Here is a 67,046-nt window from a genome sequence, read left to right as displayed (position 1 = left end):
GTTACGCTGGCGTATCTATTGATACGCCGCGTAACTTCTAGGATGCTCCGGCGTATATTTTTTTTTTATATTCAGAAAACAAGATATGCCAGAATTTTGCTAAGATCCGACTGGCGTAAGCCTCTTACGCTGTCGTATCTTAGTTGCATATTTACGCTAGCCGCTAGGTGGCGCTTCCGTAGATTTATGCGAGGAATATGCAAATTAGGTAGATACGCCGATTCACAAACGTACGTCCGCCCGGCGCATTTTTTTACTTCGTTTACGTAAGGCTTTTTCCGGCGTAAAGTTACCCCTGCTATATGAGGCGTACGCAATGTTAAGTATGGACGTCGGGCCACCGTCAAATTTTTTACGTTTTACGTCATTTGCGTAAGTCGTTTGCGAATAGGGCTGTGTGTAAGTTACGTTCACGTCTAAAGCATTGACGATTTGCGGCGTAATTTGGAGCATGCACACTGGGATTCTTTCACGGACAGCGCATGCGCCGTTCGTAAAAAACTTCAAATACGTGGGGTCACGATTAGTTAGCATAGAACACGCCCCCAACCAGCCTCTTTTGAATTAGACGGGCTTACGCCGCCCGATATACGATACGCCGCCGTAACTAAAGGCGTAACTTCTTTGTGAATACAGTACTCGCCTTTCTAAGTTATGGCGGCGTAGCGTTTCTGAGATACTCTACGCCCACCTAAAGGTAGGCACATGTACGTGGATCTGGCCCATAAAATCTGTTTGCAAGTGAAGACAATTCATCTGTATTAAGGATTGTAGAGGTTGATGTTGATACTGACCATGTACTCCCTGTGACATTTCCAGTCAAGAAGAACTGACTTCAGACTTACACATTGCTACCAGTCACAGATCCCCCTTTCTATCTGTGCAGTAAGGGGAATTTGTTTAGCTGTCCTAATAGTGTAGATTTATTGCCTATAGAGCATCTGGTCATCCCAGCCAGCACTGAAATTAACCCTTTATGCCTCATGCAGTTTTCACCAGAACTTGGACAGCCACACTCCAAAAACGTTACTTTTAATAAAACTGGCCACAAAAAAATCTATGGCACTAAGCACTGAGTTACAGTGTGAAACGCGTCAGCTTCTGTCCTATTTTTTGCTGTGGCATGTATTTTTTGTGACCAGTTTTATTAAAAGGAACGTTTTTGGAGTGCGGCTGTCCAAGTTCTTCTTTATTATTTTGCATATCATTGCATTGCCAGCACCCATGGTTTGGATCCAGTGAGAAGGTTCTCTGGTTACATCTGAGCGGTTACTTTTCTTCTTTTCAGTTTTCACCAGGCTGTAAAAATCGTCAAAATGTCACTTCTGCTCTTAAAGGGTCATTTGTTTTTGTCATTTTTTCAAATGACACATTTTTGATCCCAGATCTCATGCCGCGTACACACGATCATTTTTCGGCATAAAAAAAAACGAAGATTTTCGGCATGTAGAAAAAACAAAGTTTTTCCAACTTCATCATTAAAACGACGTTGCCCACACACCATAGTTTTTAAAAAATGCTCTAAGGCCCCATTCACACCTAGGCGTTTTTACGCCTGAAGCGCACTGCTCACAAACGCCAGAGGGGAGAATTAACATTATTCCCTATGGTGACTGTTCACACCTTAACGCCTGAACGCCCAAACGCCTGTCGCGCGAAGCTCAAACAAGTCCCGGACCTTTTTTTGTCGCGCGACAGCGGCGTTTGAGCGTTTTTTTCCCCCATAGAAAGTAATGGGAAACGCGCGTATTGAGCGTATCGCGCGACAACGGGCGTTTGCTATGGGCGTTTCGTCGCTTTAATCAATAGAACTTGTCGCCCATGCAGAAGATTAAAAAAAATCTACCAACATAGCAACAAGTGATGAAAAGATGATAATTTTTCCTATTGGCTAAAATAAGAAACGCCGAAGTACAAAAACGTCGCACGACGCTGTATGCAAACGCGCAAATAAGCATGAATACGCGCGAAAAAAAACGCCCGAAAAAACGACCGAACGCCCTACGCTCAGGTGTGAATGCAGCCTAACAAAGCGCGGTGACGTACAACACGTACGACGGCACTATACTGTAAAGGGGAAGTTCCATGCGGATGACGCCACACTTTGGGCTGCTTTAGCTGATTCCGTGTTAGTAAAAGATGATTTGCGCTTTCTGTCTGTTACAGCGTGATAAATGTGCTTACTCCATTAAGAATGTTAGTTTTACCAGAACTTTGCTTCTGAGCATGCGCAGGTTTTTAACGTCGTTTTAGCCCACACACGATCATTTTTTACAACCCGAAAAATGACATTGTTTAAAACGTCGTTAAAAAATGCAGCATGCTCTAAAAACATTGTCGTTTTTCAGAAGCCGAAAAATTATGTAAAGCCCACACACATTTTAAATTACATTTTTTTAAAACAACATTTTTTTAATGCCGAAAAATGATCATGTGTACGCGGCATCATATTTAAAAGGACCTGTCATGATTTTCTCTATTACAAGGGATGTTTACATTCCTTGTAATTGGAATAAATGTGACACATAGCAGTGCCTGCATATGAAAACGTTTTTTAAACCACACATCTGAGGTATCACCGTGATCGTTAGCGTGAGAGCAATAATTCTAGCTCTAGACCTCTTCTGTAACTCAAAACATGCAACCTGTAAAATAGGTAAACGTTTGATGCCATTCCACGAGCGGGCACAATTTTGAACCGTGACATGTTGGGTATCAGTTTACTCAACGTAACATTATCTTTCACAATATAAAAAAAAATGTGCTAACTTTACTGTTGTCTTATTTTTTTATTTAAAAAAGTGCATTTTTCAGCCTCTAAAAAAAACTATTTTTTTTCCAACTTTATCATAAAAACGACGTTGCCCACACACGATCGTTAAAAAAAAATGCTCTAGCAAAGCGCGGTGACGTACAACACGTACAACGGCACTATAAAGGGGAAGTACCATGCGGATGGGCTTTAGCTGATTCCGTGTTAGTAAAAGACGATTTGCGCTTTTCTGTCTGTTACAGCGTGATGAATGTGCTTACTCCATTACGAACGCTAGTTTTACCAGAACGATCGCTTCCGTCTCATAACTTGCTTCTGAGAATGCACAGGTTTTTCACGTCGTTAAAGGCCACACACGATAATTTTTTACAACTCGAAAAACGACATTGTTTAAAACGTCGTTAAAAAATGCAGCATGTTCAAAAAAAAAATTTTGTTTTTCAGAACCCGGAAAATTATGTGAAGCCCACACACCATCGTTTTAAATTACATTTTTTTTAAACTTTTTTTTGAAAATTGAAAAAAAAATATATATATTTTTTTTACTTCATTTTCAAAAACAAATAAGAGCTGGAAATACTTGGGGTGTCTACTTTCCAAAATGGGGTCATTTTGGGGGGGGGGGTTATGCTATCTTGCCATTTTATTGCCTTCAAAACTGTAATAGGTAGTGAGGAGTGAATTAGTGAGGATTGTTTTTTTCGGGGGCCCCATACGCGACTAGGCTCCCAAAAAGTCCCACACATGTGGTATCCCCGTACTCAGGAGAAGCAGCAGAATGTATTTTGGGGTGTAATTCCACATATGCTCATGGCATGTGTGAGCAATATATCATTTAGTGACAACTTTGTGCAAAACAAAACATTTTTGTAATTTTCCTGCAACTTGTGGCAAAATATAAAATATTCCATGGACTCAACATACCTCTCAGCAAATAGCTTGGGGTGTCTACTTTTCAAAATGGAGTCATTGGGGGGGGGGGGGGGGTTGTACTATCTTGGCATTTTATGGCTGCAAAACTGTGATAGGTAGTGAGGAGTGAAATCAAAAATTTACACTCTTAGAAATCCTGAAGGCAGTGCTTGGTTTTTGGGGTCTCGTACGTGGTTAGGCTCCCAAAACGTCCCACACATGTGGTATCGCTGTACTCAGGAGGAGCAGCAGAATTAATTTTGGGGTGTAATTCCACATATGCCCATGGCATGTGTGAGCAATATATCATTTAGTGACAACTTTTTTTTTGTAATTTTTTAAACACTTGGCACAAAAAAATAAAATATTCAATGGGCTCAACATGCCTCTCAGCAAATTACTTGGTGTGTCTACTTTCCAAAATGGGGTCATTTGGGGGGAAGGTTTGTACTGCCCTGCCATTTTAGCACCTCAAGAAATGGTAGGCAGTTATAAACCATGCAGAGCTTATTACTAATGTTCAGATAAAGGAACACCTGGGTAGCAGTGACCATAACATGATGCATGCGCTCGTCACATTCAATGCCATTGCCGCCATCTTGCTGCACCCTACATATGCCTAGGAAGCTACCGCGCATGCACGACCAGGTAAGTATACACACTCCCGGGTTTCTCGGCAAGAAAACTGCAGAGAATCTCACGATGAGAAAATAGAGAACATGTTCTCTATTTTTCTCGTCTAGATTCTGGGCTATTTTCTTGTTGAGAAACCTGAAAGCCTCGTACACACGCTCGGTTTACTCGGCAAGAAAGCTCTGCCAGCAGTTTTCTTGCTGGTTCTTGCCGAGTAAACCAAGCATGTGTATGAGGCTTTACTCTGAATGGTCTAAGTTTATCAGTGGTGTACCCCAAGGTTCAGTGTTGGGACCCTTACTTTTTAATATCTTTATAATGATAGAGAGTCTCGGATCAAAAGTAAAATTGCTGTCTTTGCAGATGACACCAAGCTATGCAGTGGAATAACGTCCTTACAGGATGTCTCCAATTTACAAGCCAACCTCAATGCTCTGTCTAATTAGGAAACTATGTGGCAGATGAGGTTTAATGTTGATAAATGTAAAGTTATGCACTTGGGGGCTAAGAATATGCATGTGTAGCACTAACCCCCGAAGGAGCTGCTGGTAATTGATTGGGCATGTACTCTGCTCTCCTACCCCCAAATAAATTGGCTCAGCCTGCTTGACACAGCTGTGTAACATTGTTGATGTGAAGCTTTTACTACAAGGAACAATCCCACAATAACAATGTGCACATAGTGTACCTTTACTGTTATCTGGGCATCCATTGTTCCACCTGTTAGGATAATGAACAAGCCTCACACCAATTGTGATTAACCAGAATGTAAGTTTACTGAAACTGATATTAAAACAGTGGTTATAATAACTGTATCAATATGCAAACTTACTATTCAATATTTTTTTTTATTGTTGTTTGCATACAAAAAGATACAAGTAATGTTACATCCTCGTGCATAGTATAAAAAATACACAACCATACATTTATCCCCGTTTTCCCCCTATCTTGTCCTCTCCTCTTTCTATGTACCATTTTAAATAAGTGAAAAATCTCTTTATTCTATACTGTCTTACCTCCGCCCGCCTGTGTCTGACCCGGCTTGCCTGACCCTGCTTGTACCAGCACTACAGTACACCTGGTGGAAGAAAGGTGGAAGAGGTGGAAGACAGAGAGGTGGAAGAAAGGGAGGTGGTAGAAAGAGAGGTGGAAGAAAGAGAGGTGGAAGAAGGAGTTGTGGAAGAAGGAGAGATGGAAGAAGGAGTTGTGGAAGAAGGAGAGATGGAAGAAAGAGGTGGAAGAAGGAGTTGTGGAAGAAGGAGAGGTGGAAGATGGAGAGGTGGAAGATGGAGAGGTGGAAGATGGAGAGGTGGAGATTATCAGCACAACAGGTCAGTGTCTGTCACCCCAGCTTCACAAGGAAACGAGATGTAGGCAGGCCTGCACATTTCTAATAAACCCTTTTGTATTTTTTTAGGTGATGAACATGGTGGTATCACAGCATCTGCTAGGACACCTTTCTCCAGTGCTAGTGCCCAAATCGTCATCCAAGAAATAATGGAATGCAGAACTGAAATGGACATTATGAGGAATAGGATGAATGTCATTGAGCAAAAATATAAGAACATCCTTGACATGATGGGCCGTATTGTAGATTAACCCCCACCCCCCCAAACAATTTTAGATGTTGTGTTTTGCACACCAATTTGCATTGGATAATCTACAAGCCAAAATTTGAAGATGCACACAGTGTGTCAACATGTGCTATCTGCCATCACAGGATATCAATTGTCTGTGCTTTGTGGGTGCAACCCCTTCCTCGCTACTGAAGTAGGTGAGAGGAAGGGTTTGCACCCACAAAACACATCCATTGATCACCCATGATGGCAGATAGCACATGTTGACATTTGGCATGGGATCAGGATAGAAATCCCCATTTTTCCGCTCCAAATGTGTGCATCTTCAAATTTTGGCTTGTTCCGGGGTGACATCACCCCATCACATGTGGTTCTAATAAGGTTGAACTTTGTAAGTTCCATTGTTTGTAGATATTGCCTTTTTTTAAAAAAAAGCCTGGTTTTCGTACAACATAAAAAAAAAAAATTATTACCTGAAATATTACAAAAGTTGTGCACACAAAAGAAAAAAAAATGTTTACCTGAAAAATTTAAAAATGCACAAGTTGTGTACAGAATAAAACACCCCAAAAAAATTGAGTGGCTTCCTTTTTCTATGCTCAATACCAGTTTGTAGATTTAAAAAAGTGAGTGATTACTGTGCAATTGTGGTTATTTACTAAAACAGAGAAATACATTTGGCAGTAGAAGTGCACTAGTTGGAGAACCAGAAAGACAGATAAAAGAAACCAAAGCAAGAATGACAAACAACTGTAATTCCAATGGTCAAATTATTTATTAAATAACATTTCTTTCTTTTGGGGGCCGAATTAATTACATTACACATCACTCTGCATCACTGGACCCCTTTACATTACACAGCACTCTGCATCACTGGACCCCTTCACATTACACAGCACCTCTTTCCCTTGACTGAAACACTACACTATATTGACAGTATATTTATTTCAGGTCTAAAAGAGGAACCTTTCGGAATAAGGGAAACATGGATTTGATTCCAGAAGAGGGACAGGCCCTCTTAATAAGGGACAACTAGAGGGGAGGGGAGCGCTGCAGTCACCGCTTAAATCATCCCCAGGGCCAGTTCGGCCCTGCTCCTGGCTCTCCCTGGCAATTTCAGGGCTGGCAAACGACCCCCCTTGCCCTATGGAGCGGACGCCAGGTCTGGTGTGGATTTTAAGGGGAACTCCACCCCAAATAAAAAAAAATGGTGTGGAGTTCCCCCAAAAATCCACACCAGACCCCTTATCCAAGCACGCAACCTGGCCAGCCGCAGAAAAGAGAGGGGAACGAGAGCCCCCCCTTCCTGAACCTTACCAGGCCACATACCCTCAATATGGGGAGGATGTCCCCATGTTGATGGGGACAAGGGCCTCATCCCCACAACGCTTGCCCGGTGGTTGTGGGGGTCTGCGGGCGGGGGGCTTATCAGAATCTGGAAGACCCCTTTAACAAGGGGGACCCCCAGATCCTGCTCCCCCTATGTGAATTGGTAATGGGGTACATTGTACCTCTACCATTTCACGAAGGAAGTGTAAATAGTTGTAAAAAACACACACACACGCACACACCGTGGAAAAAAAGTCCTTTATTTAAAAAAAAAATCCAGCGGTGGTAATCCACTCTAGGTCCCCGCTCCCCACTCCAACGTTGTTGGTATCCAGCGATGGGTGATCTCCTCTCCGCTGGTGTCCAGCGATGAAAAGATCCATCAATCCAGAGCGCAGCATCGCCGGCTGCCTGTCTCCACTGGAGACAGCCCGGCGCATGACGCGGCTAAAGCTAGTGACATTTCTTATACGCACGGGGAAACCTGGGCTTCCCCAGTGACGTAGTAGAGGGTGCGTCAGAGGGAAACGGGTCATGTGATGGGTGGCCCCGCCTCACCTATATAAGAAATGTCACTAGCTTCAGCCGCGTCATTCGCCGGGCTGTCTCCAGTGGAGACAGGCGGCCGACGATGCTGCGCTCTGGATGGATGGATCTTCTCATCGCTGGACCCCGGCGGAGAGGAGATCACCTGTCGCTGGATATTGACAATGTTGGAGCGGGGACCGAGAGTGGATTACCACCACTGGATTTTAATTTTTTTTTTAATAAAGGACTTTTTTCCACAGTGTGTGTGTTTTTTTACAATTATTTACACTTCCTTAGTGAAATGGTAGGGGTACAATGTACCCCATTATCAATTCACATGGGGGGGGCAGGATCTGGGGGTCCCCTTTGTTAAAGGGGTCTTCCAGATTCTGATAAGCCCCCGCCCGCAGACCCCCACAACCACCAGGCAAGGGTTGTGGGGATGAGGCCCTTATCCACATCAACATGGGAACATCCTCCCCATGTTAAGGGCATGTGGCCTGGTACGGTTCAGGAGGGGGGGCGCTCTCTCATCCCCCCCTCTTTTCTGCGGCCGGCCAGGTTGCGTGCTCGGATAAGGGGTCTGGTGTGGATTTTTGGGGGAACTCCACAACATTTTTTTTTAAATTTGGGGTGGAGTTCCCCTTAAAATCCACACCAGACCTGAAGGGTCTGGAATGGATATTTGGGGGGAACCCCACGTAATTTCTGTTTTTAAATTGACAGCAGGGTTCCCCTTAATATCCATACCAGACCTGAAAGGCCTGGTAATTGAATTTGGGGGGACCCCCACGCTTTTTCTTTTTTTTTTTTATGAATAAATTCTCTCTGAATTGCTGGGAGCCGACAATTCATTATAGCCGCAAGTCAGTTTTAAATAATTTTCTTCCTTCAGAAATGACACTTTGTGCAGAGACAGTTCTAAGTACGGGAACATGCGCTATTTCACATGCATACTTTACACCCCCCCCTATGTTTTTTTTTTAAAGATTCCGTCAAATCTTCTTAGAACAGCCTTCAATGACAGATTCAACCTTAATTAATTTGGATTTTCGGACGAATGCATTTTTTTAACGAAAAACAAAATAAATAAAAAACGAATTTCGGGAGTAACTAAATAAATTTTTTTTTCGGAAGAAAATGAAATTCCGAAATAAAATATTTCAGTGTGCACATGTCTAATGTATACTGTATGTGTATGTGTGTATACTGTGTGGCCCCATAATCTATTGCCTGGGGGCCCCATAATCTCATATTGCCCGGGGCCCCATAATCTCGTATTGTTTTGAGGCCCCATAATCTCCTATTGCCCAGGGGCCCCATGAGTTGTCAGTCTGTCCCTGCTAATGACATAGCTCCCAACTGTCCCTGATTTTAAGGGACTGTCCCTGATTTGGAGCAATGTCCCTCTGCCCCTCTTTCCTCCTCATTTGTCCCTCATTTTGGTCTGATCTATATAGTTGTATATGAAATGCACTTTGCATCTTTCAAAAAGTGTTTCTCAGTGCTAAACCTTTCATCCAAATTCTAAATTGCTGCATTTATACATTTTAAAAGCCAATATAAAGGAATAGCAGTGGTAAAAAGAAAGCCCTTGTGGATTTATTAACCTTTTTTTTTTTTGGTTAATTCTTCTTTAAGGGGGTGTGACAGGGGGAGTGTCCTATGCCTACATATGTTTGCCAGTAGGTGTCCCTCATTCCCATCTCAAAATGTTGGGAGGTATGTAATGACACTGGCAGGGAAAGGGTTAACATCAAAGGTGTAAGTGTGTTCCTAGCAGGTGCTTGCTAACAGCGGGGGGGGGGGGCCTTCCTGATCCCCCAAGAGACAAGATGTTTACTAGATCAACTTTACCTATACATATTAGTATCCAGTTATATTATGTACCTATACACACACTTGGAGAGTGCAAAATCTGGTGCAGCTGTGCATGGTAGCCAATCCGCTTCTAAAGGTTCGTACACACGGTCGGACATCCAACAAAATTTCCCTTGGATTTTTGTCTTAATTGATTTGTCCGATCACACCCATAGCATACACACGCTCGGACTTTTCTGCAAACTTTTCTAACACTTTCCCAACATCACATGGTTTTACTTGCTCTTTACCGCCACCCTTTGGTTAACTTCTGCTATTGTTGGTTGAGTTTAACATTGGTTCTGAGCATGCGCATTTGTACTTTGTCCAAAAGTCCGATGGTTTGCTGTACACACGGTCGGACAAGGCACCATCAGACTTTTGTTGCCAGAAAGTTGGTCCGTTCGCAGACCCAACTTTTTGTCCGATGAAAGCCAAAAAAGTTGGTCCGATGGAACGTACACACGGTCGGACAAATACGAAAAGTGCCGGATTTTGAAGTTGGTTGGGCAAAAGTCCGACCGTGTGTACGGGGCTTTAGGCTCCATTCACACTAATGCTTTTTTTTAAGCATTTTGCATTTTGCAGAAATGCAGGGAAATTTTTTAACATGGTTTCCTATGGAACATGTTCACATCAATGCTTTTTTGTGCCTGAGATTTTGGGAAGGATCAGGGACAGTTTTCCTGCAAAAAGCAGCGTTTTGCATGTAATAGAATTCAATGGACCTGCATCCAAAACGCAAGTACCGCGTTTTTGCCGCGATTTGCGTTTTTTTTTAACCTGTTTATAGCTGATTGTTAAAGGAAATGTAAAACAATTAAAATTGATGGCTAAAAAAAACGCAAATCGCGGTAAAAACGCATGTCAAAAAACGCAGCAAGCACCGCAAAAAGCACTGCAAAAACGCTCAAAAGCAACATGCATAGGTGTGAATCGAGCCTTACTTCAGCTTGTTCAATTAAACTTTGACAAGAAAAAAAAATGGAAGCGGATTGGTTCCTATGCAGAGCTGCACAAGATTTTGCATGCTCAAATTTTAGTAAATCAGACCTACTGTTTTTTAAAAACTTTTAAAGGATTACCATTTACAGTTGAAAAGGATAAATAAGCAAAAAAAAAAAAAATGAATGGAACAATAAGCAATATTCTGCAGGCTTGTCTCCCTGTGGACATTGTACAGCATGGCGTGTGTTTATTGCAGCAGGGGAGGAGAAGAGGCGTAGCCTTAGAATCTGTGAATTCAAGCGTCAACAGACTCTGTTAAACTCAACACACTGGCATACAAATCAGGATTACAGAGAAGGATATCTAAGAAGAGACCAGCTTGTTTTCAGAGCACCAGCAGTGAAGGTTAGGATCTCTAAAATTGTTGCTTTTATTTATGTTTTTTTTTTTTTTTTTTTCCTTTTTATTATTCACTTTGTACATAAATATGTAATACTGTGAAATATGTATGTACTACGACCATCTTCACCTAGAAGATATGCTTCAGCTGTAATCTATAACTCATCTAGGAAGGGATCCTATATTACAGACGTTTTGTTTGCTGTTGTTTCATTCTTTTATCATACTATGTTATGTAGTACTATAGACTTGTAATGTGGCCAAGGGAGGAGGAGGAGGAGATGGGAGGAAAAAGCAGCCATGCAGACACAGACTATAGTGTTTAAATCTTTAAAGGACACCTATTTTATAGGAGAAAGCTAAGCTGCAACTGGAAACGGACATCTTAAAATTGCAATAATGTGTCAACAGTTTTTGCAAGCAGCTTCTGGACGGAGAGCACCTTCCAGGGTCTAGCCTGGATGTAAGATTCAAGAAATGTAGTATCAATCTATAATAAACATCATAAAATGAAATACAGATGTAGTCCCATCCTGCATAAAACAATACAATGTTACATATTCAAAAAACAAACATAGCTACGTAAAACACTCACTGTAAATAAGATACACACCCTACTCAGTCTACGTCATCTTAAACCCTCAACCCCTCCCTCTGGAATTCAACAGTCGGACAGCTCAGGAAAAAAAAAAAAAACACTATTATGAAGACTGGTGGTAATCATAGAATATGGGTCTTCCCATATGAATGATTTTAGCAAATATTTTGCAGATTCCTACTACTATTCTGAAGAAAAATCTGGTTGGTCTACCACTGTCTCAACCTTTTAAATCTGGAGAAACCTTTGAAATTTTCCGGTCTCGGGAAACCCCTGCTAATAATTTCAATAAAATACAGCTTACTGTAGAACTTGTAGTTCCGTCCAGTACTTGTCTTGATAAAGGTTGTCTCTTGGGGGCTCTACCCCCCCCCCATTGTTCCAGGCTGCATCCCAGAAATCTTTCCTTTCACTTTCTCTGCACAGCAACAAGGACCAGGGATACATTATTATGATAGTCAACGCTACTTACGTTTGCGGTCAGTTGGAGGAATTCCTCTCTAACAGATAGCTAAAAAGATCATTGGTGTCACTGGGAACATACAGTATCTGAGGGGCAGCATTTGTTCCTTGCTCAAGGAACCCCTGATGACCCTCATGCCACGTACACACGATCAGAATTTCCGACAAGAAAACCATGGATTTTTTTCAGACGGAATGTTGGCTCAAACTTGTGTTGCATACACACGGTCACACAAATGTTGTCGGAAATTCCGAACATCAAGAATGCGGTCACGTACAACACTACAACGAGCCAAGAAAAATGAAGTTCAACGATTCCAAGCATGCGTAGGATTTTTGTGCGTCAGAATTGCATGCAGACATTTGGAATTTCCAACAAGAACTTTTCCCGTCGGAAAATTTGAGAACCAGCTCTCAAATTTTTGCTGTCGCAAATTCCAACAGAAAATGTCCGATGGGGCCTACACGCGACCAAAAGCTCACATCAAACTTTTCTTGTCGGAAATTCTGATTGTGTGTATCAGTGTTCTACAAACCTTGGTTGATCTACCATGTCCAATTTGTAAATGGGGACCTGCCTTCATCAGAATATAAAGTAGAACTATAGGCAAAACTTTTTTTTTATGTCATTTTGGATCCTGCAGGGAAGGGTTATAACCCCTGTCAATTTTTTTTGCTATCTGTATCCTATTGTGAAGATTTGCCTTTATTTCCTGTCCTATAGCTAAACAGGAAGTTAGAGGAAACCCCTGCAAATTAAGGGAATTCCTTTTGGTCCCCTTTAGGTCACCAGAACTAGTGTTCCCATTGGAAGATTTCCTCTCTATTATATTTTTGGGGGCAATCCAAAATTTGATGATGATGGTAAACAGGACAAATAGAGAGGGAGTATCTCCTTAATGGAGAAGTATAGCCAAAGCTCATTTGGCTGTACATCTCCAATGACCGAAGAGGGAGAAGAGCAGAGAGCTGTGACTGACAGTCTACAGTTCTCTGCTCACGGAGCTGTGAAAACTGAGCGATCAGCGTTGTTTGCTTGGTTCTCCGTGCAGAGGCGCCGGGGGACAGATGCAGCATCGGACTCATGCTGTATTCACCTAGGTGAGTATGAATAGGGGGAAAAAATTCCTTTACTTTTGCCTTTAGTTATACCATCTCAGTGTTGTAATGGGAAAAGTGTCTCTAAATACTTCTAAGAAAAAAACAAGACTTATGCCGCGTACACACGAATGGACATTCCGACAACAAAACCATGGACTGCACCCTCAACTGGGTGTACTTGGGGGCTGTGGACTGGTTCCAGTTTGCTGCAAGTCCATCCCCACCATCTGTAACAGCACTGGAGAAACGGGAGTGAATCACAACTGCGGATACAAGGACCCCAATGCGCTTCTGTATGCGACAACTCAGTATTAGCCCCAGGCGTCACTCCTAGCAACAGGAGTTTGGGGGATCTCTACATCATCTTCCTGTCACATATAGAAGGGCGTTGATTTACTAAGGATGGAAGCATTACAACATGCGACCAGACCTTAGCAATTAAAATATATATTTTAGTTTCAAGAACTATATTCCAATACACCTCTACATGCGCGTGACCACCAGTAAGGAACCCCAGGCGTTGCTCCTAGCAACAGGAGTTTGGAGGTTCTCCACATGATATCACCTGCAGCATGCAGGGATGTATTAGTTTACTAAGGGAGATGCCACAAAATAGCATCAACCCTTAGCCAAGAACAAGTTCGAACTATTAGGCCGAGGCCTAAAAGACATTTGTACTTATGCCAAGCTCGTATTATTTGAGAGTTGTAGTAACAACTGGGTACTTGTATACTGCATGTACTATAGTTTTAAGTATTTAAGTTGATAAGCAGACGGCATATGTAGTAAAATTATGATAGCACTTAAAACACTAATAGTAGATCTTCTATATGACTATAATGTAGCAAGGGTTACTTATCCGTGTGTAGCTTCTAAGGATAGGAGACAAGTTCTCATGAAAGAGGATGGTTGCCAAATGCCCTGTAGTTAGTTTGCAGAGATCTGTATTGCAGAGAAAACATCAGCAGCAAAGGAGTAGTGGTTTCCAGCAACGGTGTTGCAGCATAGGGAACTCAAGAAGCGGCTGGTGTAACAAGGCCTCCATGCTGACAAGCTGTAGCTCACCCTAACCCTGCTCCACGACTGACATCCGGCTGCCAATAATAGAACCACACCCGTATTTCCTATGTATGCCTTTATAGGCAGGAGATCAGGTGCAATGCATCACAGTGAAATTCCAATCATAGAACACTAGCTGTTTGCCTTGTGAATGGCTGTAGTGCATGGCAGTAATTCAAACACAGCGCCCACTATAGGAAGTGATAGGCACGCAGAGCGCCTGTTAACAGAACAGGCAGCGCCTGTTACACCATCAGGGGTCCTGGTAAAGAAGCAGGTTGGGGCTTAGACTCTGCAGCCTGGGGAACCCCAAGTTGGCGATCTACAAGGGCTCCTTACCACAGACACTTGACGCATCTATTCACATCTTCCAGCATCAGCTTTCATTGTGGCTTTGGGCATTTAGTCACATGACATGATCTGATAAGGAAGTTGGTGGCTTTCCCCATGCCAGATGTTGAAATTACAGGTCCAAACTAGCAGATATCTACAGTAGGTGTTTGTGATATTGTGCTTTTAGCAGGACAGCGTCGCGCTGATACTCGGCGACAGGGTGCCGAGATCTCGCCGACATCTCACACTCACTGGAATAGTGACAGCACATCCCAGCAAGCGCGTCATAGAAGCGACGGGAGATCCGACTTGGATTCCCGCCAATTCTACACGTGTGCGGCGTTTGTTATGAATCCTGAGGGGGAAGTCCCCGCCGGATTTTAAATAAAAATCCGGCATGGGTCCCCCCCCTCAGGAGCATACCGGGCCCTTAGGTCTGTTATGGGTTGTAAGGAGAGCCCCCCTACGCCGAAAAAAAACGGTGTAGGGGGTCCCCCTACAATCCATACCAGACCCGTATCCAAAGCACGCTACCCGGCCAGCCAGGAAGGGAGTGGGGACGAGCGAGCGCCCCCCCCCCCTCCTGAGCCGTACCAGGCTGCATGCCCTCAACATGGGGGGGTTGGGTGCTCTGGGGCAGGGGGGCGCACTGCGGCCCCCCACCTCAGAGCACCCTGTCCCCATGTTGATGAGGACAGGGCCCCTTCCCGACAACCCTGGCCGTTGGTTGTCGGGGTATGCGGGCGGGAGGCTTATCGGAATCTGGGAGCCCCCTTTAATAAGGGGGCCCCCAGATACCGGCCCCCCCACCCTAAGTGAATGAGTATGGGGTACATCGTACCCCTACCCATTCACCTGCAAGAAAAGTGGTAAAAACACAAATAAACCACACAGTGTATTAAAATATTTTATTTTTCTGCTCCGGAGGCCGCCCCCTGTCTTCTTTATTAGCTCTTTTACCAGGGGGGGCTTCTTCTTTGACGTCTTCGGGTGGGTGGGGGCCGCCGTCTGGTTCTCTTCCACCGCCGGGGGGGGGTGGCTTTTAAAAAAGCCCCCACCCCCCCGGCGGGTTTCCTCCGGCGTCTTCGGCGGGGCTCTTCTTCTTCCGCTATCCCGACGGGTCTTCTCCGCTATCCGGGGGGTCTCGCCGCTCTCCGCTGTTGACTCGTCGCACCCCGGTTCTTCGTCTCGCAGTCCGGTCCCTTCTTCCGTGCTGTACGTCTTCTTCCGCGCTGTGACGTCATGTTCTTCACTTCTCTTCTTCTCCCGATGTTGACTCGCCGGTCCTCCTCGCTGAAATGACGGATGCGCGCCTTGCATCGGACCTATATAGGCCTCACAGTCCCATCATGCTCTGTACCTACCCATGTGATACCTACCACGTGGTAGGTATCACATGGGTAGGTACAGAGCATGATGGGACTGTGAGGCCTATATAGGTCCGATGCAAGGCGCGCATCCGTCATTTCAGCGAGGAGGACCGGCGAGTCAACATCGGGAGAAGAAGAGAAGTGAAGAACATGACGTCACAGCGCGGAAGAAGACGTACAGCACGGAAGAAGGGACCGGACTGCGAGACGAAGAACCGGGGTGCGACGAGTCAACAGCGGAGAGCGGCGAGACCCCCCGGATAGCGGAGAAGACCCGTCGGGATAGCGGAAGAAGAAGAGCCCCGCCGAAGACGCCGGAGGAAACCCGCCGGGGGGGTGGGGGCTTTTTTAAAAGCCACCCCCCCCGGCGGTGGAAGAGAACCAGACGGCGGCCCCCACCCACCCGAAGACGTCAAAGAAGAAGCCCCCCCTGGTAAAAGAGCTAATAAAGAAGACAGGGGGCGGCCTCCGGAGCAGAAAAATAAAATATTTTAATACACTGTGTGGTTTATTTGTGTTTTTACCACTTTTCTTGCAGGTGAATGGGTAGGGGTACGATGTACCCCATACTCATTCACTTAGGGTGGGGGGGCCGGTATCTGGGGGCCCCCTTATTAAAGGGGGCTCCCAGATTCCGATAAGCCTCCCGCCCGCATACCCCGACAACCAACGGCCAGGGTTGTCGGGAAGGGGCCCTGTCCTCATCAACATGGGGACAGGGTGCTCTGAGGTGGGGGGGCCGCAGTGCGCCCCCCTGCCCCAGAGCACCCAACCCCCCCATGTTGAGGGCATGCAGCCTGGTACGGCTCAGGAGGGGGGGGCGCTCGCTCGTCCCCACTCCCTTCCTGGCTGGCCGGGTAGCGTGCTTTGGATACGGGTCTGGTATGGATTGTAGGGGGACCCCCTACGCCGTTTTTTTCGGCGTAGGGGGGCTCTCCTTACAACCCATAACAGACCTAAGGGCCCGGTATGCTCCTGAGGGGGGGACCCATGCCGGATTTTTATTTAAAATCCGGCGGGGACTTCCCCCTCAGGATTCATAACAAACGCCGCACGCGTGTAGAATTGGCGGGAATCCAAGTCGGATCTCCCGTCGCTTCTATGACGGCTCTGTCTCCATCGCGGCAAGCCAGCTCGGCGCTGGCTCCCGCGATGGGGCTCGTAGGTGCTCAATCTCGCCGAGAAAGAGAGCGAGATTGACACAAAATCGGGTTCACCTACTGTATATAATGCCCCACATTGCCGCCCGAGTGTAGACACAGTCCTTTCAAAAGAACCGCGGTTCTTTTGAAAGGCAAGAACGCAGTGACATAATCGCGTACGACGGGCATGCGCTTGTCACATTCGATGCCGTCGCCACCATCTTGCTTCACACTACCTATGCCGTGGAAGCTACCGCAAATGCGTCAAAGTAATTTTGAGCATGCACGGGTTTCCACGGCGACAGGTAAGTATACACACTCTTGGGTTTCTCATCGGGAAACAGGCCGACAAGAATCTCAGTGAGAAAATGGATCTCGTCAGGATTCTGGCCAGATTTCCAGACGAGAGACCTGAAAGCCTCGTACACACGCTCGGTTTACTCAACAAACCGAGCGTGTATACGAGGCTTTACCCTTTTTTATAGCCCTATACAGCAACAGACACTTTAACCAGGTGTCCAGTGTTAAAGCATAAGGTAGAGTGGGAAAGGGCTAAAGTCTCTTAACTTTTTATTGCCACCATTTTGGGAGATTTCTCCTCACTTTCGGTCTATTGTTTATCTGTGGTATAGAACAGGAAGCGAAAAAAAAAGCCTCTAATAGGAACACAGGGCCAGATTCACAAAAGAGATACGACGGCGTATCTCCTGATACGCCGTTGTATCTCGGTTTCTAACAAATGCGACTGATTCATAGAATCAGTTACGCATAGATAGGCAGAAGATCCGACATGTGTAATGGACTTACACTGTCGGATCTTAGGATGCAGTACCGCGGCCGCCGTTGGGGGGAGTTCGCGTCGTAAACCAGCGTTGGGTATGCAAATTAGGAGTTACGGCGATCCACAAAGCTTTTTCCCGTCGTTACGTCGTCGCGAGTGTTAGATTTCTGTCGCAAAGATAGTGCACCTTTAACATGGTGTAAAAGTACTCCACCATGTTAAAGTATGCCTGTCTTTCCCGCGTCGCTTTTGAATTATTTTTTTAATTTCCCGGCGTAACTCTTTTTTCACGTCGCGATTCACAAAACGTTGGCGCGTCGTAATTTTGCGCAAAGCACGTCGGGAAATTTGCGACGGGAGCATGCGCAGTACGTCGGGAGCGCGCCTAATTTAAATGGTACCCGCCCCATTTGAATTGGCCCGCCTTGCGCCGGACCTGTTTACGATACACCGCCGCAAATTTCCAGGTAAGTGCTTTGTGGATCGGCACTAAATCGGAAAAATTGCGGTTACGTAAAATTGCGCCCGCTCTACGTGAATCTGGCCCTAATTTCTTAAGCCATTGGCCATGCACATGCCAAATGCAACCAAACTATGTATTCTTGTTCTGTGGGGCACTATGTGAGCCCCATCTCTTTGAGAATGGTTTCAGAGAATTAATAAAATTGCTGAAATGGAGGAACTTATTTCCATCTTGCACAACACTCTATTTAAATTCCCCTCCTGCTGCACACATTTCCAGATGATACCAGATTATGCCCACATGAGCACTGATCCCAGTAAGCTCCCATAGAATATGAAGCCCATTCCCTCCACACCAGTGCCACTGATTCTCAGGCTTCTTGACACTTGCTAAGGGGGGGGGGGGTCTACTCCCCCATCCCAGGTCCACCATTTAGCCATTTTTCTCTCGCCCTTTTTTCTTTCATACCCTCTCTTTATTTCCGTATTTCTGTGGTTCAGCTAATCATCCCAATGAAGGCTGCCAGATGGTCTGTCAACCACCTAGACTGTTGCACCCACCACCGATGCTATGTATTTTTCATCCCCCTTTTGTAAGCTACAGTTACTTTAGTTTCTGGGGCTTTTTTCACCCCCCCCCCTCTTGTGGTCCAAGTCTACAGCTCAATATATACTTTGTATGGTTATTACTTGTAGTAGTTTCCTTGACCAGCTTTGAAATGTTGGCCATAGAGACAAGACGCTCGCCTCTGTAACGGTCTTTGAATATCAACAGATTTGACTTTTTGCTTTTATTATGCTGAGTGTTGTTTCTACGAATGTTACTGATGCTTGTTTTCATTGCATCCTTGTGTATTCCTAAGCCCTTGAGCCCATGTATTTACACCTCGTTTCTAATAAAAATATTTGTGGTTCCAACTTTTCTCCGCTCTATCTTAACCCAAAAAAATATTCTTGGTTAGAGTGGGCCTAAACAACTAAACAGTTTTTGTTTATTACAATATGTTTTTCTTAATGTTAAATATTTATATTGATTGCCTATTCTCTCTAGATTTGAAGACACATTTGACATGGATCCTGTGACAATTCTTCTGTCCATCATATTCATCTTGTTTTTGCTCAAAACTTATAACGATCACAAACACAAAAACTACCCTCCAGGGCCGAAGCCTCTGCCGTTAATTGGAAGCTTGCATTTGATTGATCGAAAAAAACCTCACTATGCCCTTATGAAGGTAATAAACTTATTCTGCAGTTTTTTTGTAAAAATATTGGATTTTTTTAAAAAGACCAGTAAACTTAAATTATAAATGTGGTTATGTAAAATGAGGTGTTAATATCTATAAATGGAAAAAATATGGTGTGTGGTTAAAGCAAGGGACTATCCAAGAGCTTGTTGTCAAACCTAGATGGATTCTAAACAAGATCAGTGGTGTTGAAGTTGAAGGGATTACTATGGCAATTGTACAGTAAATGGCACAACAGAGCAGCTGCAAAAGTTCCAGTATACGGACTATGGTATACAAAAATGCTTAGTATACACTCCAGGTAGACATTGTCTAGTGGGCAGCTAAACACTGAACTGGCAAAATTTGTCCAAACTTATCTAAGTCCAGGTGGTTTGATTGCACCAGGTTTTCCAACTTGAAGGCCCTTGGGTCTCAGCCTTGTATTTTGGGTCCAAAGTCCATATAAAATGCACATTTTTCCAAAAATGGGGTGTGGAAGCAGAGGGTTGGGGATCAACGTTGTTCACTTTTAGGCAGGAAGCACACAGAAACCGTGTGCCTCAAGCTTTATTTCTGCATGCACAAAAATGGTCATATGCTTTCTGAAAGTTGCATAGAGAGTACACATTTCAAATTACACTGCAAAACCCACTGACCCCCCTGCATATGTACAGAGAAATTCAGCTGAGTACAATACATGCAATCTATTACTTAGGAGGTTTTTATGAATGGACAGAACAAATTGATTGCCCATGTGAATCCTGGCACTGAGGACAATCAGCATCAGTTTCTGTTGCCTTGTCTTCTCTTTGTTGCCCTCACTATCTTCTATTCTGTAAAGTAGAAGAAGCTAGGAGTAGGTATCGGCCACGTATCATTTGCATGGGGCATGAGTTGACATGAGTATATGGGAGCCATGCAAATTACTCCAATATGGTTTAGTGGCCAACTGTGTATACAAAGTCTGTGGTGTAGAGCAGTAGTTCTCAACCCTGTACTCAAGTACCCCCAACAGACCATGTTTGTAGGTTTTCCTTTATCTTGCACAGGTGCTTTAAATTAGAGTCAATGGCTTGGTATTTTGGACAGCTATTTTATCTAAGAGAAATTCCTCAAAACATGGCCTGTTGGGGGTACTTTAGGACAGTGTTGAGAACCACTGATGTAAAGTACAGCTAGGACAAACATTATCAACACTTCCACCCATTTACTGTTTTAATCTTTTTGACCGTCATTGTGGCAAGCTATGTAGACACTAAACTCCAAGGATTATGGAAAGGAGGTAAAAACAAAAGCATTCCACTAAAATGTAAAGTATGTGACTTTGCTAGAAAAAAAATATTACATTGCATCAATCCTTTCAAATCATGTCTAGATCTAGAGGGGTGCTGGGGTGGACTTCCTCCCTCCTGCCACCACTCTTGATGCTCTAGGGATGCTGATATTGAGGGGGTGGTGGTTCTGGAACACTGGTGTTGGGGGGGGGGGGCTCTGGGGACCATGATGTAGAGGGGAGGAATCTGATGTAAGGGGGGGATTCCGTTTGAGGAGGAACTCAGATAGGGATTCTTGACGTAAGGGGGGACTCTAATTTGAACAGGTGGGCCCGCCCTGATGCTGCACTCTATATGTTGTTTTTCGTGTTACTCCTGACCCCTGCACTCTATACATTATGTTGTACATTACATAGTCCTGACCAAAGTGGTCATTGTCTCAACAGTTGCTGGTTTTAATTAAGTTCTTCTTTAATTTGTTATTCTTTTTGATGTAATTCTTTTTTTTTTAATTATCCTTTGTTCTGAGGTTTATGTGTATCTGTGAAACTGTCACTTGTGACATACCAAGTTGGAGTATTTTGAGGGTGCAAGGATTGTAGTATATGTGCGCAGTGTAAAAAGTGACTAGGAACATATTCTGTTTATTCATCCCTGTTTAAGCCCCTTCATCTGTCTTCAATCTGTCTTGTGTATCACTTACTACTGACCCCTGTTCTTCACTCTGCTGACCTACACTGTCCTACAAACTGCTGACCCTATCCTCTACCCTGTTTACCCCATGTATGCTTCCCTGCTGACCTCCTGATTTTTAATTTTTTTTACTGCACCCAAATGTTAGGCTAGATCAGCCCCTGTTTTAAATCATTCCTTTAAAACTGAACATATTAGATCACAATTAGGGTAACCTAAGAGCTGTTGGTCATGAAGGCACAAACACACATCCCAAAGAAGATCTGACTTCTGCCTCCATTTAAATCCCCCTATGGGTACCTAACAACATATATGTATTATAGTTTCCATAATTGTTTCTCTTTATCTAATTTGTTTTGTTGCATTGTTTTCGTAGCTAGCTGAGAAGTACGGTTCCGTGTATAGCATCCAGTTGGCCATGGAGAAAATGGTTATCTTATGTGGTTATGACACTGTTAAAGATGCACTTATCAACCATGCGGATGAATTTTATGACAGACCAGATAACCCATTGGTTGCTAGAATAGCACATGGAAATGGTAAATCACAGAATGCTCTATATAAAAATCTCTACAGTTTTAAAATGGTTACATTATGTTACATAGGTAAAGCTCAGCTCAAAGCAAAACTTTCCATTTCCTTTTTGAGAAACATTGGGATAAGTTTGAGCCTCTGTTGGGTTATTATTGCTTTATGCCACTCGCTCTGCTTGGAAAATATTCCTTAACAGGCCTGTGCACAGTCCCACACATGCTTCAGAATCCATTAGGTCTGATTAACTCTTCAAGGCCAATTGGATTTGGACTGAAGCTTTATGAAGTTTTAAGACTGGCTAGGCTGGCACTTGTGATGCAGCAGAAAAAGCGATAATAGTCTTTTGGTGGGCCAAAATTTGAAAACATTGGGTTGCTTTTCAACATGTTTAAAAATTTCTGAAAGAGTAAACTTTGGGTTTGATTTACTAAAGTCCAATAGACTATTTTGCAGAGCATGTTGTACTTTGAAAGGGAATTTTCTCTATAACTCAGTGAATGATGTAAAGCTCTGCTGACTTCCATCATTCAGGCATGTGCAAGTAAAAATGCATTTTTTTTTTACATTTTCCTTGCACGTGACTGGGTATTTGTATTTTGCAAAGTGAAATTTCTCCACATTCACTGGGGATCCCTTGCAAGGTTTAACTTCCCTGGCAGAGTCAACAGTCCATTTGCCTTTAGTAAATCAACCCCATAGTTTTTGTCTCCGTGTGGAACAAAGCATTATATCTAAGGGAGAGATGAAGGTTGAAGATCTTACTATTGTTTAGGGTATCAAAGCAGAACTAAAGTCCCTATTTACAAAACTGCATGCAGGCAGAGGGCCAGATTCTTGTACAGCCGCGTAAAATTGTGCGGGCGTAACGTATCTGATTTACGTTACGCCTCCGCAACTTACACGGGCAAGTGCTGTATTCTCAAAGCACTTGCTCCGTAAGTTGCGACGGCGTATCGTAAATCGGCCGGCGTAAGCCCGCCTAATTAAAATTTGGATCAGGGGGGCGTATTTTATGTAAAACTACTGTGACCCGACGTGATTGACGTTTTTGCGGAACGGCGCATGCGCCATCCGTGGAATTTCCCAGTGTGCATTGCTCCAAAGTACGCCGCAAGGACGTCATTGGTTTAGACGTGAACGTAAATGACGTCCAGCCCCATTCACGGATGACTTACGCAAACGACGTAACTTTTTCAAATTTTGACGCGGGAACGACGGCCATACTTAACATTGGTAGGCCGCACTTATGCCTCATATAGCAGGGGCAACTATACGCCGGGAAAAGCCTAACGTAAACGTCGTAACTTTACTGCGTCGGCAGCGCGTACGTTCGGTAATTCGCGTATCTAGCTAATTTGCATACTCGACGCGGAATTCGACGGAAGCGCCACCTAGCGGTCAGAAAAAAATTGCAGTTACGATCCGACGGTGTAAGAGACTTACGCCTGTGGGATCTAATGGATATCTATGCGTAACTGATTCTATGAATCAGGCGCATAGATATGACGGGTCGGATTAGGACGTACGACGGCGTACATGGTGCTGCGCCGTCGTAAGTCCTTTCTGAATCTGGGCCAGAGTCTTTACTGCAGAAGAGACATCTCTTAGGCAATAAAAAAAACTACCTGCTCTGACTTCTTTGGAATGTACACTGAGCTGCAGATTCCGGCACAGTTCTTGTGTACCTGGCTCATCCCAGTACAGATTCAATGAAGATGGTGTTGTAATATGTTGGCCGATTTATGTGGGATGTTATATATTATAACATCCCACATAAATCGGCCAACATATTACAACGCAGGAAATTTGAAAGTACACCGGCGTATAAGTAGATACGCCGGCGTACTTGCTCTGTGAATCTGGCCCACAGTGTCCTTGCAACTTCTGGTGCAATAAACTGAAATCTCTCAGGCCCCGTACACACGACCAGTTTCCTCAGCAGAATTCAGCTTCCGACCGAGTTTCTGGCTGAATTCTGCCGAGAAACCCGGCCGTGTGTACACTTTCGGCCGAGGAAGCCGACGAGGAGCTCGGCGAGGAAATAGAGAACATGTTCTCTATTTCCTCGTTGTTCTATGGGAGCTCTCGCCCCGCCGAGCTCCTCGGCGGCTTCAGTGCTGAACTGGCCGAGGAACTCGATGTGTTTGGCACGTCGAGTTCCTCGGCCGCGTGTACGAGGCCTAACAATGTTGTTAGCCTTCCGGATACTTTTTCAGGCTACAACTCTTTTCCTCCTTAGGCCCTGTACACACGAGAGGATCTATCCGCTGGAATTCATCCGCGGATCACTTTCAGCGGATAGATCCGCTGGTGTGTACAACCCAGCGGATATTTATCCGCGGATATTTTTCGGGCCGATGGTTTTCCAGCGGATCAAAATTTCTTAGCATGCTAAGAAATCGATCCGCTGGAATCCAGTCCAGCGGATTGATCCGATGGTCTGTACAGACTCACCGGATCAATCCGTCCGATTCCATCCCTCGCATGCGTCGTAATGATTCAAAGCATTCGTGGAAGTCCTTATATTACAGCGTTGCGCACGTCACCGCGTCATCATCGCGGCGACGGCGCGACACGTCACCGCGGAGGGAATTCCGCGCGGATTTTGATCTCATGGTTAGTACAACCATCAGATCAAAATCCGCCAGAGGACCGTTTCCGCGGATAAATCCTCTCGTGTGTACTAGGCCCTAGAGACAGTACAGTGAATGAGAGTTGTCACCCCAGGACAGAAAGTATTTTACTGGTAAAATCACCAATTGAACATAAAGGAAAAAAAATAAAACAAATGTCACTATCACATCTACGGACTGGTAACAGGCAATATATGGCATTTGTGTACTTGTGTTTAGCTATGCTTTAATATATGAAATGGAGGAGCCTACAGTCTTTTGAGCTATAAGGGATACAAAAGGTGGAACATGTACAGTCATAACGCTAACAGTTTATTAGATATATGAAGTTAAAATAAAGGATACTTTGTGACTTATAAAGGAATTCATAAAGAGTTGATTTGCCTAAATTAATATTCAAAAATGTAAATAATTTTCAGGTATAATTTTGGCCAATGGAGAGAATTGGAAGGTAATGAGAAGGTTTACAATTTCAACATTACGAGATTTTGGAATGGGGAAGAGATCTATAGAAAACAAAATTCAAGAGGAAGCACAATGTTTAATGCAAGAAATCAGAACCTACAAAGGTGAGTTCATACCAGTGTACCAGTTTTAATGTAATCTCAATGAAGTCCCACTACTGATCTGTCATGGTTTGCTCATGTCTATTCCCAAGTTGGGAGATTTGCATTCACTTCCATGTGTGCCAAGTTTTTTAAAGTTACATTAAAATCTCTCCAATCAAACATTATTAATCCAAGTTGAACTGTGTAAATAAAAAATAAAAAAAAACTCTATTAAAACCTGGCCCATGTTTAGCTGCTGCTCTATTCTGTAAAACTGTTACCACCCCCACAGTACCAAACATTTGGTGGCAGAAATTGTAGGTTCAGCTGTAGTATACTGATTGTACCAAGTAGGGATGCACCGATACTTTTTTGCAGGTACTTGCCGATACCAATTACTGAAACCTATCGTCTAATAAAAAGGTGGTTTAGGAGGTGGCAGGGGTTGTTGTTCGGGAGTTGGGTGATGGCAAGGTGGGAGGGGAGGGGTAAGTGAGGGCAAGGTAGTTGGGGGAGGGGTGAAATAGGGATTATGGGGTGGGAGAGTTGGGATGGAAAAGGCTGTGATCACAGGGGGAAGAGGATGGGGATAGGAGGGTTATTGCGAGACATGGTAGAGGAAAGGAGAAGGTAACAGGCAGAAGTGACTGCAGGCATTGTACAGGAGACAGCAGGCATGGTACAGGAGGCAGTCAGGGACTGCAGGCATGGTACAGGAGGCAGTCAGGGAGGTGTACAGCGAGGAGACAAGGCTTGTGGGATGTTGGGATGGGCGGGCCTGCACCTAGCGATGCCACTGGGAGGAGGAGTCAGGGATAACACTTTCCGGAGGGGAGGAGGAGGTGGTCCGCTCCCAAGCAACATCACTTCAGGTATCGGTTACAGGTACCGATACTCGCGAAATAGGCTAGTGTTGGCGCCAATATCGATACCAGTATCGGTGCATCCCTAGTACCAAGTTGATTATTTTACACCTTCACCATTCAGGAAAAAGTGAATAGCTTATTTAACTGCTTTCCGACCAGCGCACGACTAATTACGTCGACAGCATGGCCCGGACAGGCAGAAGAACGTATATATACGTCCCCTTTAAGAAGCCAGCATTGTGGGCGTGCGCCGGGAGCTCCGTGACCCGATGTCTGCATACCCGCGAAAGTGTCACGGTGAGGAAGAAGGGGGGAATGCTTATGTAAACAAGCATTTCCCCAGTCTTCCTAGTGACAGGACTCTGATCGCAGCTTCCTGTAATCGGAAGCTGTGATCACTGTCGTGTCCCACATAGCCCATTCCCCCTACAGTTAGAACACATCCCTAGGCACACTTAATCCCCTTAGTGGCACCTAGTGGTTAACCCCTTCACTGCCAGTGTCATTTTACAGTAATCAATGCATTTTTTATAGCACTGATCACTGTAAAAATTACAATGGTCCCAAAAATGTGTCAAAAGTGTCCGATGTGTCTGCCATAAAGTCGCAGTTACAATAAATATCGCAGATCGAAGGTGAACCTCCACCCTAGTCTAAAGTCTTTTGTAGACTAACAGGTTTTCTTCTGAGTTGAATATTGCAAGTGAAAAAAAAAATACTTTTTAGGCACCAATTACATAAAGTAAACATTTTTCTTATAAATTTAATACAAAAATATAATTAAAAAAAAAAGAAACAATAAATGAAAAACTGCAGTATGAGTACAGTGACAATTAAAGCCATCCAAGATTGGTCATTGATGTCAAGACACATCGCAATGGTTTCCGTTTCCGGGGGGAGTGGCCTGAGCATGGAGGAGTGAGGAAGCGAGTGAGGAGCTCCTAGCGGGATCACCGCATGCACCCGACAGAGGATCGACATTGGACATTGGAAATAAGCAGAGCGTGACGAGCGGCAGTATATGCTGTTTCGTCGCGCTGCGGTTGCTGACGAACGAAGCACACAGCCAGCTGAGCTGAGCGGCAGGGAGCGGAGCAAAACAGAGAGCTCACTGCAGAGTGCCTGTCCCAGTACTTACCCTGGTGAGTGTGCCCTGTAGCTGCGTACGGGGGGCCGGTGCTGAAGAGCAGAGCTTCCACACCAGAGAGCGGGTCAGTACTGGCACATGTCGCGCCGTTGAAGAAGACCCGGAAGGAGTTCCCGTGTATCAAGCACCCAAGCACACTCCTACATTACCCGCTATCTCAGGGCTCAGACGGACGCGGCGCTGCAGTCGGTGGAGGACACCAGGGATAGCAGCAGCACGAAAGACCCCTTAGAGATGGCAGCTGCGGGAAATGCTGTGAAGGGTAGACGGGACTCCCTACTAGAGGTAATATCTGCAGCACCAGTGGTGACATCTATGCTGAATAAAGGTATGCCTAGGGGGGGAGACCCCTCCACTGAAGTTGTGGCAAACAGGATGGGGGAGGGAATGTCATGTCTGGAGAATAGTAACAAGGTCCCACAGATCCAGGAGACCCAGGAGAATAAGGGACAAGAGACTATATCAGATATGGAGCAGCTCAGAGCACTTATTCAGGCGCTCCCCACAAAGGAGGACATACAGACTCTGACTAAAACTATTATGAATACACTAAGAGAGGAAATAGAAGAAGTGCGAGCTGGGGTGGAAAGGGGTGAACATAAAATAATAAACTTAGAGGTGCAAAACAGCAAACTGGAGCACAGACTGTTGAATATGGAAGGAGAGCTCATGAGACAGCACCAACAGATGGCTGCGTTACAGCTACACAGTGAGGAGGCTGAGGATAGAAGCAGACGAAATAATATCCGTATTAAGGGGGTCCCTGAAAACTTGGAAGGCCCCGCCCTGAGAGAGGCGGCCGTGACCATATTTAATTTAATCTTGAATAGACCTGCTAATACGTCAATCGAACTGGATCGGGTCCATAAAGTCCCTACTTTTCGCCATCCTGCCCAAGGGGGCCCTAGAGATGTGGTCTGTAGAGTACACTTCTTTAGGGTAAAGGAAGACATTATGCGGGCTGCCTGGAAGGAGGGAGTGATAAAATGGGAGGGTGGGGACATACAGGTCTATCCAGATCTTTGCAGGCTCACAAAATGGAGAAGACGCTTGTTAAAACCTCTTCTGGAGTATATTCGCCTTAAAGAAGCCACGTATCGTTGGGGATATCCTCTGGCAGTGATCATAAAAAAAGAAGGGCAGAACTTTAACTTAAGGTCCCCTGCCCAACTAATAGAATTATTTCAGTTTCTGGGGGCCGAGCCTATAGAAGTGCCGAACTGGTTAGACTCACCCGTAATAATGGACAGATATTAGTCCAATGTGATAAAGGGGTATGGGGACTATCATCATGTAGGAAATACAGGCGCAGAGCCCCCATAGAGAAAGAAGAGGAAAACGGACAGTTTTTTTTTTTTTTTTGGACAAATCTTTGATATCTCATCCCTATATGTTTTTCGCATATGTTTTTGGGGAGAGGGCCCGGACCAGAGTTCCTCTTGTCTCGGGTTTTTTTTTTTTTTCTCTTTTGCTGTGCTTGTTTTGTCCTTTTGGAGGAGGGGTGGAGTGGTGGGTTAAATATTTAAAGATACACTTAAAGATATATAAAATAAGGGGGCTGTGTTAGAGGTGTATAGGTAAAGAATATATATAAGCTATACAAAGGAAGGCACAACGAATGGTGCATATTTTTTTTTTTTCCTTGGTATGAGCTATCTGACATATGGAGGTTATACATATCATGTACCATATACATAAAGGAATGACAGAGGTGAAGAATCAAACGGCTGCATGAGAGAGATAGGACTGCTCCACCCCCCCCCTTTTTTTTTTTTTTGTGGGGGGGAGTTAAGTAAATGGGAAGGGAGGGGGTAGAGGGAAGGAGAAAGGAAGGGAAAGGGAGAATAAAGTTGCAGATACATCTCCCCCTTAGGAAGAATAGGCAGAAGAATAAAACGCCCTCTCTGAGGCCCAATAGAAGGGAGGGGGGAGGGAAGGGGAGGGGCACGAGGTGGGGTGTCTCCCTTTTTTTTTTTTTTTAGTGGGGTGGGTTTTTTGGGGGGGATGTGTGCAGTATCTTTTTATAGGGGGGGTGGAACCCTGATATTTCAGGGAGGTTAAAAGGGGGGGTATAAGTGCCGTAAAGGAGGGGGGGTAAATAGTAAAGATGGGGTCACAAATAATGGGTTCACATAGTAAAGTCACCACAGACATTAAAAACTGATTGCAAATGCGGTCACAATGATAAGTGGGGTATACTCCCACATTTTCTTTTCTGTTTTTTTTCTCTTTTTTTTTTTTTTTTGTGTCCTTTTCTTTTTTTTTTAAAGGGGCATGAGAATAGTATCACAACATACACGAATACACGAATACACGAATATGGAAGAGTGGTCACGGGGGAAATAGAAGTACTAGGCGGGGAATAGGGGGGGAGGGTAAGGGCCAAGGAGGGCAAGGGTAGGGTGGGAAATAAAAATTTAAAAGATTAGATATCAGGCTCTGGTAAACAAGACTCCCCTTTTTTTTTTTTTTTATTAGCATACCCCCGATATGCACCTGTCTATGAGGATCAAGAAAGAAATAGGGCTTGTATATCGAATAATTGAATTGTATATCGAATAATTGTATATTGTATATTGATGATAAGGGGATGCGTATAGAAGTTTGTATGCATAAGATGGAGGATGCAAATATGCTAAAGAAATAAGTCTGATTTTTTTTTTTTTTTTTGCTTCAATGATATGTAGAAGTGCATTGTGTTGCTTTTGGGGTCTGTCTACGGTGGGGTGGGGTGAGGTACAAATTTTGAGGGGAGGAGAGGAGGAGGGGAGGAGAGATAGTATTTTTTTTTCTTGGTCTGGCTTGTGCTAGGTCATATATTTTTTTTCTCTGTGGATCTCCTTCTTTCCCTCCCTTCTCTCATCCTCTTCTTTTTTCTTCTTTTTTTTTTTGTCCAAGAGATTGGGAGCTACCTCCCAGTGGAGTTATCTCCATGGGAGGACGCTTGGAATAAGGGGGTGATTCTAAAGTAGAGGTGAAGGGATATAGGATAAAGTTAATATTAGGGTAATGCGAAACGACTAACGGGGTGCATGTGGTTAAACGCAGGGGAGCTTTGGATCCGCTACCCTCGCTCCATTCTGCACATACATTCTCCCCACTAAAAACGCTTCTCCTCCAATTGGAGGTAAACCGGAAGCGTTAAATAAAGGGATAGGGACTTTTTCTCTGGTCCTTTTTTTTTTTTTTCTTTTTTTTTTTTTTTGAGCGTGGTTTTGTTTTTGCCCCTTCCGCGCCCGCGGTGGTTGGCCCCCAGTACCAGGGGGGACACGAGTGGGGGGCGGGAGGGTAATTACTCGGGCACTTGGACGAGTGACTAGTTCTCGAGGTACGGGGTAAAGGGAGGGGGGTCCTTTTTTTTTTTTTTTTTTTTTTTTTTTTTAGTGGCCTGTCTCTCTCCCCTTTTTCTCCCCCTCGCACCGTAGTCTCTGTTTTGTATTACTGGTTCCCTTTGTGAGGTATACCAGATTAGAAAGGCGATAAAATGGATATAATAAATTTCACATCGTACAACGTCAAGGGCCTGAATAGCCCAGAAAAACGTACTAAATTAATGGCAGAACTCAGTAGAATTAAAGCTCAAGTAATCTTTTTACAAGAGACACATTTCAGAAGAGATAAAATTCCAAGACTGGGCAATCAAAGATATCCGACAGTGTACCATGGTGCCTCCCAAACATCCAAAGCGAACGGGGTGGCAATTATGCTTTCAAAACAAATGATTTGGAAAGAATCAAATGTAATTACGGACGACGTAGGAAGGATGTTAATAGTGAAAGGAGAATTAGGGAATCAAAAAGTTACTCTGGCGAATCTGTATTTACCCAATGAGGATCCTATATCTACACTGGAAAAATATTTGGAAGTGGTACAACAAAACAAGGAAGGGTTTCTAATTTTGGGGGGCGATTTAAATATAGCCTTAGACCCAGCAATAGACGTGTCAAGGGGAGTTTCTCATATATCTAATACAAAATTACATAAAGCAAGGCGTCTACTGAAAGATACACAGTTAATAGATAGCTGAAGGATAATGCATGCGTACAACAAGGATTATAGTTTTTTTTCCGCAAAACATAAGACATACACAAGGATAGACTATATTTTTTTAGACCAGAACATTCTCTCAAAGCTACGAGATGCAAAAATAGGATCTTTCACAATATCTGATCACGCGCCAACTAATTGCAGCATAGAATGGGGTGAGAGAGGCCCACGAGAATGGAACTGGAGAGTTAATGAGACACTCCTAAAAGATCCGGAATATGAGAAACAGATAGCCCGGGAACTGGATAATTTCTTCTCTACTAACGATCTGGATGAAACGCTGCCTATGAGTATATGGGAAACACACAAATGCTATTTGAGAGGAGTGCTTATATCATTGGGGGCACACAGAAAACGTACTCAGAGTGCTAAACTCGATAGTTTGCTGGGGGAAATCCAATCGCTGGAAACGGCACATAAGAAACTACAGTCGCACCAGATAGGAGAGAAATTGGCGGGGCTGCGGGAAAAATTAAATCTTATGTTAACGGATAAAGCAAAAGCTACATTGAATAGGTGTAAAAGAACTTATTATGAATATGGGAATAAACCCAGCAGACTATTGGCAAATGCACTCAGAGACACGAGAGCCCGTAATCAGATCGAGAAAATTAAAACACAGGGAAACGGGATGGTGAGCTCTACACAACAAATAGCGGAAGCATTTAGAGATTATTACTCAAACCTATATAATCTAGAAAAGCAGTGTTTAAGACCAAACCTCGTGGAAAGAGAAGAAATTATCAAGGAATACTTAGTGTCCTCAGAAATGCCAAGGATACCCAAAGAAAGCGCAGAGAAGATAGACGGCCCGATTACTGTAGAAGAATTTTTGGGAGCACTGGGCGCCCTAAAAGCGGGAAAGGCGCCAGGTCCCGACGGATATACACTGCGATACTATAACATTTTCGCGGAAAAAACTGGCGCCCAGGTATGTAGCGGCATTTAACTCGATCCGCGTTGGACAGAGGATGCCGGCGGAAACCTTGTTGGCTGAGATTGTAGTGATCCCTAAGGAAGGGAAAGACCCTGCCCAGTGCTCCAGCTATCGGCCAATATCTTTGCTGGATGTTGATTTAAAGATTCTAGCGAAGATTTTGGCCGATAGACTACTAACATATATCCCGTTATTGATACATCCTGACCAAGTGGGGTTTACCCCGGGCAGAGAGGGTAGAGAGAACACTCAAAGGATAATAAGTACAATATACCTTGCCCAACAACGCCATAAGCCTGTAGTTCTGATATCCGCGGATGCAGAAAAAGCGTTCGATAGGGTGGAATGGGGGTATCTAAAAGCTATGTTATCACATATTGGTTTGGGGAAGGGTGTACAGAACTGGGTCACAAGCTTATACTCCTGCCCATCGGCAAGAGTTAGGGTAAATGGGAAAAAATCAGACCCCTTCCCTATTCATAATGGTACCCGGCAGGGATGCCCGCTATCCCCAATTATATTTGTCCTCTCGCTGGAGCCTTTCTTAAAGCGGTAGTTCCGCGGGAAAACGTTTTTTTTTTTAAGACGTTTTTGTAAAGCTGATGGTACAACGAAAATTGTACTCACCAGTCTCCTAGTCGCAGCCACCACCAGGACGATTTCCCCCAAAAGAAGATTTTATAAAATCTGATGATGGACATTGCCATCTTAACTGCTGGCACCGTGAATCCCTCCTGTATTTTCTTCCGGGATGCGGTGTCTCCTGAGAATACCAGGAGACGCGCCGTGTTTGAAATCTCGCGATATCTCGCGGGTCACGTGACTAGTCACAGCGGGGAGTGTCCTTTTCAGGACGCTGCCGGCTGTTGTCCTAGCAACTATGCAGTGTGACGGCGAGCCGCGCCGTCAACACTGCATAGTTGCTAGGACAACGGCCGGCAGCGTCCTGAAAAGGACACTCCCCGCTGTGACTAGCCAGACTAGTCACGTGACCCGCGGGATTTCAAACACAGCGCGTCTCCTGGGATTCTCAGGACTCGCTCCCAGGAGACATAGCGCTGATCGGGGATTTTTTGAAAACACGCCCACTCCCGCGGGGAAATGTGAGTGACAGCTCACAAAAGGCCCTCAATCCAAGGTAAGGAGGCCTATTAAAAAAAAAAAAAAAACGGATAGATACAGTACAATGGCTGCTGGTTTTAACAAGAAAAACTTGACAATTAGGGTGAACCACCGCTTTAAGAATTATAAGAGCAAACAATGATATACGGGGTATCCGGGTAGGGGAGGTGGATTTTAAGGTGGCAGCATATGCCGATGATCTACTGTTCACATTAACATCCCCGATAACATCGCTTCCATGTCTATTAGCAGAAATAAAAAGATACGGAAAAATTTCCAATTTCAAAGTAAATTATAATAAATCAGAAGCAATGGGAGTTGAGACAAAAATACCAAGGAAACTGGGCAGGCTTTATGAACTAAATTTTCTACCCTTAATAAAACAAATAAAACTAGACCTACTAAGGTGGGACAAAGAAATCTTTTCATGGTTTGGCCGAATAAATATAGTTAAAATGAATACGATGCCTAGACTACTCTACTTATTTCAGACTCTCCCCATAACACTTCCGAGGGGATTTTTGAAAGACTTGAGTTCTAAATTTACAAAGTTCATATGGGCAGGAAAACCGGCCAGAGTCCGGAGGAACATATTGATCTTACCCAAAGAAAAAGGAGGAGTGGGCCTCCCAGACCCTATGGGGTATTACGAGGCTTCTCATCTAGCACGAGTTGTGGATTGGTGTACACATCAGGCAAACAAACCCTGGGTAAACCTGGAACAAGAAGTAAGCATTATCACCATAGAAGGAATGGCGTGGCTGGATGTGAATAAGATATCCCAGTGTGCAAAGAAACATCCCATGATAAAGGCCACACTTAGGCCTCGTACACACGACCAGTTTCCTCGGCAGAATTTAGCTTCCGACCGAGTTTCTGGCTGAATTCTGCCGAGGAAACTGGTCGTGTGTACACTTTCGGCCGAGGAAGCCGACGAGGAGCTCGGCGAGGAAATAGAGAACATGTTCTCTATTTCCTCGTTGTTCTATGGGAGCTCTCGTCCCGCCGAGCTCCTCGGCGGCTTCAGTGCTGAACTGGCCGAGGAACTCGATGTGTTTGGCACGTCGAGTTCCTCGGCCGTGTGTACGAGGCTTCAGAGTTATCAGAAGGATAGGTATGAAATCGAATCTGGTGAAGTGTATTGGCCCTATGACACCTATTCTGGGAAACCCGAGCTTTGAGCCAGGTATAAGAGACCGACAGTTCAACAACTTAAGACGGAAGGGAGCCAGTAGGCTGATACACTTCAGGAGAGAAAACCTCCTACGTTGTCCTATATGTATAACATATTGACTGAAGTTAACGCCCCACAAGAGCTCGTCTTTATGCAGGCATGGGAAAAGGATCTGGGTATCAAGTTCACTGAGACACAGAAAAACAAGATTTTTGCATTTACACACAAGGCCTCAATCGCATCTAGGTACCAGGAGGGGGGATACAAAGTGCTGACAAGGTGGTATAGGACACCATCAATACTAAATCGGCTCTTCCCTAATACGTCCAAAGTCTGCTGGAGATGTCAGAAGGAAGAGGGCACTATGGTGCACATATTTTGGGACTGTCGGGTGATAAGAGAATTTTGGGAGATGGTTTCGGAGACGGTCCTGGAAATTACCGGGATTGACCTGGGACACAGACCCGCTGCGTTCTTGTTACTCGACATTCCCATATCAATGGAAAACTATAAACAATCCCTAATACGTCATCTGATAACAGCTGCTAAGGCGTGTATACCAATCTTATGGAAGAACACCTCATCCCCAACCAAATTGCAATGGCTAAGTAGAATAAACGAGATACAGATGATGGAGAACCTCACAATGGGAATACAGGAACGAGAGGAGACCTACTGGAGGATATGGACTCCATACATGGAATACAGGGAGCGGGGCACGTAGGGGGGGAAGAGGGGAGAGACTACGGCCGAATTTTTTTATTTTTTTTTATTTTATTTTTTTTTATTTTTATTTTTTGTTGTGGGAAGGGGGGGGGGTCAGGGAGGGTGATTAATATTCTCGGAGGCACAGGACACCTCTCCGAGGATGGTATAAGAAGACCGTGGCTATACGCAGGAGAGAAGACCCGTGCTGTAAAAGGGGGACCAGAAGGGGTACAGGAGGACACAATATAAAGTATAAGAGATGTTAAGATAAGGATTGTAATGTATGTTATAAAGATGAAGCTGTACCTAGTCTGACTTGTATGTAGAAAAAAGAGAAAAGAGATATAAAATAAAGAATTATAAAAAAAAAAAGACACATCGCAATCAGCATGTATGACTGGATTATGAAGTAAGACTTTTTAGCTCTACATGTTTCGCGAAAACCACCTCTTCAGGAGCTAGCGTAAATTCTTATCCAAGAGAATTATATGTTTGAAGACTGAACTTATTTTAATAGTAGTATGTGTTGGGAGCCTTCAGCTATAGCCTTGAAGTGTACCTTAGTGGTAACACGTTACTAGCTGGCAGATAATCCAGGATATTATGAATACTAGCGGCAATGGTTATGCCGAGCATACGTTAATCAGTAGAAAGAAGCATCTGTGATTGGCCCCGGCGGCGAATGTGGAGGTGGGGTTGGTCTGTGTGGTCTGTGAGTGACCAAGCTACACGTGTGAGTCCGGCTTCTCTGCCTGGCGTGCTGTGTCTCCTGAGGTCTTTCTCTGATCCCTCTGTCACACTGTCAGCCCCTCTCCCATTCTATCAGTCAGCCCACCTCTGTCTGCCCCTCTCCCACTCTGTCAGTCAGCCCCCCTCTCTATCAGCCCACCCCTCTGTCTTTCAGCCCACCTCTCCCTCTGTCTGTCAGTGCCCCCCTCTTTATCAGCCCCCCTTTCTATAAGCCCACCCCTCTCTGTCAGTGCCCCCCCTTATTATCAAAGAAATGTAGCAGAATACATTTTGATACAAATTTTTGAAAGATTTTTTTTGCAAAGTTTTATAAAAAATAAAATGCCTTTTAAAAAAAAAATGTTGGGGTGTTTCCTTTTGTATACAGCAACAAAAAAAAACAGCGGTGATTAAAAACCACCAAAAGAAAGTCTGCCTCAAAACAATGATACAAAAAACATTTGGGTACACTGTTGCATGACTGAGCAGGGCCGATCCTAGGCAGCATGCACAGGGTGCTTTGCACCCAGGCGCCTGCAGAGGTGGGGGCGCCGAAGTGCCAGAGTTCTCCCCTCCCTCCTTCTCTCCTTGTTTGTGTCCGTCCAGAACTAGTGTTCTGAGCATAGGTGTGTGTCCGTCCAGAACTGATGTGTGAGCATAGGGCAGCCTGTCCAGCCTGGCAGTGCTCGGGGGAGGGGCCGCTCTTCTTCCTGACACAAGGGTTCTAGTTTTCAGTTTCTGCTGAGCGCTCATGTGCAGGAATGAATTCCTCACACTGGGAGTCTTGGATCCTGCACTGTCTCCACCAACTACAGTTGGAATTCCTCCCACTCCCATCCCTATCTCGGGCTGCACAGAGAGAGAACCGAGGTGAGTCACAGTGTTCAGTGTGCTGGGGGATGGCATCCCCAGCATTCCTTTACACATGCTCTGGGCTGTCCCTGCTCTAGATGTTTTATGGCATGATAGATTGCGTAGGCTACACAGCCCCTGCCCATCTCCTGTACTATGTCTGCAGTCTCTGCCCATCTCCTGTACTATGTCCGCAGTCTCTGCCCATCTCTTGTACTATGTCTGCGGTCTCTGACCATCTCCTGTACTATGTCTGCGGTCTCTGACCATCTATTGTACTATGTCTGCAGTCTCTGACCATCTCTTGTACTATGTCTGCAGTCTCTGACCGTCTACTGTATTAAGTCTGTAGTATATCTGGGGGCTCTGTCTAACAAGCTCTCTAACAGAATCCCTCTCTGTGTCCTTCAAAGAGGTCCCCTCCAGGTCCCAATAAAGTTCTCTGCTTCTCTTCCTGTATTTTGTTTATTGTTAACCACTTCCCGACCGCCGCATGTAAATGTACGTCCACAGTATGGCACGTACAGGCACATGGGCGTTCATGTACGTCCTTGCCTTCTAGCGGATGGGGGGTTCGATCGGGACCCCCCCCCCCCTGCTACATGCGGCGGTCGGGTTCGCTCGGGGAGTGATCCGGGACGACGGCGCGGCTATTCGTTTATAGCCGCTCCGTCGCGATCGCTCCCCGGAGCTGAAGAACGGGGAGAGCCGTATGTAAACACGGCTTCCCCGTGCTTCACTGTGGCGGCGCATCGATCGTGTCATCCCCTTTATAGGAGAGGCACAATCGATGACGTAAGTCCTACAGCCACACCCCCCTACAGTTGTAAACACACACTAGGTGCACCCTAACTCCTACAGCGCCCCCTGTGGTTAACTCCCAAACTGCGTGGGAGCTGCGGTGGCTCAACGCGATTGGCACTGCGCTGACAAGCCATTCACCTCTGCAGCTAGAGGTTCGGATCCCGGTCTCGGCTTCATGTGAATTGAGTTTGGTGGTCTCAGCCCGGCTCCCGGTGGGTGTGCTATGCAAGGTAAGCCTGTGCTTAGTACGCCCACCCCCCTCCCACAAAAACCACCACACCTACACACGCACTCTAAATTGGGTTAACACACGCACATTGACCACGCGGTCTCTAAAGAGAGGCGAAGGACTAATGGGGCTGGTTGAGCGGGCTAATCCTCTCACTCCCTTATAGGGAGTCCCTCTGCCCCGTTGGGCTTCAAAGCGGAGCAGGTAGGGCGGGCTGTGTGGGAGGACCCCCTCACACACCCGCCATTGCCACCCGGGGCATGGAGAAAGGTGGCAGATTGCCTCTGGGGGAGGCCTGCCTACTCCCAACTCCTGCAGTCCGGCTCCTCTCTCGAGTACACGCACAAAATACACAAAAAAAATAAAAAAAAACAAAAAAACTCCCAAACTGCAACTGTCATTTTCACAATAAAGAATGCAATTTAAATGCATTTTTTGCTGTGAAAATGACAATGGTCCCAAAAATGTGTCAAAATTGTCCGAAGTGTCCGCCATAATGTCGCAGTCACGAAAAAAATCGCTGATCGCCGCCATTAGTAGTAAAAAAAAAAAAATTAATAAAAATGCAATAAAACTATCCCCTATGTTGTAAACGCTATAAATGTTGCGCAAACCAATCGATAAACGCTTATTGCGATTTTTTTTACTAAAAATAGGTCGAAGAATACGTATCGGCCTAAACTGAGGGAAAAAAATGTTTTTATATATGTTTTTGGGCGATATTTATTATAACAAAAAGTAAAAAATATAGTTTTTTTTTCAAAATTGTCGCTTTATTTTTGTTTATAGCGCAAAAAATAAAAACCGCCGAGGTGATCAAATACCACCAAAAGAAAGCTCTATTTGTGGGGAAAAAAAGGACGCCAATTTTGTTTGGGGGCCACGTCGCATGACCGCGCAATTGTCTGTTAAAGCGACGCAGTCCCGAACTGTAAAAACACCTTGGCATCTTTAGGCAGCATTTTGGTCCGGGGCTTAAGTGGTTAAGAGATCATGTAAGGATCCCAGGTTAATGAAGATTTCGTGTGGGAGCATATCTGTGGTTGAGTCATTGCCATTGAAACATTTGTAAAGGGGAGGAGTTAATAAAAATGACCACGCCCATGTGGGGGCGCCAGAAAAATATCTGCACCCAGGCTGCCTGTGACCCTAGGATTGGCCCTGTGACTCAGCAATTGTCAATCAAAGTGTAACAAATGCTGAAAACTGAAAAATTGCCTGGGCAGGAACATGGTGAAACAGTCCGGTCCTGAAGTGGTTAATTCAGTTTTTTTGTAAAAATACAAATAACATCACTCTACAAATCACCAGTAAACTAACCGTTTGTTTGTTTTACTTGTTTGCTACAGACCTGTATATTGTTGTATGTAAATTATATAAACCAAGAGAAAGGAATGTTTGGAAGAAGCATATGATGCATATACCAACAGAAGATGGTTTTGTCAGACATTTCATCCTAAAAGTCTGAAGGCCAATCAGCCAGGTTGGGTCCCACTAATCCAAGATAATATTGCATGGATTTGACATAAATCTAATTATTTCAAATATTCTCTCTTTTAGGGGAACCCTTTGAAAATGTGGCTATCATCAATGCTGCGGTAGCCAATATAATTGTGTCTATATTACTGGGTGACAGATTTGAATATGATGATCCAATCATACTGAACCTCATGAGAAAAATTAATGAAAATATCAAGAGCTTTGGAAGTATTATGATTATAGTAAGTGTAACCATCAGTTGAAAGGCTGGATTTTATCTCTTCATTTCAAATGTTCTATTGACTTTACAAAACGTCAGGCCTTGTTTGAAAACAATTTGAAAGATTATTTTACCTATAATATTAGGGGGGAGCCTGAAGTGTAGATACCTCAGTGGCGTCTTATTGGATTATCAATTCTATCACATTGTTGTGTTTTATACAAATTTTTTACAATTATTATAATCATTGTGTGCTTATTTTTATGTATTACCTATGTCAATTTATTAGACTATAAAGTTTTATGCCTTTTCCCATTGAGCGCTGCTTTTTTGTTATTGTGTTTCCCTTTCTATTCTTCCAGTGGTTGGGGGCTACACTGGTTATCGGCTACTTGGTTGGACTTTGTCGTGCTTAGTGTGTTTGTAGCGCCCACAGGAATTTTTTTTCTTTTTATCCCGTTACATCTGGCATAACTAATACAGCATTTCATAACAATAACATCTTACCAACAGTCAGACATGGTGGTAGTAAAATCAAATGATGTAAAATCAACTGTTTCCACCTGAATTCCGGGTTGGCCAGTGAATGGGGGAAGTACGGGTGCTGCAGAAGTGGTGGGCTCCCAATTCGGATTGGAAAATGCAGCATGAAGGGCACTATGGGCTCAACTGGCCTTGCTTTGTCTTCTTGGTGGCTGTGGGACTCTACTCGTGCTAGCCACCTGACCAGCTTGAACTGCACTTATGGGACTCGCCACGTCACCAAGTGATACTGCAGTGCTGGATGTACGACCAGGATGTACTAGGCCGCTGGTGCTTGCCAGTTCACCAGAAGGATGAGCGGCACTAGTACTGGCTCTCTGCTCTATACGAAAGCCCTGCGATTCTTGCACCTCAACAACAGAAGAAGAACGGGGTCGGGTACGCCTGACCTTGGCAGGGACCACAACTCTGTCGTCAGAGCTATCTGTCAGGGTGCTGCTGCTATCTACAGGATCGTATTCTGAGCTTGAATCTGACAGATGTGTGACTTCCTCATCACTATCTGTCATGCTCAGAAACGTGTAGGCCTCTTCACTAGTGTACCTTCGATTTGACATTTTGGCCTCTAAATTTACTGATACACTAGTGAGACTCACAGGAAAAAAACTGATTTAAACGCTACCAAAAAAACTGTTCGCAGGGATCAGGCCTGACTCTGCAAACGCTGCAGTTATGTGTTTAGTGTTTTGTAAGTGACATTGATTGATACTGCACTAGGCTGGGCTGGGCGGAGGGGGCTAAATGAAGGTGCTAGCAGGTATCTGGGCTGATCCTGCAAACACTGCATTTTTGGGAACCCTAAACTGCTGGGGACGCTAGTATAGATCTGATCAGATTAGATATTGATCCCTTCAGACACTATGGGCCAGATTCAGAAACGAGATACGACGGCGTATCTCCAGATATGCCGTCGTATCTCTAAGTGCGGTCCGTCGTATCTATTCGCTTGATTCAGAGAATCAGTTACGCATTGATTTCCCTAAGATCCGACTGGTGTAAGTGTCTTACACCGTCGTATCTTAGGCTGCATATTCACGCTGGCCGCTAGGTGGCGCTTCTGTATAGTTCCGCGAGGAATATGCTAATTAGGTATTAACGCCGATTCAGAAGCGAACGACCGCCCGGCGCTTTTTTTTTACGTCGTTTGCGTTCGGCTTTTTCCGGCGTGAAGTTACCCCTGCTATATGAGGGGTATGTGCGGTGTATCCTATGTTAAGTATGGCCATCATTCCCGCATTGAATTTTGAAAATTTTACGTTGTTTGCGTAAGTTGTTCGCGAATAGGGCTGGACGTCATTTACGTTCACGTCGAATCCAATATGTCCTTGCGGCGTACTTTGGCGCAATGCACACTGGGATTTTTTACGGATGGCGCATGCGCCGTTCAAAAAAAACATGAAAAACGTGGGGTCAAGTCAAATTTAAATACAACACGCCCCCAACATCCCTATTTGAATTACGTGGCCGTACGCCGCAACACATACGTTACGCCGCCGTAAATAAGGGCGCACGTTTTTTCTGAATACAGAACTTGCGCCCAAAGTTACAGCGGCGTAACCTTTTGGAGATACATTACACCAGAAGAAAGATACGCTCAGGTATCTGAATCCGGCCCTATACTACTAAGGGAGGTGTGTGGTGCATGTGTGGGTGTTAGCGCTACTGGCACTAATCTGACACTGCCTGGGGTGAGACAGATCCTGACTGATAATAAAACCTAACTGATATCATCCGCCGGGTGATCAGGGGGTTAAACCTTTATTAGGTAATATACGGCATGTACCCTGACACAAAAAAAAAACAACCTAACTAGCATCACCCGTGACACTAATACAGTGATTATTGGTGACAGGTGGTGATCAAGGGGTTAAACCTTTATTGGGGAGTACCTTAAAGCTACCTGGGCCTACCACTAACTGCCCTAATGCTGATTAGTGTCACTAATGACACCAGTCCAGTGATCAGTGAAAAATCAGACAACTGCACTGGGTGACAGAGACAGGGAGTGAAGGGGTTAACTGGGGGGGGTGATCAGGGGTTAAATGTGTACCTACATGTACTGGTGTTAGTGTAGTGTTGGTGCAACTCACGGTAAGATGTCATCTCTAGAGTTGAGCGGACACCTGGATGTTCGGGTTCGACGGGTTCGGCCGAACTTCGGAAAAAAGTCCGGGTTCGGGACCCGAACTTGACCCGAACCACATAAAAATAAACTTAGAACTTTCCCTGCGCAAAGTGTCATTTCTGAAAGGAAAAAAAGTCATTTAAAACCGGCTTTTGCGGCTATAATGAATTGTCGGCTTCGGCAATTCAGAGAGGATTCATTCATAAAAAATAAAAAAAATAGCGTGGGGGTTCCCCCAAATTCAATTACCAGGCCCTTCAGATCTGGAATGGATATTAAGGGGAACCCCACTGTCAATTAAAAAAAAAATTACTCGGGGGTTCCCCCCAAATATCCATTCCAGACCCTTCAGGTCTGGTGTGGATTTTAAGGGGAACTCCACCCCAAATTAAAAAAAAAAGGCGTGGAGTTCCCCCCAAAATCCACACCAGACCCCTTATCCGAGCACGTTAACCTGGCCGGCCGTGGAAAAGAGGGGGGGACAGAGTGTGCCCCCCCCTCTCCTGAACCGTACCAGGCTCACATCGGACTTTTGCTGTCGGAAAATCAGATCATGTGTACGGGGCATTCGTTGATTTTGGACACAAGGGAAGATCCTGAATGTTGGGACCTTAGACCAGAATGTGCAGGCAAAGTAGGAAGCTTCCCACCATCTCTTCTCTCTAAATTCAGGTTTTTATATTGGCTAAAATGTGGGGTTGGTGGGAAGGATGATTGTCACAGCAGCTTGGTGGTTAGAGAGTCTGTGGAATAAAACAGATTGTTTTAAAACTGGGGCCCATTTGGTTCATGGGTTCTTCCCGGAGATATGTACCTGAGGGAAAGTAAGAGTACATAGGTTTGGTAACACCCTTAGGCAGGTATGGTAAGGATAAAGATGATCCTAGTTCAATTCTTGGACGCTCAAAGATTCTTTTTGGTAACATTTGGCAAATTGTTTATTTTATATTGTTTATGTTTTTTTTTATCAAGTTGTATTTGTATTGGCCCTTTGTAAACCCATGTAATGCAGTCAATGTTATTCACTGGGTGGAAATTAAGGATCTGCATTAAGAAATTTTTTAGTCAATTACAGTTACGGTATATAAATTGCATTTCGAAAAATAAATTCATTGTTTGTTTTTTTCCTTAAGCTTTACAACATGTTTCCAAGACTGGTAGGGATGCTTCCTGGCAGCCATCAGAAAGTTTTTCAAAATGTTGAAGACACGTATGCTTATATAAGGGAGGTATTTACAAAACAGAAGAAAACACTGGACGTAAATGACCAAAGGAACCTTATTGATGCGTTTCTGGCAAGACAAGAGCAAGAGGTACAAGTTATGTTTTTTTCAATTACTGTTAATTGCCATTAACAAAAATAGATAAATAATCTAATACTTGGATATGTTTATCCCTTTCATGAAAGAGGGTCATGGATAGGTAAATGTCCAGGCCAAATTTAGCAGGGTCCCTATGCATCGGTTAACTTGAATAAAACAGTATGACTATATTTTGTCTAATTAACCATTGTTTGGCTGTATTCTAATGATAAATATGGCTTTAGTATGCCAGACTGTTTTAATAAACAACCTACTACATTTTTTTTATTATAAAATGGCAATTGGACTCAAGCAAACAAATACAATTTGACTTTAGCAACTTGTTATAATTATTTTTCCTGATATAATTGACCTTTTTCACTGAAAGAACTGCAGCCATCTATCAAAGCACCTCTCTCTTTAAAGTATAATAGTGATCAAATGACTGAGAACCATGGTGATTGGCTCCCAATTGCAGAATCTGACCACACACCACTGGAACAGTGGTGTGTTGTCACATTTGTTTTGTGATCCTCAACTATACAAGATCTGGACTCATATTTTTGTTTTAATAACATTTATTGCAGCAAATTAATTTTGGATATTGTTTACTGTTAGCTTTAAGGCTAAGTTCACCTTTTTCGGGCAGAATTTAACTTTTTATATTCAATAGAAGCCTTTTGTAATGCCATTTCTGGCCAGCCAAACCAATGTGCCTATTAGACACTTGCATTCATTTTCGTCCAAATGCATTTTTGTCTGGATTTTCGAGTTCGTTTTAACAAAACGATAACGTATGTCCGAAATCTGAAAGATCCGACATATAAAATGCTTTATTTTTGTTTCGTTGCGACAATGACCGTGACAATAGCCATCTATGTCTATCGAATCTGTGGTTGTATGTGCCTAATCTAACTCTCAGGCCCCGTACACACGTCCGAGGAACTCGACGGGTTCCTTGTGAAGCCGCCGAGGATCTCGGCAAGCCGAAATTTCCCATTGAACAACGAGGAAATAGAGAACATGTTCTCTATTTCCTCGCCGAGGTCCTCGTCGGCTTCCTTGGCCGAAAGTGTACACACGGCCGGGTTTCTCGGCAGAATTCAGCTCTTGACCGAGTTTCTGGCTGAATTCTGCCGAGAAACTCGGTCGTGTGTACGGGGCCTCAGTCTGAAATTATTCGACATAGAGAGAAAAGATTTGACATTATAGAGACATGAAGATTTGACATGGAGAGAAAAGAGTCAACATGGAGAGAAAAGATTCGACGAAGCAGCTAAAAACATACGATCGCCACTAGAGGACATTTATGGTCAAATGCTCAGCCCATAAACTATAGAAGAATTCTAATGTTGATTGACTAGTAATAATAATTAAAATAATATAATTATTACTAGTCATACAACATTAGAATTCTACTATAGCTTGTGGGCGGAGCATTTGACCGGAAATGTACGATTGTGGCGTCGTACAGTTTAGCTGATTCGTCAATTCTTAGAACATTCGACCGACACCATAAGCAAGGGATATGCAATTAGCGGACCTCCAGCTGTTGCAGTCCCATGAGGCATAGCAAGACTCTGACAGCCACAAGCATGAAACCCCAAGGCAGAGGCATGATGGGAGGTCCGCTAATTGCAAATCCCTGCCATAAGCCTTCAATTGACAGATTCAACCTTAATTCATTTGGATTTTCGAACTAATGCATTTTTTTAACTAAACAAAATAAATAAAAACGGGAGTAACTAAATAAATGTATTTTTTGGACAAAAACGAAATTCTGAAACAAAATATTTCAGTGTGCACAAGTCTAGTGCCTATCTCACTTACCTCATCTATAGCAGCTTTGAAATTTGAGTGTTTGAAAAATAAATTTTCCTTCCATCAATTCCTGTAGATCATGCTACATCCAGGAAACTTTTAATCCCGCCAGCCAAACCAATGTGCCTATTAGACACTTGCATTCATTTTCGTCCAAATGCATTTTTGTCTGGATTTTCGCGTTCGTTTTAACAAAAGGATAACGTATGTCCGAAATCTGAAAGATCCGACATAAAAAATGCTTTATTTTTGTTTCGTTGCGACAACAGTTCGATATAGATAGAAGATTCGACATGACGGTGACAATAGTCATCTATGTCTATCGAATCTATGGTTGAATGTGCCTAATCTAACTCTTAGTCTGAGATTATTTGACATAGAGAGAAAAGATTTAACATTATAGAGACATGAAGATTTGACATGGAGAGAAAAGATTCAACATTATAGAGACATGAAGATTCGACGAAGCAGCTAAAAACATACGATCGCCACTAGCGGACATTTATGGTCAAATGCTCCGCCCATAGGCTATAGAAGAATTCTAATGTTGGTTGACTAGTAATAATAATTAAAAATATATAATTATTACTAGTCATGCAACATTAGAATTCTTCTATAGCCTATGGGCGGAGCATTCAACCAGAAATGTACGATTGCAGCGTCATACAGTTTAGCTGCTTCGTCGAATCTTCTTATAACATTCGTCATAATTAAGGTCGAATCGGTCAATTGAAGGCTTATGGTGTCTGTCGAATGTTCTAAGAAGATTTGACGAAGCAGCTAAACTGTACGATGCTGCAATAATAAATTTCTAGTCGAATGGTCCGCCCACAAGTTATAGTAGAATTCTAATGTTGTTTGACTAGTAATAATAATTAATAAATATAATTATTACTAGTCATACAACATTAGAATTCTACTATAGCTTGTGGGCGGAGCATTCGACCGGAAATGTACGATTGTGGCGTTGTACAGTTTAGCTGATTTGTCAAATCTTCTTAGAACATTCGACCGACACCATAAGCCTTTAATGACAGATTCGACCTTAATTCATTCGGATTTTCGAACTAATGCATTTTTTTAACTAAACAAAATAAATAAAAACAAATTTCGGGAGTAACTAAATAAATGTATTTTTTGGACAAAAACGAAATTCTGAAACAAAATATTTCAGTGTGCACATGTCTGGTGCCTATCTCACTTACCTCATCTATAGCAGCTTTGAAATCTGAGTGTTTGAAAAATGATTTTTCCTTCCATCAATTCCTGTAGATCATGCTACATCCAGGAAGCTTTGAATCCCACCATGCACTCTCTTTTGCTTCACAGAAAAGGGAGTGTTCCCTACTCTGAACCACACCTTCCCCATTACTATACCACCTTGTACCCACTTTCTGTACAATCTGATTGTACCTTCTCTTTTGGATTGACATTAGCTATGTAGTACAAGGGCCTGTCTGATCTGATACAAATTGAATGTTCTGGTGGGTTCTCCTATTCCATAGTTCTGGTGGTTCCTCCTATTCCATAGTTCTGGTGGGTCCTCCTATTTCATAGTTCTGGTGGGTCCTCCTATTTCATAGTTCTGGTGGGTCCTTCTATTCCATAGTTCTGGTGGGTCCTCCTATTCCATAGTTCTGGTGGGTCCTCATATTCCATAGTTCTAGGTTGGTCATCCTATTCCATAGTTCTTGGAGGTCATCCTATTCCATAGTTCTTGGTGGGTCATCTTATTCCATAGTTCTGGTGGGTCATCTTATTCCATAGTTCTTGGTGGGTCATCTTATTGCATAGTTCTTGGTGGGTCATCTTATTCCATAGTTCTTGGTGTGTCATCTTATTCCATAGTTCTGGTGTGTCCTCCTATTCCATAGTTCTTGTACATCTAAATGAAATTATGAAATCTGATTGTACAATCTCTGCACAGTGTATGGCCAGTTTTATACAAGTACATAGGAGGGAGTGGACACTACCCCATTCACATCTCTGCGTAGTGGGAACTCGCATTCCCACATGTGTTTTTTTGGGGTGTTTTGGAGTGTTTTCGCTATTCACCCATAGGGCAAGCCATTCACTTGAATGGGCTGCTGTACGCGCAACAATCGCCCCAAATAAGCACCAGAACTTTTTTATAGAGCAGAGTGTGGTGCATTTTTCACCATGCTTTTTGGTGCGTTTGAGGCACTTTTCTGAAACGCACAGCAAACCATGCATTTTCTGTGCAGTTTGCTTTGCGTTCGGAAACTCACAGGCCCCGTACACACGAGAGGATCGATCCGCTGAAATTGATCCGTGGATCGGTTTCAGCGGAGAGATCCGCTGGTGTGTACAATCCAGCGGATATTTATCCGCGGATATATTTCGGGCCGACCGATTTCCAGCGGATAAAAATTTCTTAGCATGCTAAGAAATCTATCCGCTGGATTAGGCTCCAGCGGATCGATCCGGTGGTCTGTACAGACTCACCGGATCGATCCGTCCGAACACATCCCTCGCATGTGTCGTAATGATTCGACGCATGCGTGGATATCCTTATATGACAGCGTCGGGCACGTCGCCGCGTCATCATCGCGGCGACGGTGCGACACGTCACCGCGGACGGAATTCCGTGGGGATTTTGATCTCCTGGTTAGTACAACCAGGAGATCAAAATCCGCCAGAGGATTTATCCGCGGATACGGTCCGGAGGACCGTTTCCGCGGATAAATCCTCTCGTGTGTACCCGGCAACAGATGTGAATGAAGCCTTACTGTTCTTGTGCAAACACACCAATTTTACATTCAGGCCCCGTTCACACCTAGTGTAGTGGGACTGTACTTTTTTTGGCTCATTTTTCCCGTGACATGCATGGCAAAGTAGCTCATGGGACATTTTGGTGTATTGAGGGTTGCACATGTTTTACTGTGCGTTTTGCTGTGTTTGTCACTCATTTTGGCAAAATGTGTTAGTTTATGTGCCATTAACAATAATTGACACAAAGACCGCAACTAGTTATTTTCGGTGTATACAATTGGTCATACACTGTATAATCTCTGTATGATCTCCTTTAGATTTACCAAAACGATATAATAAGAGGACACAGCATCTATTCAATCATTCTGTATCCAATCGGCTATGTATGATACGCTTTGCACAAACCAGGACATACTTTTGTTCTCAATACTACAGCTCTATCAACATGGGCTGTCATCTGATCACTCAGCTCCTGCACACTCTGCCAAATGAACGATCAATGCAAGATGAAGGTAAGGTGGAAAAGAAAAATGATCACTGGCTGTGTATTTAGTGATAACAGTGATCACTGATTGCATTGGAAAACCATGAACCTGCAGAGGTGAGTGGGAGCAATCTCCTGGAAGAGGAGGGCAGGTGAAGAGTGTGTTTGATGAGGTCAGCTGGTGAACTCCTTTCTGTGTCTTAACAGTTTTCATGTCCTAAAGGCCGTCCAATAAGTAATTATGTTTTTTTTTCATACAAGCACTAAGACCCCTTTCACATTGAGCCGCACATAACGTTGTAAAACTCTGCTATTTTTACTGCCAATGCTATGGGCGGATTTGCGGCGCATTTCGGCCGCTAGCGGGGCTCTTAACCTCTGCTAGCAGCCGAGAAAGGGTTAAAACCGTCTGAAGCAGAGCATTGCGGGTGGTATAGCTGCGATGTCCTATTGATTTCAATGGCCAGGAGCAGTAAACACACCGCTTCTTCACCGCTTCAAAGATGCGACTAGCAGGACTTTTTTTTTACCGTCCTGCTAGCGCACCGCTCCAGTGTGAAAGTAACAGTTGTTTAAGGGCGGTTTGCAGGCGATATTTTTAACGCTATAGCACCTGAAAAACGTTACAGTGTAAAAAGGGGTCTAACACTGAGGTAAGGGCTGGTGTAAGACAAATAGAAAGCATTTTCTTTTCTGTACATTAATGCTATATTGGTACATAGGGGAGCTTGAATTTAGTAAAAAAGGTAAACTGAGCCTTTAATAAATGCCTTAAAATACAGCTTAATAAATGGAGTTACTGTTCCAGAATTAGGGTAAGAAAATTAAAATACTCTTTCCAATTATGTTATATGAGGGGCATATACCGGTAATCAAAATCACAGAAACTTTCAAAATTGGTTGAAGATCCCCTTTAATGACAATTGTCCATAAGTTGACATACAAGGGGACAAAAAAATCATGATTTGTAAACATTGAGTCTTTTTGATGTCCCCTCTAATCCAACTGTCCTAGGCACTGGCCAATGAAGGCTTTGTGTTAACTAAAGAATTGATTATGATTGTCATATGTGATGAAATATTGTCTTTTTAAAGATAGAATATTGATTTTTCATTCATATTTCGTCCTCCTTTTCTGTTGTGCAGGGGAAGTCAGAATCTACTTTGTACTTCCACAATGACAACTTAAGCGTGTTGGTGAGTGACCTTTTAGGTGCTGGAATGGAGACAACATCAACCACTCTGCGATGGGGCCTCCTACTTATGATGAAATACCCAGAGATACAAAGTAAGAAAAAAGTCTGGATTTTATAAAAAATGTTGTCTCTATTGACTTTCCCATCATAGTGAAAATCATAGAGGCAGTCATCACTAACCATGACTTTGAGCCTTGGCAGTTAAAGCTAAACTGTGGAATAAAATCTTGTATTTAAATGTATTCCTTAAAGTGATACACACACTGTTTAATTAACATTGTCCCTTCTATTTATGTATGGGGATGATGGCACTGTAATTATTTTAGTTAAAAAAATTGAAGTACCGTTTTCCTAATCGATATACAGCTGTCACATGACTTAACTCTCTCTCAGCTGTCTGCAGGGAAACAGAAGCAGGAGGGGCTTCTAGTCCTCTGCTGCTGGTCACATGTTAAAAAAAAAAAAACAGCCTTTGGAATACAGTAAAAATAAATAATACCGGGGGGCGTGACCGGAAGCCAGCCTGGAAGGAAACATCCCTTGAGAGCTCCTCTCCAGCCCGCAGCAACTAGGCAGAAAACCGGGGGATTTTGCAGCCATCCATGGGCGGATCGCGGACCACCAGATCCACCAAGGCACGGGGATCATCCCAACCCCCGCCAGGCTCCTCCACGACCTTCGAGCGCTACTTTAAGCCACCCGACATGCCGCCGGGTGAAGGGGGCAAGATGGCGCCGGATGCGGCCACGCTCAGAACAGGGACATCTCCCCCTCGCTCACCTCAGACCTGCAATCCAGAGCCATCCCCGACCCGATCGCGGACCTCGGCCTCCTCCATGAGCCCGGATGGCTCCCAGCAACGGGTGAGTGGATCCCCGCACCCCTGCCCCCCCGCCGCGGACCATGCGGTACAGGCCGCAACCATTTCTAATCCCCAAGACCGGGACACCCAATGTACAGGAGCTCCCCAATATCCTCCCCCGCCATGGCAGTCCTACATGCAGGCCTTCCCTACGAAAGATGATTTCAAACAATTGATTGAAGATGTTAAGGCGACTTGCCGCACTGAAATACAGGTTCTCCACACAGGCCTCAAACACTTAGCTGATAGAGTGGAGATGGCGGAGGAGGAGATCCAAGAGACTAAACTGGCGGTGCATCGCACCCAAATTCAGGCATCAGACCATCACCTTATGCTCAGGGATATGCAGCGGCACATTGAAGACCTGGACAATAGGGGGCGCCGCAACAACGTCCGCATACGCGGTCTCCCCGAAGCTGACGGGGCGGAGGAACTCCAGCTTACCCTCCAGAATTTATTTAACGACATACTGGGCGAACCAACAGACAAGCCCATTGAGATGGATAGAGCCCACCGAGCCCTCAAGCCAAAGGGCCCTGCGGGACGTTATATGCCTTGTAAATTCCTACCCGCTGAAGGAAGCTATAATGCGTAAAGCGCGCCCCATCCGTAACCTAGTCTTTAACAACAACCCATTACAGCTCTACCCGGACCTCTCCTGGATTACCCTGCAGAAACGACGGCTACTACAACCCCTGCTCCGTACCTTACAGGACAAAGACATTGTGTACCGATGGGGCTTCCCCTTTAGCCTGTCCGCCACCCACCAGGGGACCTCCGCCACCTTACGATACCCGGAGGACCTGGACGTCTTCTGCAGAACCCTGGACATCCCCGTCCCCCAGTTGCCGGACTGGGACCTAGTGGCTACGCCACCCCACCCCCTCCACCAGTGGTCTGGCAGAGAGTCCCCCCGCCCAAACGCCCCAGGGGACAGGACCTTGCCCGTAAATCCTCCAGGCACAGACCCACTTGAGATGGCCGCCCTGGCCACAAGAGCCTCCCTGAACGCTACATGAAGCCCTCTTGTCTTGTTTTTGCTGTTACTCTATTACTTTACCCCCCGGTTGCCCCAGCCCTATCCCTACGCCACACATCGGGCCTGTCTCGGACGAGACGCCGTAGAGGCTGCCCTTCTGCTTACGGACCCCCCCATGGCTGATAGCCTGAGAGTTCCTTCCTTCCCAACCCCCCTAGTGGAGTTTCTCCACACAACCCCCTGCCCCCCCGACCCACATTTTTGGACTTTTTGGTCAGGAGGTCTTTAAGGAACTGTTGGGACCCGAGGGCCCTCGGGCCACCCGGGCCCCCATTGTTGAATGTTGATGTGTGCTTTTTTTGGTCTTTTGCTCTCATCTTTTTCTTTCTTTTCAGATATCTCTCTCTCCCCTCCCCCGCAGGCAGGACCCGATGGCGCGCCCTGGTGGCTGTCGGCTCAGCGGCCCCTCCATTCGCCCTCCCAGAACCGGATGCAATGCGCCTGACTCCAGCTAAGTATGAACCACGGTCACTCCACCCACAGTATGGCTAAGTTACTATCCCTGAACGTCCACGGGCTTAACTCCAACAGGAAACGTCATTTGGCACTTAGGGAATTTAGGCAGTCAGGGGCGGAGATTGTAATGGTACAGGAGTCGCACTTCTCTAAGGCCCCGTACACACGACCAAACATGTATGCTGAAACTGGTCCGCGGACTCCTACATAGACCCCCTAGGCCACTTTATTATCCTGCGGGGAACATGGCACTCGTGGGACATAACCCTATGTACTCTGTACGCCCCCAATGCACATCAGCACAGATTTTTGGGTCGGGTTCTTGCCCGCCTGGCCAGATCCCCTCACGACCTACTGGTAGTGGGGGGGGACTTTAATTTACCCCATTCGGCGACCTGGGATCGCCTGGTGGTGAATCCCCGGGCCTCTCAGGCAAGGGCCTTGCGGGACTCTAAGCTCTTCCGCCAGCTAACGAGGAAGCATGCTCTGTTCGACGCATGGAGGGCGCTTCACCCAGGGGATCGCCAGTTTACTTTTTACTCATCCCCTCACCATACGCACTCGCGTATAGATTATTTTCTACTAAACAACACCACGTTACGTGTTACTGATACTGCACGGATCCTGCCCATTTCCTGGTCAGACCACGCCCCCATTACCCTGACCCTTGACCTGAACGCTCCCACCCGTAGGCCCTATAACTGGCGTCTAAATGATTTCCTCTTGAAGCACACCCTTTCTAAAATGGAAATAGACTCTGCCCTCCAACTCTACTTTAGCAAAAATGACACGCAGGACATCTCCACTACCACACTGTGGGCCGCGCATAAAGCGGTAATCAGAGGACGCTGCATGGCCATCTCCTCGGCCTTAAAAGGGAATGCCGAGTCGGCTAGAAAGCAGGCGGAAGCGCAGCTCCGAGCCCTAGAAACTCGCTTGCAGACCTCGCCCTCCCTAATGCTCCTTAAACGTATCGCCCTAGTACGGTCAACGCTCCGGGATCTCGCGCTGGGTCGAGTCGAGAAAGCCCTAGTCCGCCTACGACAGGTATATTATGACAAGGGCAACAAGGCGCAAGCTTTATTGGCGAGGAAACTAACAGACCGCTCGCTCGCCTCTACCCCGCACCAGGTCCAGGACAGATCGGGTAATACTGTATCACACCCCCAAAGTATTGCGGATGCATTCACAGCATTTTACGCTGACTTGTACAACAAGCCAGAAATCCCCCATAACCCACCCTCCCCCGACCTGCTAGATAGGATGACACAATACCTGACACAGGCGGGCATCCCTCGGCTACAGCCGGATGACTTGGCCTCCCTAAACGTTCCCATCACAGGAGAGGAGCTGACCTTGGCCATTAAGGCCCTACCCGCTCGCAAATCCCCAGGCCCAGACGGGTTCCCATACGAATATTACAAGACCTTCCTCCCCACACTTCTCCCCCATATGACAAAGCTTTTCAATGCCTTTCTACAACAAACCCCCATCCCGCAAGATATGCAGTGATCATTTATCACCCTTATCCCTAAACCAGACAAGGACCCCGCATTATGCGCCAGCTACAGGCCAATAGCCCTGCTGAACTCAGACCTCAAGATCTTTAGGTAGGTCCTCTCCCTCCGCTTAAATGTAGTTTTACCCTCCCTGGTCCATAAAGACCAGGTGGGTTTTGTCCCCCTTCGTCAAGCGGGGGACAACACGAGAAAGGTGATTGACCTAATTGACGTGGCGGGCAGGGAGGGCTCGGAGTCTTTGCTTCTGAGCCTGGACGCAGAAAAGGCGTTTGACCGCCTTGGCTGGCCCTTCATGCTCGCCACGTTAAGACATATGGGTTTGGGGGACCTTTCCTTCAGGCGGTCCGACACCTCTATACTAATCCGATCTCACAGATGAAAACTCCCTTTGCCACTTCATCCACCTTCCCCGTTACTAATGGTACCCGTCAAGGGTGCCCCTCTCCCCCTCCTCTTCGCTCTTTGCATCGAACCTCTAGCAGCAACGATCCGCGGCAACCCGGATATTCGGGGTATCCCAGTAAGGGGAAGGGAATTTAAGATTTCCCTCTTCTCCGACGACATCATTTTGACACTGACGCGTCCCCGCATCTCCTTACCCAATTTACAAGGGGAACTGGAACGCTACGGGGCCCTCTCGGGATATAAAACCAACACGTCCAAGTCCATGGCCATGCCAATTAACATGCCCGAACCTGAGGCCCTGCACTTACAGTCCGTCTTCCCGTACCACTGGGAGCGAACCTCCCTGAAATACCTGGGAGTCCATCTGACCCCAAACTTTGCATCCCTGTACCAGGCCAATTTCCCCCCCCCCCATATAGCTCAATAAGGGCGCTGATCCATAAATGGAAGTCCCATCAGATATCCCTTTTGGGCCGGATAGCGGCCATAAAGATGGTGATCCTACCAAAACTGTTATACCTTTTCCAGACCCTCCCTGTCCCGGTCACGTGTGCTCATTTGCGTGCCCTACAAGCGGATCTCCTCCGGTATGTGTGGAACTACAAATGCCACAGAATTCCACGCTCGGTCATGACGGCCGCACGTACCGAGGGAGGCCTGGCCTTCCCAGACCTGGTTAAATACTACCAGGCCTCACAACTCCGAGCGGTGGCATCATGGTTTCCCCAGAAGTCCTACAATAGATGGACGGAGGTGGAAAAGATTTGGCTGGCCCCAATACACCCCAATAATCTCCTGTGGAACGCGAATGCGGCAGTGGAGCCCGGACGATTGCTGGGTTCCATGCGGCAGCTGCAAAGTACTTGGAGGAGGCTAGCCCAAGACTGTCGACTCACGTCTGATAGCTCCCTGCTGACCTCCTTCCTTTATAACCCTAAACTACCGACGAGTCTCACCCACCAGATGTCATGGCCCTGGGCCTCGCGAAATCTGTTTCACTTTGGTCACTTAGTAGACCCCAGGTCCCGCACCCTACACTCCTTTACTGAGCTCCAAGCCAAACATGACATTCCACGACAAGCTTTTTTCAGCTACTTACAGATCCGCCACTACGCCCACACGATAGCCCCCCGGCTCCTTTTCTCAAAACCGACCCCATTTGAGCGTATCATACTCGAGGGCACAGCCCGAAGGGGCCTCATATCAGATATTTATCAAATCCTAAATTAATACCCCTTACAAACTAAAGGCAAACACGCCTATATGCTCCGATGGGAGAGGGAGCTGGGGCAGGGTGCTCTCAGTGGATGAGTGGAGGGCGGTCTGGAGGCAGGCGGCCAAGAGCTCGATTTGCACCCTCTATAAGGAAAACACGTATAAAGTGCTGTTCTTTTGGTACCTGACCCCGGACGTCCTCCACAGGATTTATCCTTCCACCTCTGACCGATGCTGGCGGTGCAACCAGGCCAGGGGCACACTGTTCCATATTTATTGGACTTGCCCCTTGATAGTCCCGTTCTGGACTCGGATACAAGAGCTCCTGACCCGCCTCCTAGAGGCGCCCATACCCCTCTCCCCGAAGCTGTTCTTACTGGGCCTATCCCAACCCCGCATAGCTAAACCCTATAAGAAACTCCTGAGACACATAACCACAGCTGCGAGGTGCCTGATAGCACTTCATTGGAAGAAACCAATGCCCCCATCCCAAGAAGCCCTCTATGCTAGGGTCAAGGATGTAGAGATTATGGAAAAAATGACGGCTAGGATCCGGGATAGGTTGGAGGACCATGACCTGGTCTGGGAGAGGTGGCATGTGGAGGAGGACCCGCCGTGAGCCGACGACAGACCACCAAGGTACATTACTTCCCCCGACATTCCTGCCTGCCCCCCCCCTTCTCTCTGTCCTCCCCCCTCTTCTTCTTTTTCTTCTCATCTGCCCTTTTTTCCCCATTTCCTTCTCCTCACTCTATCCCCTCGTTTCTCTTCCCCTCTTCTTTGTTACCTAGTTGTTTTACATGTTACTGATTGTATAACCAAGAATGAAGCCGCTGTGTAAGTACATTCAGCTGGAATTTTTGTACCACCTCTTTTATCTTACACTTGAAATGCTGCTACATTTTGTATTGACCTTTTATGAAAATAAAAAATCGTTATTTGGAAAATAAATAAATAATACCTATAAAACAGTTTTAACCACTTATGCTGATGTATGTCTTTTTTTAGAAAAAGTTCAAAATGAAATTGACACAGTAATCGGATCAGTGGAACCCCAAACTGAACACAGAAAACAGATGCCGTATACCGATGCCGTCATTCATGAAATCCAGAGGTTTGGCGATATTGCACCTATGAATTTGTCACATGCAACTGCTAAAGATGTCACATTTAGAGGGTACAACATTCCAAAGGTGAGTGTAAGATACCGTATGTACTGAAAAAGCTTGGGACTTGGTGTCCAGGAACTTGCATTGTTCACACAGACACGGCCACTACACAGCAGCATAACAGGGCAGCAAGTTACAGTTAGTAGGATAAAACATAGCTTCAAGCATACATTGACCAAAAGCCAGGCAGCTGACAGATGTTTGTGGTCATGTTAGTATAAGCGCTGGGTTTCATTGTGGTGCACCGGGCAACAAGCAGAGTGAACACACAGGCGCAGCGCCATGTACGCCGTCGTAAGTCCTAATCCGACCCGTCGTATCTATGCGTCTGATTCTTAGAATCAGTTACACATAGATATCCATAGGATCTCAACTGCATTTTTTTTTTGACCGCTAGGTGGCGCTTCTGTCGAATTCTGCGTTGAGTATGCAAATTTGCTAGATACGCGAATTCCCGAACGTACGCGCGGCCGACGCAGTAAAGTTACGATGTTTACGTTAGGCTTTTCCCGGCATATAGTTGCCCCTGCTATATGAGGCGCAGCCAATGTTAAGTATGGCCGTCGTTCCCGCGTCGAAATTTGAAAAAGTTACGTCGTTTGCGTAAGTCGTCCGTGAATGGGGCTGGACGTCATTTACGTTCACGTCGAAACAAATGACGTTGTTGCGGCGTATTTGGAGCAATGCACACTGGGAAATTCCACGGACGGCGCAAAAACGTCAATCACGTCGGGTCACAGTAGTTTTACATAAAACACGCCCCCCTGATCCAAATTTGTAAGTTGCGGAGGCGTAACGTAAAGCGGATTCGTATTATGTTGTAGCTCACCAATACACATAGACAGGCCCAGCAGGGAGGCAACCCACTTGGAGCCACTTACAGAACTAAACAGAGATGTGATAGTTGTCTGGAGGCCCATACACTAAAGTTCCTGGAAGGTTGGAGTAGTTCCTGCATTTTCTTTACATTAATCACCTGTAAAACAAGCTTCAAGCCCAGGAGTCAGGGTCTTAAATAGACTCTGTCTGACCCAAGATGGCCACCAAAGTCACATGGGGTGCCAGCATCCAATTGGATAGCTGCCTCCCTGTGACCAAGGAAACCATAGAAAAACTATGTTCCTTTTGATTTCCTTCCCCATCAGCAATGCCCTGCAGTGGAGCGCCACCTATAGTTGAAAAAATAGACTGCACCTGCATACAAGTAGGTCAGATCCAAAAGAAGTTGGTACAGCTTGAATATCAGGCCAGGAGGCTGAGGACTATGTATAATTAATTTTAGATAAAAAGTTGAGGTCAACACAAGTTAAAATTGTTAGCAAAATTGTGGTAACAACTCAAAAAAGTAAAAAAAAAAAAAACTAACTGCTGAGTGTGAGTTTACCTCATCTACTTCTCTCTTTTGTGGCCTTCACTGTCCCTAGCCTGTACCTTTCATTTGTAAGATTTCAGTTATTGTATTCTGTATATCGAGGCTCAGGACCACATGTAGGTGTCATCAAGGGTGGTCTAAATGCAAATGCAGTCTGCCTTGGTTTGTTCACTCCCCCAAACTGACATCCACCCAAACAGTTTCTGGCAGGATCAACAGCATGCTCCTCTATAGATACAGCACAGGGACCAGGTGTTGTCACCAGGAGAAATATTTTAAGTGAATTAAGTGTTCTGGTAACGGTTGTCTAAGATAGGAATTCTCATTACTTTGGAGGGATTTCCCTTTCCTTCCTGTTGGGTCTCAAAAAATGTTATAGGGGTTTAACCCGTTCTTCCTCTTTCCAAAACTAGAAAAAATGGCTATACATAAAAGGTTCCTCAAGCCAATTACCAGAAATGGTCAGGGGTTACAAAGTGTTTTGTATAGGCTGAAAGTCAAACTGATATCGGAAGGCAGAGCTTTTTAGAACTTTTCCCAGGGCTTTTTCTTAGAGAATAGGTGCAGGAACTCCCTCCTTCCTAGTCACCTCTTTTGTCGACCCCCTACTCACCTATGAGCTCCATTCCTTGGTTCTACTACCTACCCACCTCCGATCACCATTCCTTGGTTCCACTACCTACCCACCTCCAATCACCATTCCTTGGTTCCAGTCCCTACCCACCTCGGAGCACCATTCCTTGGTTCCACTCCCTACCCACTACTGAGCACCATTCCTTGGTTCCACCCTATACGCACCTATGAGCACCATTCCTTGGTTCCACCCTATACCCACCTCCGAGCACCATTCCTTGGTTCCACCAAGTATCAACTTGTGGTGCTAAGTAATTTGTTTGTCATTTTTTAATGATAGAAAGTAAAATAGATCCCCTGTAGCCAGCAACAATGGAGCACCCCCAGCAACAATAGACTCTGAACAGCTAAAACCAATAGACCCCTTCCTCAACAGTAAATGTTTCCCAGCAACAATTGTCTCCCAGTAGCATAAAAGCCCTCCCCCAGCAGCCAGCATCAATAAACCCTCCAGTACACCCCAGCACCCCTTGCCATTACACACCTTCAGAGTTGGAGGTGCCGGAACTGTGTTCCCCCGCGTTCCCCCTGCCTTTTCCAAAATCTCCACAAGCAGCAGTATCATCAGCCTAAAATTTCTCCACTAATGGTCACCTCAAATATCTGTTCTGTGACACCTCTCCATGGTACCTTCTAAAGTCTCCAACACTCAAGTCACACCAAAGTTCTGAACCTTTCTTCCAGACTGACACCAACCATGTTGTTTCAACTCAAGGAAATTGCACAACTGCAAATTATGTAAATGATTTCTCTAAAATTAAGCCCAACTTTAGATGAAACGCTTCCCGTGAATTCCCAGGTGGGAATCATGTTAATTGATCTGGAACAAAACTATTTTACAATGAGGGATTCTATGGTGTGTTACCAGTTCTTTGATTTTTGGATAACGTTTGGGGTGTGAATGAGCCCCTGTCCAGCATTTACATCCGATAACAGATGTGACCCAACTCAAGGGTCTGGGAGCTGCAGACATTTTGTTTCACTTATGAGGAACTCCCAAATAAAAATAATCTGTTGTTTAAAAATATATATATATATCAGGAGACTGCACACCTAAAAATTATATGCATGAGGACTTATAAGATTAAAAAGTAAATTTCACAGCACATTAGTCGCATAAAGTCCAAAATAGCACATCCACGACCCATTCTCAATGCCCTGGCTTAGGGAAGGAGGTGCTTCCCCAAGATTTGATGGTACATGGCCTCGTCCATCGTCCATTTGTTGCAGTGAAGTTGTCCTGCCCCCTTAGAACCCCCCCCCCCCCAAAGCATAATGTTTCCACCTCCATGTTTGACAGTGGGGATGGTGTTCTTTGGGTCATAGGCAACATTCCTCCAAAACACGGCGATTCTCCTCTTCTTGGGTCGCCCGCTGGTGCTTCTGGCTGCTAAGTGTCCCTTTAGCAAGCCGCTTGCTATGGAGGCACTCGTACATGCTCGCTCTCAACCCGGCTCTATGTATCCATAGATACCCAGAGTGCGGCTCAGTCCTGCCCCCTGCTCCCTCCTCACTGGCTGTTATTGACAGCAGCGGGAGCCAATGAGGAGGGGGGCACTGCTATTGTGTGCATCGCTGGATCGAGATTGGACTCATGTAAGTATTGGGGAGGCTGGGGGAGTGGAAGGGCACACTGAAGGCCTTTTACCTTCATGCATAGAAGATAAAAAACCTTCAGCCTTTAGAAGAATTTTATGCTTAAAACCTCTAAACACACAGTCATCAGCTTCCCCCTGATGGATAAAGGTTTAATACTTTATTCAGTATTGTACTGCTATTTTATGTCCACTGAGATTAATACTCTTCGATTGTCTTGTTCATTTAATTATTACAATGGTCTTGTTGACCATTGTTACTGAGACAACAAGTGATGGAAGATCCACAATGTTTTAGCTCATTGCCGTAGCAAGAACAGAGAGGAATTAATCTACATGAGGCCACCTGTTACAATGACTAAATGGACCCTAGAGGGTTATTTTCCTCTACTCCTGCCCAGTTTTTTTTTTTTTTTTTCTTGTTGATTGTTCACTTTCTGTTCTGGAGATATGGCAAAAATGTGAAGAAAATCCCAACACAACAAAAATACTTTAAAAGAATTTAATATTTGGTTACGCTTCCCAAAAAAGTTAAACGCTATAGATACATTTGAAAAAACGTACGTTTATGGTAGACAATATGAGAAACATGTAAAATGGTTTATTTATACTAAAGCCCCAACACTTTTAAATTATACTGTATTATTGTGTTTTTTTCCCCACAGGGGACCACTATTATCCCATTGCTGACCTCTGTCCTTAGAGATAAAGCTTATTTTAAAAAACCATATGAGTTTTATCCTGAACATTTCCTGGATTCAGAAGGAAATTTAAAGAAGAATGAGGCATTTATACCTTTCTCACTAGGTAATGTTCTTTGGGAGAATGTGATTGATGTTGTGTCCTGTCCTAAAACAGTAATGTCACGTACTTGCGGTTGGAATTTCTGACAAGAAAAGTTTAATGTGAGCTTTTGGTCAGAAATTTTGTCCGTGTGTATGCTCCATCGGACCTTTTCTGTCGGAATTTCCGACAGCAAAAATTTGAGAGCTGGTTCTCAAATTTTTCCGACGGGAAAAGTTCTTGTCAGAAATTCCGATCATCTGTATGCAATTCCGACGCGAGAAAAAAACATGCATACTCGGAATCAAGTTGACACATGCTCGGAAGCATTGAACTTCATTTTTCTCGGCTCATCTTAGTGTTGTATGTCACCGCATTTTGACAGTTGGAATTTTGTGTGACCGTGCGTTTGTAACACAAGTTTGAGCCAACATTCCGTCGGAAAAAAATCCACAGTTTTCTTGTCGGAATTTCCGTTCGTGTGTACGCGGCATCAGATATGTTCACACAGATCAGAGAAGGCTCATAGTATTTCAGGACACACCCAATGTGGTGGAACGTATTCCTGTAAGATAGCCAGTAATAGACACCTGAAATAAAGGGTTAACCTTATTACGTAAAAGTTCCTGGGCCAGATTCACAGAAGAGATATGACGGCGTATCTCCTGATACGCCGTCGTATCTCTGAGAGTATCTATGCGGCTGATTCATAGAATCAGTTACGCATAGATAGCCCTAAGATCTGACAGGTGTAATTGACTTACACCGTCGGATCTTAGGGTATGCAAATTAGGTTTTACGGCGATACACAAAGGTTTTCGCGTTCGTTATGTCGTCGCTAGTAATTTTTTCCCGTTGCAAAGTTAAGCCTGCTTTAACATGGCTTAACTTTAGACGAGCCATGTTAAAGTATGGCCGTCGTTCCCGGGTCAAATTTCCATTTTTTTTTTTTTGCGTAAGATGTCCGGGAATACGAAAGTACGTTCCGCACGTCGCCGTTCAAAAAAATGACCTCACTTCGCGCAAAGAACGGCGTGAATTTCAAAACGGAGCATGCGCAGTACTTCCGGCGCGGGAGCGCGCCTATTTTAAATGGTACACGCCCCATTTGAATTAGGCGGGCTTGCGCCGGACGCCTTTACGTTACACCGCCGTAAGTTTACACGCAAGTGCTTGGTGAATCGGGCACTTGCGCTGAAAACTTGTGGCGGTGTAACGTATAGACGATACATTACGCCGCCGCATTTATATGTGAATCTGGCCCCCTATGTTAAACCTCTCAGATATGTGGATGTAATGCAATAATTTCAGGCTACTCAAAAGTATAATAATAAATAAATTTACTTAGCTTGGTTTAAAGATATATTACATGTGATAAAAAAAATTGACGATTACAGCATTCAAACCAGGGGATTCACAATTCTATTAGAAATTAAATACCTGGAGGTGACAGTCTGCTTGATTCAGACTTCTCTTCCTAAGTTCTGAATCCAACTCAACTAGCCCCTGGTCTTCCAGTTACCATATATACTTGAGTATAAGCTGACCCGAATATAAGCTAAGGCACCTAATTTTACCACACAAATCTGGGAAAAAGGTATTGACTCGAGTATAAGCCTAGGGTGGGAAATGCAGAAGCTTCTATAAGTGGAAAAGAGGGTCAACAATGCCCATTTTCAGCCTCACTGTCCCCATTTTCAGCCTCGCTGTCCCCATTTGCAGCCTCACTGTGTCCATCTGCAGCCTCGCTGTGCCCATTTGCAGCCTCACTGTTCTTCACTGTGTCCATCTGCAGCCTCACTGTGCCCTCACTCATTTACCTTTGATCGCCCACTGTCATGCTGCAGTCGGCGGCCGTCCACTGTAACAAAGCCCCGCCTTCTCCTCATCCGTGATAGACGGAACACTGATCCCAGCATTGTTATCAGTGTTCAGTGGATGGCCGCCGACTGCAGCATGACACAGTGGGATACTCGAGTATAAGCCAAGGGGGTGTCACAACAACTGCGGCTAGCAAGGATTTCAATGGTATGTGAGATTTCACTATTGGACCCCAGGCGTCACTCCAATCAGAACACAGGAGTTTGGGGGTTCTCTACATCATCTCTCTCTCACAAAAAAGAATGCGTTGAGCTACTAAGTGTGGACGCATTACAACATGCGTCCAACACCTGGCGTTAAAAGATTATGATGCACGTGAAGATCCCAATACACTTCTGTATGCAAGTGATTATCAGTATTGGACCCCAGGCATCACTCCAATCAAAGAACAGGAGTTTGGGGGTTCTCTACATCATATCACTTTAACATAAAGAAATGTATTAGGCCACTAAGGGAGGAGGTATGAAATACCTTCAACCCCTAGCATAGAAAAGTTAAAGTGAACATGTTCAGTAACTTAGGGCATGGGCCCATAAACAATTAACAACTTATGTCAAGCACGTAGTAATTAAGCAATAGTAGTAATTAAGTAATTAAGCAAGGTGTAGACAACTGGTAGTTGCGTAAGAGAGACAAATATAGCTCAAGTAATTTGAGAGTGTATGTCCCTTTAAGATACTCCACAGCAAGTAGCCGAGAACACAACAGACAATCTCAAGCAGTATGTTAGTACTTAGTAAGCCAGAGTTCAATACAGCAACTGATTAGAAGCAATATACGTAGTAGCTGATTCTTAAGGCACTACAAGTAAAACAATGGCTACTTATCCGTTTGCAGAGGATGAGTCATGTTGTAGATTAGCAGCAATGGAATTCCGTAGTGTAGGGATCCAAGTAGGAAGGTATCTTCAGGGTGTCCCCAGTAAAGGCAGCATGAAATCAGTGAAGGCATTAGGTGGAGGCCATAGAGTTGCAGCCTGGCTTGAGATTCAGCATGGGGAGTGATGGTACCAGTGATTGTAGCGTGGCCAAGCTACGGCTGACAATAATAGAACGGTGCGTATAATACACGCCGCTCTGTTTATACTGGAGAGGCATGTGTGCCGAATGCAGTACTGATTGCATTCGGCACTTCCGCGTTCCAAGCTGGAACGCACGCGGCGACGCAATACGGCAAAGCGCCATTTACAGGGGGGCTTTTTCAGCATCAACAAATTTGTTGAAAAAGTTGGCTTATACTCGAGTATATACGGTATATTTACAGCAGGGCAAACACAAGTTAAAACTGGTTTGAGCCACACCATAGAAAAGAAAGGTAAGAGGTGTCCAACTTCCCAGAGCATAAAAAGACCACATGTCTCAGTATACATGAGACCATATGTTTCAGTATACATTAGACCTATTTTATATACAGTAAATATAAGTGATTACCTAAACATTAACATAAATGATAACATTAAACTATTACTACATTTCTTGTAAATAAATAACTATTCAAAACCTACACTAAAACACCTTCAACTGGATGTATTTTGTAATGCTGAAGACATTTTGTAGCTTATTTAAACCACTTTTCAAGGTCTGCCAGCCCAGAGCCCCATAACCAGTGGTCCCTGGGTTCACCTTTCTCCTGAGCCTTGGGGAGCATTTAGAATGGAAGGTGGACTGATCTTCTCTGCATTGCATGAAACCAGAATTAAATAAAATAAAAAAAGATATAGTGCAACCAAAATCTACCATATACTAAAAAACGTGAACATTCCAATAAACTCAAATTATGCAGTGTACAACAAAAATTACGTTCACTTTTAAAAATTGTGTAAAATCAAACTTTAAAGTCTAATCAATAAATAATGTGATCGGCACTGTGCCGCTGGTATCCAAATCCAACTACCATATAAGTTGGCTCACCTCATGGCCATGACCCATGCATTACCAAGGTCAAAATAAGCTGTGTTCCCATCAGGGTTCTGACAGACACTTGGCAAGCCCTCACTCCTTTCTCCTCACAACTGGATACACAGGACCTCAGACACTGGGGAACACAGATGTATATGGGAAGGAAAGGGAAGCACACAAGATCTAATGCTCTCCATTTAAAAGTTTTAATATATAAAAGATATTAAAGTATTACACTTAGGCCTTGTACTCACGAGCAGACATGTCCGATGAAACCGGTCCGCGGACCGTTTTCATCGGACATGTCTGCCCGGGGACTTCTGTTCGATGGCTGTACACACCATCGAACAGAAGTCCGCGCGTAAACAATACGCGGGGCGTGTCCACGGTGTCGCCGCGTCGATGACGCGGTGTCGCCGCGACAATGACGCGGCGACGTGGGCGGGCCTGCCTTTTAAATGCTTTCACGCATGCGTCGAAGTCATTCGACGCATGCGAATGATGGCGGGCGGCCGGACATGTACGGTAGGTCTGTACAGATGACCGTACATGTCCGGGCGGACAGGTTTCCAGCGGACTGTTTTAAAGCAAGTCCAGGAAACAGTTGTCCGCTGGAAACCTGTCCGATCCGCCCGAAAATGGTCCGCTCGGGCCTACACACAGCCAAACATGTCTGCTGAAACTGGTCCGCAGACCAGTTTCAGCAGACATGTTTGGTCGTGAGTACGGGGCCTTACAGAGTAAAGTAATGCCGCCAGTGCTAACTTAAAGCGGGAGTTCACCCATTTAAAAAAAAAAAAAAAATCTCCCCTTAGCTTCCTGCTCGTTCGGTCTAGGGGAATCTGCTATTTATATTAAAATCTGAGCAGTACTTACCCGTTTTCGAGCTGCATCTTCTTCCGTCGCTTCCGGGTATGGGTCTTCGGGAGCGGGCGTTCCTTCTTGATTGACATTCTTCCGAGAGGCTTCCGACGGTCGCATCCATCGCGTCACTCGTAGCCGAAAGAAGCCGAACGTCGGTGCGGCTCTATACTGCGCCTGCGCACCGACGTTCGGCTTCTTTCGGAAAATCGTGACGCGATGGATGCGACCGTCGGAAGCCTCTCGGAAGCCTGTCAATCAAGAAGGAACGCCCATTCCCGAAGCCCATACCCGGAAGCGACGGAGAGGATGCGTCTCGTAAACGGGTAAGTACTGCACATATTTTAAAATAAATAGCCGATTCCCCTAGTAATAACGAGCAGGAATCTAAGGGGGAAAAGTGCCCTCTAAGGGTGAACCCCCGCTTTAAATACCGGCCTATGGCTCTGTTGCAAGTTGGCTGCGTGATGATGTCATGCTCAAGGCTCTGCCCCCTGTACGCGTTACGTCCAAAGCAAGAACTTCTTTACTCCTACTGAAGAAGTCCTTGCTTTGAATGTATTAAAACTTTTAAACTGAGAGCATTAGATCCTGTGTGGTTGCAATAATTGATTTTGTATCACATTGGTCCAGATGAAACAGGAATTGCTTGGTTTTTATAACTTGTCTTGTCATGTCATTTCACACAGCTGTATCACACTGGCAGCTCTCACTTTTACAGTATTCACATGTTGGCACACAGCTGTTTTAATGTTTTTTTTCCTTCAACAGGTAAGAGAAGCTGTGCTGGAGAAAACTTGGCAAAGATGGAACTGTTTCTGTTTTTTACAAGATTGCTGCAAAACTTCTCCTTCCAGGCCCCTCCTGGTGCTGTGTTGGACCTGACTCCTGCACTGGGGTTCACCAGTGCCCCCTTACCATATAAGATCTGTGCTATACCTCGCTGCTAGAATATAGCCAAGCCAACCAATGATCATGCTTGACCCATATGGAAAAAAAAATGTTGCAAAACCTTTAACTGAGCACATTTTTAAGTGGCAGTCAATGCAAGAGGCTGAGAGTGAACAGGATTGTACAATACAATACATGAAATATACCGCAGTACAGGCAGACCATTGCAATTTTCTCAGTCCATCAGGTCGTAGAAAGTTTTTTTTTTTCTACTAGGTTAACCACTTCAGCCCCGATGACCAGGCCATTTTTTGAAATACAGCACTGCGTCACTTAACCACTTCAGTCCCGGAGGATTTGGCTGTCCAATGACCCGGCCATTTTTTTGCGATTCGGCACTGTGTCGCTTAAACTGACCGCGGTCGTGCAACGATGTACCCAAACAAAATGTATGTCCTTTTATTTCCACAAATAGAGTATTCTGTTGGTGGTATTTGATCACCTCTGTGGCTTTTATTTTTTGCGCTATAAACAAAAGAAGAGCCACAATTTTGAAAAAAAACACAATATTTTTTACTTTTTGCTATAATAAATATCCCAATAAAAAAAACAAATTTCTTCATCAGTTTAGCCAATATGTATTCTTATACATATTTTTGGGAAAAACAATGCAATAAGCATATATAAGTGTATATTGATTAGTTTGCGCAAAAGTTATAGGGGCAGATTCTCGTAGATCGCTGCATCTTTGCGGCAGCGTAACGTATCTCAT

The 67,046-nt window shown here is 44.8% G+C and overlaps 1 protein-coding gene across 1 annotated transcript; it reads left to right on the top strand.

Annotated features, from left to right (window-relative positions):
* The first annotated feature begins 10,845 nt into the window (after positions 1-10,845).
* Positions 10,846-66,602, top strand: LOC120936144 (cytochrome P450 2K6-like). The gene is made up of 10 exons (XM_040348283.1): positions 10,846-10,965; positions 19,319-19,502; positions 21,840-22,002; positions 25,050-25,199; positions 39,354-39,514; positions 43,294-43,473; positions 49,645-49,786; positions 56,200-56,384; positions 60,626-60,767; positions 66,155-66,602. Exons 2-10 carry the CDS (start codon positions 19,338-19,340, stop codon positions 66,331-66,333), a joined length of 1,467 nt encoding a protein of 488 aa, XP_040204217.1. The 5' UTR covers positions 10,846-10,965; positions 19,319-19,337; the 3' UTR covers positions 66,334-66,602.
* The last annotated feature ends 444 nt before the right edge of the window (positions 66,603-67,046 follow it).

This window comes from Rana temporaria, chromosome 4 (genome assembly GCF_905171775.1).
Source record: "Rana temporaria chromosome 4, aRanTem1.1, whole genome shotgun sequence".
NCBI classification, from domain to species: Eukaryota; Metazoa; Chordata; class Amphibia; order Anura; family Ranidae; genus Rana; species Rana temporaria.
This window is presented reverse-complemented; position numbering and strand designations above follow the sequence as displayed.

What these genes read in the sequence shown, in the direction of transcription:
- LOC120936144 (XM_040348283.1), top strand. Translation starts at nt 19,338, where the DNA reads ATGGATCCTGTGACAATTCTTCTGTCCATCATATTCATCTTGTTTTTG. An exon ending in GAGGGTACAACATTCCAAAG is followed by an intron (nt 56,385 to 60,625) that starts GTGAGTGTAAGA and finishes TTTTCCCCACAG; the next exon opens with GGGACCACTATTATCCCATT. An exon ending in ATTTATACCTTTCTCACTAG is followed by an intron (nt 60,768 to 66,154) that starts GTAATGTTCTTT and finishes TTCCTTCAACAG; the next exon opens with GTAAGAGAAGCTGTGCTGGA.